Below are 57,995 nucleotides of genomic sequence, written 5' to 3' on the forward strand. Positions count from 1 at the left end.
GGAAACAACAAATGTTGGTGCAGATGTGGAGAAGGGGGAACCCTGTGTTACACTGTTGGTGGGAATGCAAGCCGGTGGAGCCACTCTGGAAAACAGTATGTAGGTTCCTCAAGAAGTTAAAAATAGAATGACCCTACGACCCAGCAATTGCACTTCTAGGTATTTACCCCAAAGATACAGATGTAGTGAAAAGAAGGGGCACATGCACTCCAACTATATGCTATTCACACAAGTTCTTACATCATAAGGACAGGTTGAAAGATGGAGGGAAAAAAGCACATCATCTAAACATTAACCAGAAGAAAGTTGGTATAAATTCTACTTATTTAAGGCAAAGTGTACTTCAGAAAAAGACTACTATAAGCGATAATGAAGAACACTGCACAATGATGGAGATAATTTATCAAAAATGCATAGTAATCCTAAACATCTATGTACTCAGTCACACTTCAAAGTACTGAAACAATAACTGCTATAACTGAAAGAATAGGCAAATCTAATCATTAAAAATTAAGATGTCAATACTTGTGTATACATACTTGATAGAAAAAAGTAGATTTGCAATGACATGGATGGAACTAGAGGGTATTATGCTGAGTGAAATAACTCGATCAGAGAGACAATTGCCATATGATCTCACTCACATGTGGAATTTAAGAAACAAAACAGAGGATCATAAGGCAAGAGAGGAAAAAATAAAACCAGAGAGGGAGAAAAACCATAAGAGACTCTTAACTATAGGAAACAAACTGAGGGTTGCTGGAGGGGAGGTGGGTGGGGGATGAGTTACCTGGGTGATGGACATAAAGAGCACATGATGTAATGAGCACTGAGTATTATGTAAGACTGATGAATCGCTGACCTCTACCTCTGAAACCAATAATATATATTAATTAATATATTAATTAATAGAATTTAAATTTTAAAAAATTTAAGAAAAAGAAAAAAGTGGAAAGAAAATCAGATCTGAACAACACAATACTACCGAACAGCTTGAGCTAATTGACATTAGTTAACATTCAACAATAAAATAGTATGTATTTTTTTCAAATGACTTGGAACATTCATTGGGATGGATACTATCCCGGACCATATAATTCCCCAAAACTTTGAAATGACTGAAATCATACAGGCTATGTTTTCTGACTACCTGAAATTAAGTTAGAAACCAATAGCAATATATCTATAAAACTCCCAAATGTTGGAACATCATGAGTCAAGAAAAATAGGGAAATTATTTCCAAGGGAAATAAGATCTTTTGAACTGAATGATGATAAAAACACAGCATATCAAAAGTTGTGAGACGCAATTAAACCAGAACCTTCAAGGAAACTTTATAGTTTTAAATAATGGTAACAGAAAATAATAAAGGCTTAAAATTGCCAGTTCAAGTGTTCTTTTGAAACTAAAAAATAAAAAGCAAATGAAATCCAAAGTAAGTAGAAAAAATATAGAGAGATAAAAGTGAGGATCAATAAAATAACAAACAAAATGGAGAGAAGTTCATGAAATCAAAAGCTAGTCAGAAAAGAGCAATATAATTGATAAACCTCTAAATAGATCAATCAATTTTAAAAAGGCATAAGTACAAAAGTGAGGAATAAAACAGAGGACAGTAGTACATATACTAGACATTAAAAGAATATTAAGGGAATATTATAAACAATTTTATTCCACTAAATTAGACAATTTAGATGAAATGGACAAAGTCCTTGACAGACACAGACAAAAGTTACCAACTGCTCAAGGAAAAAATAGAAAATCTGAAGAGCCTTATGACTATTTTTAGAAATTAGTTTCTTAATAAAGAATATTCCTACAAAGTAAACCCAATTTCTAGGTGACTCTACTGGTAAATTCTATAAAGCACTTAAGGAGGAAATAATAACAATTTTACTCAAAGAACTTTAGAACATAGAGAAAAAAGGACACTTCCCAACTAAGTTTATCATCAGTATTACCTTCATAACTAAGCCAGACAAATATTTTGCAAGAAAACTACAGATTTCATGAACAAAGGCACAAAAAATCTAAGCCAAATACTAGCAGATCAAACTCAACAATATATAAAAATGATAATACATTATGATCAAGTGGGATTTATTTCAGGAATGCAAAGTTGGTTTAACATTCAAATAGTGATGTGATTCACCACAGAGTGAATGTAATTCATAACAGAATAAAAGAGAAAAGTCATATAATCATCTCAATAGATACAAGAAAAACTTTGACAAAATCCAACATCCATGCATGACTAAAAATCTCTTTGCAAACTATAAAAACCTAAATTTAGCAGCATAGTTACTGTTAAACCTATATGCTTATGTTTGGGACCAAGGCAAGAAATTCCACCTTTACCAATTCAACATTGTACTGGAGGTCCAAACTAGTGATTAAGGCCAGAAAAATAAATAAAAGTCCTAAATATCATAGAAGAAGTATTAAGCTGCCTTTATTAACTAATGGCATGACTACACACATAGAACATCCTAAGAAATGTACCAAAAAGCTTCTAGGGTTAGAAGTGAATTTAGCAAAGTTAGTGAATACTAGGTCAACAGACAAAAATTAATTATATTTTAATATAGCAGCAATGAAAAATCAGAAAATAAAATAATGATCATTTACAGTATCATTCAGTATATGAAATACTTAAGAATAAAATGAACAAGGGACACCTGGGTGGCTCAGTCGGTTAAGCGGCTGCCTTCGGCTCAGGTCATGATCTCAGGGTCCTGGGATCGAGTCCTGCATCGAGCTCCCTGCTCAGTGGGGAGCCTGCTTCTCCCTCTCCCTCTGCTTGTGCTCTCTCTGTCAAATAAATAAAATCTTAAAAAAAAAAAGAATAAATGAACAAAATATGAACAAGCATGAAACACTGAAATCTACTAAACATTATTGTCATATATTATGGATGATGTTAAGTGAACAGATATACCATGTTTATGGATTAGATGACTCAATAGTGTTAAGATATCAATTCTCTGAAATTGATTTATAGATTTAACACAATTCCAATCCTAGCTGGTTAGTTTTGTTTTTTGGGTTTTTTGTTTTGTTTTTGTAGACAAGCTGATTCTAACACTTGTATGATAATTCAAAGGAAGAATCACCAAAACAGTTTTGAAAAGTAAGGATGAAGTTGGATGATTCAAGTGTTACTATAGAGCTCTAGTAATTAAAACAGTGCAGTATTGCCATAGGATAGACAAATAGCAATAGAACCTGATAGAGATTCCAGAGGCCAAAAATAATAGACTGACACATATTTTTTTAAACAAAGGTGCCAAGGTAATATATGGAAGAAAGGAGAGCTTTTCAATAAACAGTACTACAGCAAGCAACTATCCATATGAAAACAAATGAACCTCAACATGTAACTCCTACCATACACCAAAAAATGTAACTTGAATTGGATCACAGACCCAAATGTGAAAGCTAAAACGATGTAATTTCAAGGAGAGTACATAGGAAAAATCTTTGCATATTTGGGTAATGCAAATAATTCTTAGACAGGACATAAAAAGTACTAATCATAAAAGAGCAAATGAATAAATAAGACTGTCTCCAAATTAAAAACCTATGCTTTTCTAATAACATCATTAAGGAAGTGAAAATGCAAGCCACAGAATGGGAGAAAATATTCTTGACACAGGTATCTGACAAAGTACTTGTATCTAGAATGTATAAAGAACTCTTACAATTCAATAGTAAGAAGACAGCCCAATAAAAATAGGTAAAAGATTTAAACAGCTCACACAAAAGATAATATATAAAGGACCGATATGAACATGAAGAAAATGCTCAGATTTAGTCTTGAAGTAGGTGTAAATTTTTTAAAAAGATTTATTCATATATTTATTTGAGAGAGAGAGAAAGAAAGCATGTGTACATGTGTGAGGGGAGGGGAAGAGAGGGAGGGAGAGAGAGAATCTTGAGCAGACTCCCCACTGAGCAGGGAGCCCAACACCAGGCTGGATCCCACAACCCTGAGATCATGACCTGAGCTGAAACCAAGAGTCGGACGCTTAACCAACTGAGCCACCCAGGTGCCCCTGAAGTAAGTGCAAATTTAAACCACACTGAAATAACACTATACCCAATACACCAGTTAAAATTTAAAAGACTGTCAGTATCAAGTGTTGGTGAGGATGCTGAACAACTGGAATTTACATACATTGCCTGTGGGAGTGTAAAATGGTACAACTACTTTGGCAAACAGTGTGGCCATTTTTCATAAAATTCAATATCCACCTACCACATGACCTGCAAATCTGCTCCTCAATATTTATCCAAAAGAAAGAAAACGTTTGTCCACAAAAGAACTTGTCCACAAGTGTTTACAGCGGCTATTTTCATATTGGCCAAAACTGCAACAACTGAAATGTCCATCACCTGGTAATGGATAAACAAATTATGGTAAATCCATGCAATGGACACGGTCTAACAATAAAAAGGAATAAACTACTGATACCCACAAGATACTTACATCTCAAAAACTGAAGAAGCTAAACACAAAAGAGGGTGTGAACTGGCATGATTTTATTTATATGAAATTGTAGGATAGGCAAAGCAATCTATTTAACAGAAAGCACAACAGTGGTTGCCTGGGCTGGCTATATGTAGGTGGATTGACTGTAAAGGGACATAAGAGGAACTTTGGGGGGGTGATGGAAATGTTCCATAGCTTGTTTATGGTGGATTTAGAGGTCTATTAATTGGTCAAGACTCATTGAGTATACACTTAGAATGGATGCATTTTTTTGACATCAATAAAGTTAATTTTAAAATAGATAAGTAAAAACTGCTCAAAAGGGCCCAGAACCCTCAGACCTGAAAATCACCTACTGCTTAAGTGATAATCTTTGGAATGTCCTTGTAGGAGGAGAAGGCACTATGTATCATATAAATAGCTCATGAACTCCTCTAAACCCTTCCTGCTATTTTTATTTAAGCAGGGCAGGATGCGGAGGGGTGGTGCCTTTGAACTCTCTTTTATAGATAAAGGAATATACTGCACTTCAGCTTTTCTTCTAGATTCTACTTTTCCAAGGGCTGAATTTAGACTCAGGAGAAATACTTATTCCTAAAGTTGTTCTTTAGCATTCTTCCCTTCCCCTCCCTGCAACTTAGATTCCAGACAAGGCATACCACGAAGATACTTACTTTTAACATTAAAGTAAACAAACATTAATTCTGTTTTGAAACTACAGTGACCTACCTTAAGACAACGAGAGTTGGCCAAGATTACCACAATTCCTGGATTTCCAGGTAAGTAGTAAACCATCAGGCTTACATAAGAATGATCTTGCTTTTTTTCTGATTTGCCTTCACTGAAAAGAAAATTTCTTGTATTTGTTGACATGGTAAATGCCTTAAAGAGCTTACCTGGACAACCTTTCACACAACTGTGCAAACCAGGATTCTTTTTAATTTCCACTTAGCATGCAGTTTAGACCAATAAACAAGTTCTGTCTTTGTTGTTTATGCTAGCAGCACACAGAATGTCTTCTGGATTGTAAGTCAGGAAAGAAAAAAGAGAGAGAAAAGAAAAAAACACCCAAGTCCACCTTTATGACCGTTAATTTCTACAAATACCAATTTGATTAAAGCTACAGTATAACTATTGCACTTTTCACTTTCTCATTCCAATAATTCTATTTGTTCTTATGCAGTGGCCTATTTCCAGGTTATTGCAAGTTTTATACAAATAAAACTTCAATACAGTTACTACTTTCAGATCTTTCAGTGACTAGTTAATTAAGGTTTTGTAATAATCATTTCCTAACAAAATTAAATATTTAAATATTAGGTAGTTATTGAATATAGACTTCGATTCATTCTAATTCAGCTTCTGAGAGTAATTTTCTTATGAGCCTGTCAAATTTAAAAAATCACATTAGCCTTTGCTCTTTCTAATCCTAGACCAGCTTATATTATTCACAAAGTAGTAAAGGTTAGCTAAGTGATATTCTGTACTACTCTTTACAGTTAATTGTCACAGTATCACTGAAATAGGTCACAACTACCAAAACTACTGGGTAAGCAATTAACAAGTGCTAACTCTTGAAACTCTGAGTTTGCTTTCTTCCAAGGAAGCCTTTTGCAGCTGACTAAATCCGGGTCCCACCCAGGGTGTCCACAAGCCTCTGTTCTGGCTCACATTCAAGGGTAAGTAGGGCGATCCCATAATTAACCATCTGAACTAGCACACGTTTGAAAGCAAGGGGCAAGCTATTAATAATCACGCTGGGACAACAGTCAATGTCTCTGGCAAACTGAGATGTGTTATTATTGAGCTAGCACGTTCAAGCTGTAGCACAGGTCTCAGCTGGACCATGAACTTATCAGTCATCATAGAAATATCATTCACAGTTTCTCAGGAGACCAACAGGCATGGTAAGCAAAAAAAAAAAAATCAGGGCTCCTGTTTCCATGAATATAAGATGCGTAAATTCACAGGTGACAATTTGGGGGCAAACCAGCCAAAGTAGAAGTTCTTAATCTTAGAAATCAAATTTTTCATTGCTGGGAGGCCTCAGGGTGCTCTGAGCCAGTGCCCTGCTGCTCATCACCCCAGGCTTGGATTCCAGCGCACCTCTCGCCCCAGCCCTGGAACTGCAGATGAAGAGCCAGGGCCAGGCTGGCAGGTACCCCCAACCCCTAGGAGGACTGTGCATGCTCTGCAAGCCCTGCCTATGCTGCCTTCATTTTAAGAGGAGGTTTGAAACTGGAGGGAGCACAAACACGAAGAGATGGAAAAAGGGCAAAAGGGGCCGGAGAGAGAAAATGACAGTAGTGTATCAACACATTCAATATTGGAGGAGTTCCAGAATGAATGAAAGAACAGACAAGGCAGGGCGGGAGGGGAGGGAAGGAAGAGAGAGTATTAATGAAACAGTTTAAGTAAATTTTCTAGGACTGAAAAGTTAATCCTCATTTTTTTAAAAGCCACAGCATGCCAGTAAAACGGATAAAAATACACCCACCCAGAAGAGATCATTGCAAAACTGCAGGCTACTGGGGATAAACAGAACATGCTACAAGCTCCCAAAGACAATGTGAAGGAGGAGGAAGGAAGGGGCAGGGAAGGAAAGGGTTGGAGTGTGTGGCCACAAGCCAGGGAATGCGGCAGCCACCAGAAACTGGAAAAAGCATGGAATGGATTCTCTCTTGGAACCTCTGCTGACGCTTGATTTCAGCCCAGTGATACTGACTTCAGATCTTGGGGCTCCAGAACTGGGGGAAAATAAACCTCCATTGTGTTAAGCCCTCAGTTTGTGATCATTTGTTACAGCGGCCCCAGGAATCAAGTACAGCAGGTTGCCCCAGAGACAGAGCACACCCAGGCCATTCTGGAGCAAGTCCAAGACTCCAGGCAGGATTTCTCTACAAGACAAAATTGGTGGGATACTTGATCACCTATTTGTCTTAAGTGGAGAATTAGACCGCTGGAGACGCTATGGGCATTGAATTGGTGTAAGTATAAAGACAAAACCAAGCTAGTTTTTTAAAAACCCAGTATTTGGGGCACCTGGGTGGCTCAGTCGGTTGAGCGGCTGCCTTCAGCTCAGGTCATGATCCTGGAGTTCTGGGATCAAGTCCCCAGTCGGGCTCCCTGCTCAGCGGAAGCCTGCTTCTCCCTCTGCCTGCCACTCCCCCTGCTTGTGTGCACTCTCTCTCTCTGTCAAATAAATAAATAAAATCTTTTTAAAAATTTAAAAAATTAAAAACCCAATATTTAACCCTAGGGGAAAACAGGATTGTTTGGGTAAAGGGAAAAAAAAAAAAAACAACATTGCAAACTACACAGCTCACCTGTAAGCAGCATTTACATAGTCCTAATAATATAAATTATTGTTACTCCTTCGGGAAGCAGAAGAGAAGTAAAGTATTTTTGTGGTAATGACTGCCCCAAATTTTCATCCTCCAAAATGGGAAGTTAATAGAAATGCCCAAAGAAAAACCAAGTTAGGAATGTAGGCATGCAACTTAGAGATGTGGAAATAAAAAACAAAATAATAAGTTTCAAAAGTTGAAAGCAGTGGCTTCTAGGGAAGAGTAAATGTAGGAAGAATTAGGAAAGTCAATACTGCTGCTTCTCTTAAGAGGCTTTGTAAAAAAAAAAGAAAAATGCATACATATAGGCATATATAATTTTGGTAAAAATGAAAATGAAAAAATCAAAAACTAGAAAAATGATGGAGACAAAAGAGTTGGTTATATTCTAGGACTCATAGAATACAAAATAAAGAGAATTCTAAAACAAATTTCACAGCCTTGTGCAAATAGGTGTATATGGCTGAGCATAACATTTTAGTGACTTTATAAGGATTCAAAAGCTACTATATTTTGAACACCTTGCAAGTGCTCCGGAAAACTACTGGAAGGCACACGGAGGTGTGCAAAACATTGCAGATCAGGCCTACATTCAATCTATAATAGAAAAGAGCAACTGGGCCCTGTCAGTCTTCTATTGACTTCTCCTCTGTTGATGATTACGGATATTTTCCTTCTCAACCTCCTTAAACATACTCATTCCAGTGCTTTCTATGTCAGCAAACTGTGACCATTACAAAGACATCAACTCAGTCTGTGTAAATACTTTTGTTTACTTGAGAATATGCTTCCAGGACCACTCTTGGTGACAAGAACTATATCAGTTTCCAGTTAAGGAAATAGAAAACTATATTTCAAACAAAGTGGATTTAATAGAGAACACTGATTGCACAATTGTTGGAAAGCTGAAAGAGCACCAAAGTCATGTTGAAGCCACACAGAACATTAAGAACATTCAGTCCCTAGAGTGTTTGGAGAACAAAAAGAAAGTGGTAAGGTTGTCAGCACTGAAACCTCAGTGAGTAGCTAATATTCATCGAAGGTTGCCCTATTTCAGGCTCCCTGTTAAGCGCTTTAAAAGGATGATCTCAGTTTTCCTCAGACAACTCCTTGAGGATCTTAGTCATCCTCATTTTATAAATAAGAAAACTAAAGCCAAAGACAGTTAAGTGCACACAGCTGGTAAGGATAGGGTCTGCCTGAATCCAACAATGGGGTCTGCCATGCCATAACCACCGCTCCAAACTCCCTGTTGGCACAGGCAGAGGCCACCTCTTATCCATCACTGCCCCCCACTGTGCCCAGCTGAGTGCCTGGACCGGGGAGGTGTGCAGTCAGTGCTGATTTCTGTCGCACAGAGCAGAAATGCCAGAGATGGTGAGCACCTCTGCTGAGACTGACAGCTGTCTGCACTGCAGTGACTTCTCCGCTGTGAAAAGAATGCTAAATCAAACATGTTCCTCTGGCTCGAAGCACTCTCTGTCCTACATCATTGTGCTGCTTCCTTAATTCTCTTCTCTGAATGCAATATGTGGATTAGAAGTTGGAGATGAGTGCACACAATGGGAAAACAGAACTCTGAACACCCTGTGTGGGGCTGAGAGATAAGAAATATAGAATCCAGGAAAAAGAGGGAGATTAAAATGTTATGTGTAGGGAAATATTTAACCTGATGAAATCAAGATATTAACTGAAATTGGCATATTGCAAACAAAGTCAAGGTTTGAACGCTGGCTCAGTGACCTTTTCTTTCTGATTTGACTTCACTGGAGAATAAGCTGAGGGGTGTGGCTTAAAGACCAGATCACGTGTGTGTAAAGGGTTGTTAACTCAAGCAAACAATCTGTGTAATATATCAACTTTCTGTACTAGAGCAGAAAAGAGTCTGTAAGAATTCACTAGTCTCCTGGCCTGAAGACAAAACGGAATCATGAGCACAGCAGGAAAAGTAAGCAAAAAAAGTTTTTTTACTTTTGGGGAAATAGTGTATAATACACAAAGAAATATACTATTAATGAATAATTTAAAATTTACATATAAATTAGAAACAATATACACTGAAATACAATATACACTATATGCTTCAATATGCAATTCTACTAAATTACAATGAAAATAGGCTATTCCTCTGTTAAGAGTGTTTTATAGACTGTGACAACACTGGGACATATTTCTTATAAACTATTTTGAAGTATAAATACATTTATAGTTGAGTTTCACAACACTTTTTCTAAAAAAATTTCATTCTTCATACAGCTGAGTTTCCTGTCTGAATTTAATTTTAAAGGTTATACAATGGCAATTTAATGTTTCCTATAACATTTGCTGTAACTTGTGGAGGTCATGCAAGAGACCAAAAGTGCCTTCATGAAATAATGCAAAACATCTGTTTATGCATTGTCTCTCTGTATGTTCAATTAAAGGAAAAAATAATTTTCAAATTGTCTTAATAATTGGTTTAGGCAAAGCTTCATGTAAAAACCAATGGAGTTTTTTTTCTGTTGAATTGGGTGATCTTTAAATTTAATTTCTACTTCTTAAAAAAAAAAAAGTTATTCCTAAATATCTTTATCAAGAATGAATAGCATCTGGGGGCGCCTGGGTGGCTCAGTTGGTTAAGCGACTGCCTTCGGCTCAGGTCATGATCCTGGAGTCCCGGGATCGAGTCCCGCATCGGGCTCCCTGCTCAGCGGGGAGTCTGCTTCTCCCTCTGACCCTCCCCCCTCTCATGCTCTCTCTATCTCATTCTCTCTCTCGCAAATAAATAAATAAAATCTTTAAAAAAAAAAAAAGAATGAATAGCATCTGTATCTAATAAAGTCTTTACTTCCTTTATTAATGTGCAATATATTAATAATGAGCTATGGCCAATCATGAATAATTTGCAAACCTAAAATTCTATGTTTTTAATCAAAAAGTTATCTTTATATTAAGAAACCATAATTTAAATGTTATTTTTTGTAATCATATTTTTAGGAACACAGGGTAGTTAGATCTGACAAAAGTTCTATGAGAGGAATTTGATTCAGAGGGCTTTATCCTTCAAAGCTTACTATGAAATCTCTTAAAAAAGGCATACTGATTTCAAAGCATTAGAATCATCAAGGTTAAGCAAGCCAACATCAACATGCAAATTCTGAATTAAAAGGGTCCTATTGTGGCATAATCCAGGAAATTTCCATAGAAATCCTATGGAAGAATATCTTCCCTTTTTTTTTTTTACAAAAAAATAATAACAGTGATATGGTTTGAATCACTTAATAGCACTGGGAACACAGATAATTGACTCTAAGTCTTCCATGGATTCATGTTTATTTGTTCAATGTGCTCGCAGGGACAGAGAAACGCATGTGGTCATTCAACATAAGCAATTCATGTTGTTCACTCAATTACAAAAACCTGTGCAACTCCTTCCAGTACATGTGTTATGTTAGGAGTGGATCACACAATATACTATCTTGCTATGATAACTTAAAGATTCTGAGGTTTCTACACACACTGTGACACAACACTCCTGTATCAGTAAGATCGGCAGGAAACCACACAGGTCGCCAACCGTCAGTTTTCTCCTTGCAACTCTCTTTATTTTCATTCATTACTGGTTGGCCTTTACAATGGCATTACATTTCAAATGAAGAAGAGTTAGGAAAAAGGAAAATTAAATATGCCAAAACTCAGCTTAAAAGAAGGGTCAGAGAGCAAAAGTGTAAACTAAATGAACACAATCCTCCCCCTTCGGATGCCACATCAGTCACTTTTAGCTTTGTGACAACACCATTTTTGTTTACCCCTCCTGTATTATATTCTCCTCAAATGCTAAGAGATAATAATGATACCTATTTTATAAGGTGGTTGTGAGAATTTAATAAATTAATACTGTAAAGCACTTAGAATAGTGCCTGGTACATAGAAATACTTCAATAAATGTTAGTCACTGCTATTATTATTGTTGCTGTTATTATTATTTAACCTTTGTTAATCTTTCACTACCCATGGGGTAGTAAAAAAATAAAGTTGGGTGATTTTTTTTTTTTTAAGTTGGATTGATCTTAATTCTCTGGACAGCCAGCTTTGTGACTTTGGGAAAATTACTCAGTTAATTACTGAGTCAATTGAGCCTCAATCTTTTTATCTGTAAAATAAGACCAAAAATTCAATAATATTTCCTTGGTAGCATCATTGTGAGGTTTAAAGATCAAGCATGTAACTCGGCCAGAACAGAACCCTATAATTAGGATCTATCTACCATTAGTGTATTATTTCCAAGAACTTTCACATTTTTGTGGCATTGATCATAGCAAAAACCTTGCAAAGTGGGAGGATTTGACATATAAATAATGAAAATGAATTGTCAAAAGGATAAATTTCTATTGAAGATTTTTTTTATCGTATTTGCAATTATGCCAGTTCTTTCGAGGAAAAACTCCCTTAACTGTATAAGCTTTGCAACAAAGAAGACAGGTATTATATTACATTACCAAGCACTAAGAACATGCTTTCAACTTCTTATTTTTCAGAACCTTCATGGGTAAGCTGTGCTAGCTAGAAATTCCAGCACACCATTCTCTCATTTTTAAATATATACGTGCATGTGTGGGTATGTGTGAGTGGGTGTATACAGCTGTAACTTCTGCAATTTTTGTTGCAAATCTAATCTGGAAGGAATTTCTACACATAAATTTGATGAAAACAGCACTACCAAAGCTAACTGTCAAATGAGTGATGCAAACAAGTAGCACACACAAGCAGTAGGGAAAACAAAGTCAAAGGAAGAGAACAGGCAAATAGAGAAAGAGAAAGCATCCTCGACAGGGAGGCAAATGTGCAAATGAAATCATAAAGTTAGATTGTTTGGGCTTCAGCAGAGAATTGAGCAAGAGGGCAATAGATTTTATGTGAACAGCACTATACCTGTCAGCAAAATTATGTTGATTTAGAACTTCATGTACTAGCCAACAGTTGTGGGTAAACAATCAATTTAAGGACCACATTAAGAAATATCAGGAAGAAGGAGGAGGGAAAGATGGTGGAGGAGTAGGGGACCCTATTTCAACTGGTCCCCGGAATTGGGCTGGATATCTACCAGACCACTCTGAGCACCCACAAAACCAGCCTGAGATGTAAGAAGATCTGGATCTCTACAAACAATATCCTAGGCGGTTGGTTTTGAGGTAGGAAGAGGGGAGCCGTGATTCTGCGGGCAGATATCGGAGGATAAACGGCGGCAGCGGGAGGGTGCCTGGCCATGGGGATCCTACACCGCCGGTGAGCGACAGCCTCGCGCGCTCAGGATGGGGCACAGACTCGCAGACCAGTAGTGGCAGGAAAAGGACTCTAGGGCAGCCCCTGGGGCGGATACCTGGAGCGCTGGGGTCGCACCTGCGAACTGCAGCCCCCAGACAGAAACCCAGATTGGCAGGGTCGCACACGCGAACTGGGAGCAGCTGGCGGTTTTAGAAGCACAAAGGGCAGAGACGTGCCCCGACCTGGAGGCAGGACTGGGGGCGCTGTGGAGGGACACACAACCCAGGATGCTGCAGTTTATAGCAGCACGGACAGAAACGGAGATGGTGTGGCCTGGAGAGATCAGCGAAGGACAGATTGCAGTCTCTCTGCTCTGAGGCAGAGGGTTGGAAATGGTCTCTTAGGCTCTGACTCGCAGAAGAGAAGTGGAAAGCCACCAGAGAAAGCCGCCAGAGAACAAAAGCCCCAAAGACTGATTCCAGCTGAGCCCATTCCCTGCCACAGGGGGGCAGGGCAACACCGCCCAAACAGGGTTACCTGAGTAACAGCGCGGCAGGCCCCTCCTGCAGAAGACAGGCTGGGAAAACAAGAGGCCAGCAACCCTAAGGTCCCAAGAAAACAAGTGCATCTTGCTTGGGTTCTGGTCAATAATTTGGACTCTATACATTCCCTCAAACACCCATCAACAGAATGACTAGGAGGAGGAACCCCCAAAACAGGAAAGACTCAGAGATTATGACTTATGCTGCAGATTTACAAATGGATGCAGATATAACCAAGATGTCGGAGATGGAATTCAGGCTAGCAATTGTGAAGACAATGGCTAGAATGGAGAAATCAATTAATGGCAACATAGAGTCTCTAAGGGCAGAAATAAAAGCTGAATTGGCAGAACTTAAAAATGCTATCAATGAGATCCAATCCAATCTAGATAATCTAACAGCTAGAGTAACTGAGGCAGAAGAGCGAATAAGCGACCTGAAAGACAATATAATAGATAAAAAGGGAAAAGAGAAGGCCGGGGAAAAACAACTCAGAATCCAGAAAATAGAATCAGAGAAATAAGTGACACCATGAAGCGTTCCCATGTGAGAATCATTGGAATCCCGGAGGGAGTGGAGAGAGAGAGAGGACTAGAAGATGTATTTGAGCAAATCATAGCTGAGAACTTCCCTAATCTGGGGAATGAAAGAAACATTCGCATCCTAGAGGCAGAGAGGACCCCTCCCAAGATCAAGGAAAACAGGCCAACACCCCGGCATGTAATAGTAAAACTTGCAAATCTTAGAACCAAGGAAACCATCCTAAGGGCAGTTGGGGGGAAGAAATTCCTTCCATACAGAGGGAGGAACATCAGAATAACGTCAGACCTATCCACAGAGACCTGGCAAGCCAGAAAGGCCTGGAAAGACATATTCAGGGTACTAAATGAGAAGAACATGCAGCCAAGAATACTTTATCCAGCAAGGCTGTCATTTAGAATGGATGGAGAGATGCAGAGCTTCCACGACCAGCAGAAACTGAAAGAATATGTGACCCCTAAGCCGGCCCTGCAAGAAATATTAAGGGGGGGGTTCTATAAAAGGAGAAAGACCCCAAGAGTGATATAGAAAAGAAATTTACAGGGACAATCTATAAAAACAAGGTCTTCACAGGCAACATGATGACAATTCATTCATATCTTTCAATAATCATTCTCAACGTGAATGGCCTAAACGCTCCCATAAAACGGCACAGGGTTGCAGATTGGATAAAAAGACAGGACCCATCCATGTGCTGTCTATAAGAGACTCATTTTGAACCTAAAGATACATCCAGACTGAAAGTGAAGGGATGGAGATCCATCTTCCATGCCAGCAGATCTCAAAAGAAAGCTGGGGTAGCAATTCTTTTATCAGACAAATTAGATTTTAAATTAAAGTTTGTAATAAGAGACACAGAAGGACACTATATCATTCTTAAAAGGTCTATCCAACAAGAAGATCTAACAATTGTGAGTATCTACATCCCCAACATGGGAGCAGCCATCTACATAAGCCAACTGTTAACCAAAATAAAGAGTCATATTGATAACAATATGTTAATTGTAGGAGACCTCAATACTCCACTCTCAGCAATGGACAGATCATCTAAGCAGAAAATCAACAAGGAAACAAGAGCTTTGAATGATACATTGGACCAGATGGACCTCACAGATATTTACAGAACATTCCACCCTGAAACAACAGAATACTCATTCTTCTCAAGCACACATGGAACTTTCTCCAGAATAGACCACATACTGGGTCACAAATCAGGTCTCAAACGATACCAAAAGATTAAGATTATTCCCTGCATATTCTCAGACCACAATGCTTTAAAACTGGAATGCAATCACAAGAAAAACTTTGGCAGAAATTCAAACACTTGGAAGCTAAAGACCACTCTGCTCAAGAATGTTTGGGTCAACTAGGAAATCAAAGAAGAACTTCAACAGTTCATGGAAACCAATGAGAATGAAAACACATCGGTCCAAAACCTATGGGATACTGCAAAGGCGGTCCTAAGTGGGAAATACATAGCCATCCAAGCCTCACTCAAAAAAGAAAAATCCCGAATTCACCAACTAACTCTACACCTTAAAGAAGTAGAGAAAAAGCAACAAACAATGCCTAAGCCACACATTAGAAGAGAAATAATTAAGATTATAGCAGAGATCAACGAATTAGAAACCAGAAACACAGTAGATCAGATCAACGAAACTAGAAGTTGGTTCCTTGAAAGAATTAATAAGATCTATAAACCACTGGCCAGATATCCAAAAGAAAAGAGAAAGGACCCAAATTAATAAAATTATGAATGAAAGGGGAGAGATCACGACTAACACCAAGGAAATAGAAACAATTATTAGAAATTATCAACAACTCTATGCCAATAAACTGAGCAATCTGAATGAAATGGAGGCCTTCCTGGAAACCTCTAAGCTGCCAAGACTGAAACAGGAAGAAATTGACAACCTGAATAGGCCAATAACCAGTAACGAGATTGAAGCAGTGATCAAAAACCTCCCAAAAAACAAGAGTCCAGGATCTGATGGATTCCCTGGGGAATTCTACCAAATATTCAAAGAGGAAATAATACCTATTCTACTGAAGCTGTTTCAAAAAATAGAAACAGAAGGAAAGCTTCCAGACTCATTCTGTGAGGCCAGCATTACCTTAATCCCCAAACCAGGCAAAGACCCCATCAAAAAGGAGAATTTCAGACCGATATCCCTGATGAATATGGATTCCAAAATCCTCAACAAAATCCTAGCTAATAGGATCCAACAATACATTAAAAGGATCATCCACCACGATCAAGTGGGATTTATCCCTGGGATGCAAGGTTGGTTCAACATTTGCAAATCAATCAATGTGATAGAACACATTAACAAGAGGAGGGAGAAGAACCATATGGTCCTCTCAAGTGATGCAGAAAAAGCATTTGACAAAATACAGCATCCTTTCCTGATTAAAACTCTTCAGAGTATAGGAATAGAGGGAACATTCCTCAAGTTCATAAAATCCATCTATGAAAAACCCACAGCGAATATCACCCTCAATGGGGAAAAGCTGAGAGCCTTTCCCTTAAGATCAGGAACACGTCAAGGATGCCCACTCTTGCCACTATTGTTCAACATAGTATTAGAAGTCCTAGCAACAGCAATCAGACAACAAAAAGAAATAAAAGGCATTCAAATTGGCAAAGAAGTCAAACTCTCTTTTCACAGGTGACATGATACTTTATGTGGAAAACCCAAAAGACTCCACCCCCAAATTACTAGAACTCATACAGCAATTAAGGAACGTTGCAGGATACAAAATCAATGCACAGAAATCAATTGCTTTCTTATACACTAACAACGCAACTGTAGAAAGAGAAATTAGAGAATTGATTCCATTTACAATAGCACCAAAAACCATAAGATACCTCAGAATAAACCTAACCAAAGAGGTAAAGGATCTATACTCTAGGAACTACAAAACACTCATGAAAGAAATTGAAGAAGACACAAAAAGATGAAAAATATTCCCTGCTCATGGATCGGAAGAATAAACATTGTTAAAATGTCTCTGCTACCCAGAGCAATCTATACCTTCAATGCCATCCCGATCAAAATTCCAATGACATTTTTCAAAATGCTGGAACAAACAATCCTAAAATTTGTATGGAACCAGAAAAGACCCCAAATCGCCAAGGAAATGTTGAAAAAGAAAAACAAAGCTGGGGGCATCATGTTGCCCGATTTCAATCTATATTACAAAGCTGTGATCACCAAGACAGCATGGTAGTGGCACAAAAACAGACATATAGACCAATGGAACAGAATAGAGAACCCAGATATGGACCTTCAACTCTATGGTCAAATAATCTTTGACAAAGCAGGAAAAAACGTGCAATGGAGAAAAGACAGTTTCTTTAATAAATGGTGCTGGGAAAATTGGACAGCCACATGCAGAAGAATGAAACTCAACCATTCTCTAACACCATTCACAAAGATAAACTCAAAGTGGATGAAAGACCTCAATGTGGACAGGAATCCATCAAAATCCTAGCGGAGAACATAGGCAGTAACCTCTTTGACATCGGCCACAGCAACTTCTTTCAAGATACATCTCCAAAAGCTAGTGAAACAAAAGCAAAAATGAACTTTTGGGACTTCATCAAGATAAAAAGCTTCTGCACAGCGAAGGAAACAGTCAACAAAACAAAGAGGCAACCCACAGAATGGGAGAAGATATTCGCAAATGACATTACAGATAAAGGGCTGGTATCTAAGATCTATAAAGAACTTCTCAAACTCAACACCCAAAAAACAAATAATCAAGTCAAAAAGTGGGCAGAAGATATGAAAAGACACTTCTCTGAAGTAAGACATACAAATGGCTAACAGACACATGAAAAAATGTTCATCATCATTAGCCATCAGGGAAATCCCAATCAAAACCACATTGAGATACCACCTTACACCAGTTAGAATGGCAAAAATGGGCAGGGAAAGAAACAACAAATGTTGGAGAGGTTGTGGAGAAAGGGGAACCCTCTTACACTGTTGGTGGGAATGCAAGTTGGTATAGCCACTTTGGAAAACAGTGTGGAGGTGCCTCAAAAAATTAAATATAGAGCTACCCTATGACCCAAAAATTGCACTCCTGGGTATTTACCCCAAAGACACAGATGTAGTGAAAAGAAGGGCCATATGCACCCCAATGTTCATAGCAGCAATGTCCGCAATAGCCAAACTGTGGAAAGAGCCGAGATGCCCTTCAACAGATGAATGGATAAAGAAGATGTGGTCCATATATACAATGGAATATTACTCAGCCATCAGAAAGGATGAATACCCAACTTTTACATCAACATGGATGGGACTGGAGGAGATTATGCTAAGTGAAATAAGTCAAGCAGAGAAAGTCAATTATCATATGGTTTCACTTATTTGTGGAACATAAGGAATAGCATGGAGGACATTAGGAGAAGGAAGGGAAAAATGGGGGGGCGGAATTGGAGGGAGAGATGAACCATGAGAGACTATGAACTCTGAGAAACAAACAGGGTTTTAGAGGGGAGAGGGGAGGGGGGATTGGTTAGCCCGGTCATGGGTATTAAGGGGGGCATGTACTGCATGGAGCACTGGGTGTTATACGAAAACAATGGATCGTGGATCACCACATCAAAAACCAATGATGTACTGTATGGTGACTAACATAACACAATAAAATTAAAAAAAAAAAAAAGAAATATCAGGAAGAAACAACCCTTGGAGAAGAAAAACCAACATTAAGATGGCCTAAAAGAATATATTCCCTTTTGTCTCAATGTTTCATTATAGTTAATTCTGTTTCTCTTTCCTTATGTTATTGCTTTGCCTGTTGTTTAAAAGGTATTTTTATTCTCTTTATAAATCAGAGGTTCTTCATTTCTATGGAACCCTTGTTAGGTTCCAGACATGGGGCTAGATGTTGCACATAAAAAAATGAAAGTCACTCTCCCTGACTTTAAAAGTGGGGAAAAACTGGTATCATCTTTCTATTCAATTTCCAGGTAATCAAATGCAAAGCAGCTGTGCTATGGGAGATAAAGAAACCCTTTTCCATTGAGGAGGTGGAGGTTGCACCCCCTAAGGCCCATGAAGTTCGTATTAAGGTGAAACATTTTTCCATTTCTATTTGGTTTTAGGTTTAAAAAATTCAGAAAATGGTAAAAATGGAAATAAGCAAAAATCCATTAAGAGACACTTTTTATATGGTGATCCAAACAGTGGAATTACATTTATTGTCAAAGAAAGATATAAATACAAATCGTCAAATTTTTAAAAAGGAATCAAAGAGTATATACAATAATCCTAATAAAATAAAAAAGAACTTGGGTGTTTGTACAGGAAAAAAAGCGCAAAGGTATATACATCAAGATGTCAAAATCAATTAGCATCAGATGGTAGAACTTAAGTGACAATTTTCCTAGTGCTAAGCTGCAATTTCTACTTCTATAAAAATGGATACATTCTTGTATATTAAATAAGACTTAAATATTTCAGAAACAATTATTTCACAGACTATTCCAAATTTTTGATGAGGAAAAGGAAAGGGTCCTAATCTTTTCTAAATCTAATCATCCTCCCTTTACCCTATAGATGGTGGCCTCAGGAATCTGTCGCTCCGATGATCACGTGGTTAGTGGAACGCTCATCACACCTCTCCCTACGATCTTGGGCCATGAGGCAGCCGGCATTGTGGAAAGCATTGGAGAAGGGGTGACTACAGTAAAACCAGGTACAGAATTCACACTTAGGGAATGTACCTCAGTTCAGGACCCCAAGATCATCCAGCCTGGAAAGACCTTGCAGAAGGTCATGGCAGAGCTGGGACTAGAACATAGGTCTCCTCCTTTCTTCCCTCCCTGCCTGACTCAGACATGTGTGTATTCATGCACTCATAAATTCTCTCCTTTAGCAAGTGCCTGTTGATGTCAGGCACCAGGTTAGATCCCAGGGACACATAAGGATCAAAATAAATGCAGTGCCTGCCAAAGTTAGAGTTCATAAACAAATAATTTCCATCTTAGTGTTGCTGAGTACTGTCTTCTGTCAGGTCCAAAGAGAACTATAAATGATACAAAATAAGAAAAATTAAGTCTATGTCCTGAGCCTCCAAATCAGTGTATGGAAACTGTTCCTTGCTGATTTCACAGGATGGAAGCCATGAGGCTATGATTAAATCAACATGATCTCCTCTTAGGTGGGAAGAACTTTACCAGTAAATGTGGCCTCTCCCTTACCATATACTTAATTGGCCTGTGAACAGAAAATAATAAAATAAATCATCTGGTTTGAGTTTCAGCTCTTAATATTTCCTTTAGTTAGAAATAGATTAATAATAAATGACACACGTACTTTTCCTTCTACCAAAGCAGAAAAAATAATTTACCAATTAAGTTGCCAGCTACAAACATCCAAAAGTCAGTTTTTATCCTCAAAGAGAGTGCCTAACTCATTGTTGAGGTTGACAGAGGGATTTCTTGAATTCTTCTTTGTCCCATTTTTGTTAGTTTTCCCTTAAAAAACAAAACAAAATGAAAACCCTAAAAGCACAGTCACTTTGAAAAGCCAATACTCATTTTTACTTTGTCCCAAACTATTACAAACTACCGGATCCCCCAGGCATCTGGTGGAATGATGGCAGCCTGATCACAGCTAACATTTATATTTACAGTTACAGTGAGAATATTTAAGGTTTAATTGTCAAGGATTTATGAGATGATATGTATAAAACCCCCATGAGAAAAGGCACACAACGAAAGAGAACTATTAATACAGGAGCAACAGTCTTTTAAATCCACGTTGTTCCCGATATTTGTATTTCCTCTTTGGGAATCTTCAGGCACATACAAACCCAAACCATTAACGGTGCTGGCAGGCACTGACCAGTGACATGGTGGTGAATGAATTCTATCTCTTGGAGATTTTTCAAAGACACACACCTCTAACACATACACATAAGCTTCCAGTTCTTGCTCTATGAATTCGTGGGTAGAAATTTAAGAAGAATGTGTTTTATACCTTCCAGGTGACAAAGTCATTCCACTCTTTACTCCCCAGTGTGGAAAATGCATTGTTTGTAAACACCCACAAGGCAACTTCTGCTTGAAAAATGAGTAAGTTTCTGATACTCTCTTTACACAGCCAATGGATTTGTGCATCAGTTATGTTCCTGTTTCATGCCCTGTGTGTCTATGTGTTGTATTGGCCAGTCTGAGCACACCTTGGGGGATCATGCAGGATGGTACTACCAGGTTCACCTGCAGAGGAAAGCCCATCTACCATTTCATCGGCACCAGCACCTTCTCCCAGTACACGGTGGTGGATGAGACTGCAGTGGCCAAGATTGATGCAGCCTCACCATTGGAGAAAGTCTGTCTCATTGGCTGTGGATTTTCTACTGGTTATGGGTCTGCAATCAACATTGCCAAGGTAGGAATGACAATGGATGATAAAACCGGTTGTACTCGGGCGCCTGGGTGGCTCAGTTGGTTAAGCGACTGCCTTTGGCTCAGGTCATGATCCTGGAGTCCCGGGATCGAGTCCCGCATCGGGCTCCCTGCTCGGCAGGGAGTCTGCTTCTCCCTCTGACCCTCCCCCCTCTCATGTACTCTCTCTCTCTCTCATTCTCGTTCTCTCAAATAAATAAATAAATCTTTAAAAAAAAAACCGGTTGTACTCAGACTATCAGGAACTAAAAGGACATCAATTTCTCAAAGTAATCAGAGATCATTTTTCATAGATTTACTGGTAGCTTTCCACCCTGTTACCACAATAACACTGATATACTCTACAAAATTTAGGATATCGGTTATGATTGGGGAAAATGGCTTCAGAAGGAATTGAGGAGCATTTCCTAGAAAATTTGTTTGTCACAGATGAAAAAGCTATTGATGCTTAGTTAAAAAAAAGTAAAGATATAATTTTCAACAATTATTCTTCTATATTTGTTCTTTATGTGATTACTAAGTTTTAGACCTGGGAGCTCATTTAGTAATTTATTGTATTGTAAGCACCAACATGCATCAGGTATAGTAGGTTTTGCTAGCTTTTGAGGCAGCAGAAGTAAATGAAGGGGTCACCTCTGAGGAGCATCTAGTCCATGGATCCTCTACTCCCAGAATTAGGATCAACAATAGATTCTGAAGCCTTATCTGGTACACCTCCAAACCAAGAGTCACCAACCCACCCACTCTGTGGATCCCTATAAGGGAAGTAATGAAGCTTCAATAATGCATTTTGCATTTATTCCAGTCATTAGGGGATTTCACTGTTTACATCTCGCCTCCTGCCATGAACACACACACACACACACACACACACACATACACACAGAGGTCAGAGGTGGTAGATTTTAAAGAGAAATTCTTTCAAGGCTCCTCTTCCCCAAAGGTTGGAAATGTAGCAGTATTCCTTCATTTTATGAAATGGAGGCCCAAAGACATAAAGCTATTTGCCCAAAATCTCACAGCTGGTTAGTATGAGAGCTGCAACTAGCTTTTCTCTCCAAACTCCGACTGAATCTTAAACCATGATACATAATTACCTTTACCTTTAAATCACAATCACAAGTCTCAAATTTTTCTAAACAAGGTAAAAAGTGGTATTGTATCCCACAGAATGATTACTTGGGACAGAAGAAATATTTTACCCATGATGAAAGCTGACTATAGCAGTTTAGGTTTACTAACAGTCCCTAGCCAATTTAAATAATTGAGAGCACTTGTTTTCCAAATTTCTGTGGCTCTAGCGCTTAGTCCCTTGTGCAATTACATCATCTGTTTGAGCAGGTGGTCTAACTGAGCCTACACAGAGCAGAAGCTGAGGGCACTTGTAATAATTAATCTCAGCCATTAATAAAATACAGACCAATTTTTCAGTGCATATTGTTTATTAGTATATTCTTAAAAGCAGGGATAATGACCCACAAGATCACAGCAGTCTCAAGCTGTATTATCTTAGTTATCTGTTAAATTTCCCCTGTTCTTAGGCTTTCCTCTAAGCTAAGGATAACTTTTCTATGTTGCACAGCTAATTTCTGCTCTTGTGATACTGTCATGATACTGAAAGTTAATGAACCAAGGAGCTAATTGTTAAGAATTTGATTGGATTATTTTTCAGTATCCCAGAGTAATCTTTTCCACTTATTATTTCATTTCCCAAAACTTGCATTTCTGTGTGTGATATAATAAAGCTGGGTGTCAATGGATTTGAGCTATTAGAGTCTCTTCAAGATGGTAGTCACTGGCATTTAGAGCTTAAAGACCATCCAATCCACTGGCTCCAACCCTGGGCTTCCCATTGGAGTCACCTGGGAACTGGGTCCCACCTACAGAGATTCTGATGGAATTGGTTACGAGCTGTGACCTGGGCATTGAGATATTTTAAACCTCCCCAGGTGAGTCTAATGTCCAGCAGAGTTTGAGAACCACTCATCTAGTTCAACCCCCCTAATTTAAACACGAAGCAACTAAAGCCAAAAGAGATTTGGCAGAAGGTTGGACCTAAGAGTTTGAATAGCATCTCCATAACGGACAAGGCATGGCATTTTATGCAGCTTAGGCACTTTCTAATAATCATTATTTAATCCATTTTTGCATTTTCTGCAAACACAGGTCACCGAGGGCTCCACCTGTGCGGTGTTTGGCCTTGGAGGGGTCGGCCTGTCTGTGATCATAGGCTGTAAAGCAGCGGGAGCAGCCAGGATCATTGGGGTGGACATCAACAAAGACAAATTTGCAAAGGCCAAAGAGGTGGGTGCCACTGAGTGTATCAGCCCTCAGGACTACAAGGAACCCATCCAGGACGTGCTGAAGGAAATGAGTGGTGGCGGTGTGGATTTTTCATTTGAAGTCATTGGGCGGCTTGACACCATGGTATGTAACAGGAAATACCCCGAGATATCTGCTTCTACATTCCAGAGTGTAGTTTTAGGCATCAGAATATAAATAATATGTATAAATAATATTTTAAAAACTATGAATGGTGATTTTCCATCTCCTGTCAGTTACCTGGGATATTCAGTTTATTCCTATGAGAAATCTTTAATTCCATGAGCTAAGCAAATCTGTCTCAAGTAATAGTTCCCCTTAGAGAGAGGAAAGAGGGTCTTTTTTTTTAATTAAGCCATTATAAATTTACTTTGTTAACTTTTAGTAAAAAAATCCAAACTCAAGTAAATATAGATAATATAAATTCTGTTTTCAAATTGGCAAGTTTGATTTTCCCCCATTCTTAACAAAAATGGTTTTAACACTTTAACTTTTTTTATATTTTAATAAATTTTCATTTCTTTTCATATATCATACTATGGCCAGAGGGAATCATGGCCAATTTTAGACCAGTATCATTTATTAACAGAAAATATTGCATTTTACCATTCACCACACTGCCCCATTCTGCCACAGTAGACAACACAGTGCCTGGCACATAGTAAGCACCCAATATCTCTGTGTTGGGCTGAATACTTTAGAAAGTCAACAAATTTTTCCACCAAAAAAATTTAAGAGATACATATCTCATAGCACTGTTTATAAATTACATGAGATAATGCATGTAAAATACTTAGCACAGTGCCACCTGTCAGATGGTAAGCTCAATAAATGTTAGCTAGTGCTATTGATATGCAATACTGTTTCTGACCTTACAGTGTTTACAACACCTTTGAAATATACAAAACATTGCTTTCAAATAATTGTAAATATCATCAATCACAATGAGGAACACATCTCCAGTTACATTCCACCTAACCAGAATTCTCTAGAATCCTACTGAAACAGTCCCCAGAAACAAACGAATCCCCCTTTTGAGGTTCTCCAATAAATCTCAGCAGCGCTGGTTATAGGGAGCACCACCCTAAGAATAAAGCTCTTTGTAGCCTTGACTTGGGACAATATGCCAACTTCAGATGACTGAAGTTCCAAGAGAATCCAACTTTATTCAAGGTGGTAGCATTTCTCCTTATGCCCTTTTTCTGTTGTTTTCCCTCTATTTTCTTCTGCGAAATTGGATTGTTACTTCACTTAAAGATACCAAATATCTCAGAACAACGGCTGCATGTTCTGAGGTTACCTGGTCTTCTATACATCATACTCCAAAATCAAAGGATTAATCCTTATATATTGCTGGGTGGGGGGAGGGCCTCAAAAACTCTCTTACTATGGAACATGTTCAAAAACTTGACTGGAGGGGGAAGGCTTTCTTTTGAAATTCCAGGAGACCAGAAGTTCCAAGTGAATATCAAGAGACCAATTTTAGTAATGTAATTGACCTTATATCTTGTTTGCCATCAAAACACATGGTTCAAAGTACTGAGTTCAAAATATCTACGCGATAAATAAATGAAAAATGACTTAATTCATAGACTGAGAGCAATGTGGTGACAAAACACTACTTTTACTTGAGGAATCAGACTTTATATAGATATGTTTGTAATGATGTTTGCCTCTACTATTTTATAAGGAAGAATTAAGCATACACAAATTTATTTATCCACTGGTTTCATTAAAAAGAGATTTTCTGCGCATTTCCTAAAACCACAGCACTATTCTAGGCACAATGGGGAATAAAGAAACAAAAGATGTTATCTCTTCCCTGCACACACTCACAATCTAGCTAAATCAATATTGCATGATACTATGTATCATGAGTGAGAACTATCAGAAAATTCACTTTAATGATGCTAAATATTAATTTTATTCCAGCTGGCTGCCTTGTCCTGCTGTCAAGAGTCGTATGGTGTAAGCGTCATTGTAGGAGTACCTCCTAATTCACAAGATCTCTCTATGAACCCCATGTTGCTACTGACCGGACGTACCTGGAAAGGAGCAATTTTTGGTGGTACGTAGTTAGGCTTGATGGCTGAATTCTTATTAACCTCAGGAGTTCTTCCCTTTTACAAGTGACAAAGCCAGGTTTTAAAAAGCAACATGGTTAAAAGTAAATTAAAATCCCTTTGTGGCTATAGGCTCTAAATCAACTACATTTATGGATCTGATGCACACAGAAGGTCCCAAGACACACTGTTTGGTGTTCCCATAAACTAACTAGAATCTTTCCGTACCCTTCTTTTATACCCATGATGGCACAAGGCACTGAAACACCTCATAGGACCCAAGAAATCCACAGCAGTCATTCATGTATGCTCTCATCGCCTAAATTTAGGCAATTGCTAAATTTCCTCCTTGACTTTGGAAATAAGCACCAATAGTATAATTTCTCTATGGGAGAGCTAATAATTAAGGACTCTAGTTTATCTAGGTGGATTAAAAAAAAAAGTCTAACCATGGCAAAAGGATATTGAAACACTATCTCTTATTAGCCTCAGTAACAGTAGTCTGTGGGACGTAGCACTTTCTAGAAACTTTCATCTTAATTCTGCTTGGAGGGGCTCCTGGGTGGCTCAGTCCATTAAGCATCTGCCTTCGGCTCAGGTCATGATCCCAGGGTCCTGGGTTCGAGCCCCACATCGGGCTCCTTGCTCAGTGGGGAGCCTGATTCTCCCTCTCCCTCTGTCTGCTGCTCCCCCTGCTTGTACTTGCTCTCTGCCTCTCTCTCTCTCTCTCTGTCAAATAAATAAAATCTTTAAAAAAAAAATTCTGCTTGGAAATTCTCTTCTCCAATTCTCCTCTTAGCCATGGCTGAATCTTACAATGATGTCATTTTCTTTCAGGCTTTAAGAGTAAAGATTCTGTCCCCAAACTTGTGGCTGATTTTATGGCTAAGAAGTTTCCACTGGATCCATTAATAACCCATGTTTTACCTTTTGAAAAAATAAATGAAGGATTTGACCTGCTTCGCTCTGGAAAGAGGTAGATATTAAATTTCTTTTTTATGGTGGGGATTGGTCAATAGAGAAAAAAGGTGAAAGAATGAAAAAAATACTGGAATGCCTTGTTTCTCCATTGGTAGTTCAGTCTTTGGATATAGAACATTTAAGATGGTATTGTGAGAAACTAAAACAGTTGCTTTGTACTTCCTGTTCTACTGAAACCAAATTATTTTGGTCACAGGGACTCTGAATAATCAGAGCCACTCAGCTTTATTTACAAGAGAATAGTCACCCTTGGAAGGAAAAAGAATCAGAGTCACACAGTCTTAATTATAACCTAAGTCACTGCAGCCTCTGCCTGGCCACCTAAAAAGGTTGACCATTAATGGCTGTAAATTTATATTAAGGACCTATTTCATTATGGGAGGAGGTAGAGCTACCTTGAGATTTTTTTTTCGTAGACAGCTATCACTAATTTTTTCATTAAAAAACACCATTATTATTTTTTTCAGTTTACAAAGAACTTTTCACAACTAAAAATTATAGGCATACCTTAGACATATTGTGGATTCGGTTCCAGACCACTGCAATAAAGCGAATATGCAGTAAAGTGAGTCAAAGGAAGTTTTTGCTTTCCCAGTGCTTATGAAAGTTATTTTTACACTATGCTATAGTCTAGTAAGGGACAATAGCAGTATGTCTAAAAAACAATGTACATACCTTAATTAAAAAATATTGTGTTGCTAAATAATGCTAACCATCATCTGACCTTTCAGTGAGTTGTAATCTTTTTGCTGGTGGAGGGTTGTGCTGGCTGCTGACTGATCAGCATGGGGGTTGCTCAAGTTTGGGGTGACTGTGGCAATTTATTAAAATAAGACAGCAATAAAGTTTGTTACATCGATTGGTTCTTCCTTTCACTAGAACACTTAGAGACCACTGTAGTGTTATTAATTGGCCCAATTTCAGTATTGTTGTGTCTCAGGTGATAGGCCCAGGAAAGACAGGGAGACAGGGGAATGGCCAGTGGCAGTCAGAATCCACACAATATTTATGGATTAAGTTCATCATCTTCTATGGGCACATTCGTGATAGCCCCAAAACAATTACATAATAGCATGGAAAGATCACTGATCACAGGTTACCATAACAAATATAACAGGAATGAAAAAGTTTGAAATATTGTAAGAATTACTACAATGTGACCCAGAGACAGGAAGTGAGCAAATGCTGTTGGAAAAAAATAGTACCAGCAGACTTGCTCAACACAGGGTCGCCACAAACCTTCAATTCGTAAAAGAACGCAGTATCTGCAAGGAGCAACAGAGTGAGGTGAGCCTGTGTTGTAAAGGGGAATGCTCTTTTAAATGCTGAACTCATATTTTCTTCGAAGATTAGGAAAATAAGCCAATTCCATTTCCTACCTCTAACATTTAACTATAATGACCACCTAAAAAGAATTTTGTCATCTGCATTTCCACATGAGGTGCAACTTGTAATAGGCAGTTGTAGCTAACTCCCACCTTCTAGGAGCATCACCCACACTTTTTCTGCTATCTCACACTTCTCATGAGTTTTTCAACTTTAAATAGAAGTTCTTAAGCACCCACACACATAACATATTATACTGGGCTGTCTGACAAATCTTATCGAGAGCACCAGATTACATCCTTTCTGGAAAGCAATTTGGTTAATTTGCATCAGAAACCCTTAAAAAAAAAACCTAGGTCCCTTGTCCCAGCAATTCCATTTCTGGGAAGCTATTCTACAGAAATAATCAGAGAATCAAATACACATCTATTTAAGCACGCCCATCTATTGTCTATAGTATCAAAACTTGGAAACATACTAAAGTCCAACATTAAGGGAGTGGTTAAATAAATTCCAACCATGTACTAGAAATCAATGAAGCCATTTAAAAGAAGTTATTTCATTAAATTGGGAAATTCTTATATTGTAATTTTAGGTTACAGAATTGAGAATACAAACTTATATATACAGTGTGACCCCAAGTTTTCAATATGAGCAGTAAAAAATTGACATATGTCTAGAAAAAAAATTGATCAAAATGCAAGAAAATATTAACACTATCTCTAGGTGTGGGATTACAGGTAATTTTTATTTTTTTTTTAAGATTTTGTTTTTATTTATTTGTCAGAGAGAGAGAGAGGGAGAGAACACAAGCAGGGGGAGTGGCAGGCAGGGGGAGAAGCAGGTTCCCTGCCAAGCAGGGAGCCCGATGCGGGACTCGATCCCAGGACTCTGGGATCCCGCCCTGAGCTGAAGGCAGACACTTAACCGACTGAGCCACCCAGGCGTCCTAATTTTTACTTTCTTCTTCACACTATCTCTCAGTTTCTAAAATTACATATATTTTCCTTATTAAATATAAGTATATATATTTTTTTTTTTAAGGTACAAAGACCATTTTTTTCTAAAAGTTTATATCCATCAGAAGATAGTTTTTAGGAAGGCCATTGGTTCCAGTGTAAATGCTAAATTTCTGATCTCCATAAGAATGAAGTTTCTGAATACAAATCAACTTTATTATATATTTCTAAGAATCCTTCAACATTTCTTTATCAAAGCTCTATGAAGCCTTCAAGATGGTCTTTATTACATTATGGTTCCTTCCAGCAAGTTATCTATCATCTTGTAATTTGTGCAACTTTATATTGAGGTTTAAATTCCCATACCCCACACTAGATATGTGACCTAGAACAAGTTATAACCCCCTCTCTCAGTATTTTTAATCTCTAAAATGGAAACATTAGGACCTGCCTGATAGCATGGTTGTTTCAGTTGAGGTTTCAATGATAAAATGCACAAAAAGCATCTACAGATTATGTGACAAATAGCAAGCACTTATTACATGTCATTACCCATTGTCGTTTTGTATTATTATGCCAGATATGCATGCTCTCAAAAGTGATTTTTTGAGGATGTTCATATATAATGAAGCCTAAATGGCAGTCATATTCAGGATGTTATGACTGAGCTCAAGGCAGTAGAACACACAAGAAAGAACCAGCAAAAGGGGACCCACTGTACTACTTTACTTGACATGAATGCACAGGGATGCAAATGAAGTAGTGGAACCACAGATAGCTTTTCACTGAGACAGCAGTGAATGTTCCTTGGACTCTCACGTGGAAGAGTGTGGGTTATCTGAACATTAAAACAATTAATATATCTTTTATTTCCTGTTGTAGCATCCGCACCATCCTAACATTCTGAGACCATACAAATGCCTTCACTTGCAGCAGTCTTTTGGTTCCTGCACCTTCTGGAACGAGCAACCAAACAACATCACTCATTCTGTTCTTCAGAGATGCAATCAATAAATCATGCATGAGAGCTATCCAAAAGAAACAAAAATTCATATGAAATCCTTTTTCAAGACAAACGAGCAACCAAACAACATCACTCATTCTGTTCTTCAGAGATGCAATCAATAAATCATGCATGAGAGCTATCCAAAAGAAACAAAAATTCATATGAAATCCTTTTTCAAGCCAATGTTTAAAATACAAGTGAGAGCTAGGTGAATCCTTAGCTGCATAGTTGAGTCCAATAAACTTTCCTTCTTAATCATTCTACTCATGTTGAATTATGGCATCTTTCCCACTGAGGAAAGGTAGGTATTTCTTTGACTTCTTGAATTTCTTGTACCTGCGCCACCCTTAGTCACTGAAACCTCGGGGAGGAGGTCTTCATTATACTTTATATTATTCCTCCCAACATACACATGATGAGCTACTGTACTTGAACTCTTCCTATTTCTATTTCCACTGTCTATATTTTCCTTTTGATGAAATGTACAAAAGCCCTAAGGGAAACACTATTGTCTGGGAAAGGATACACTTAGATTTACAAGTAGAGAAGGTCTAGAACTTCTATATGCAGGGAATTTCTTTTTTTTTTTAATTGAAGTGTAGCTGACATACAATCTTATATTAGTTTCAGATGTACGACACAGTGATTCAACATTTATGTACATTATGAAGTAATCACCACGATAAATCTAGCCACCATCTGGCACCATACAAAGTTGTTACCATATTATTAATTATATTCTAAATAAAGGAATTTTCTAGGGAAATGTCACATATTTTTATATGACAGGGAAGTATGCTTATTGCTTTTTATACTGTTCACAGTGAATATACAATTATTCTTTAAAACAGAAGCAATTTCATGCTACATGTGATAAATATGAGGTTCAGATATTAAATGTGAAAACTGAACTATTCCTGGAACCATATTGAAAAATCTGTAGTTTTTTGGTGCTTTATTGGCTAAACAGTTAATTATTATAATTAACTGAAAATTACTCATAAGGTAATTAAAAAGTAATATGGTGGCTTGAAGTGTAGGGATTGGAATGAAGCAGCTGTGGACACAACATGTAAAATGGGTAACCAAGAAATGCACAAACATCCATTGCGATATATTTTCTAACTAAACATATATGCATATACAGATGTGCATTTTCAATCTAGAACTTTTCTATTAACTACCATGTCTTAAATCTATAATCCTGGAAATAATGTAATTTTTTGAATATGCAAGAGCCTGTGTACTCATTTGTTCATGCTTTCCCACTCTCAAGGGAAGATTTGCATTTTAAGCTTTATCTCCAAATGTACATAAAAAGCTTATTCTTTTAAGGGGTTTTGTCTCTCTCCAAAAGGGTTATTTGTTTCTGTGTCTACAATTTGTTTGATATTGTGGAAAGGACTTTGGATTGAGAGCAAGTGATCTATCACCTACTTAATGGTGACCTTCAGTAAGTTACTCAACCTCTCTGAACCCGTTTCATTCTTTGTTTTAAAGAATTACTCTAAACACAAGGCCCACAAAGCCTTTTTTTTTTTTTTTTGGCTGTTGTTTTAAAGTATAAAAGATTAATTTAGTGCTTTTGACAGACTTTTGATTGTAGAGGATGTATGGTATCAGCACTGCCAGATCACACAGATACAAAGAACTCTAGCTTATGACAATATTAAAGGTTTATCCCAATTCTGCAGAACAGCATTTTAAAACATACCATGGGGGCCTTAGAGCAGCATGCTTCAGATAGAGATTCTCCAGACGTTGAAATGCCAAAAACCTAACACCTCTGTATTGACTCACATACTTTAGTCCATTGTCACAGAGCATTTCCTATTAAAACCAATGATGGAGTATTACACATGCACCTCACCCGGCAGCGCCACACTCACAGGTGATTCTGGGCTGCCTGTAGGCCAGGGCAGAGCAGATAACACCTGTCGACACCCCTATCTGACAGATGGTTCAGTCTCAGACCAACCCTTCAGTCACAGTGATAGTGGAAGGAGAAAAGGGGGATCACTTTTTCACCAGTGTAGAAATGGGGAGGGGAAAGTAGCTTGCAAACAAAATGTGAATCAGTGTGATAAAATGATGCCGGGGTCAGCTGGGCTTTCAGTGAACAACAAACCAGCAGCTCTTAACAATCAGCACCGTTCACCTGGACAGCCCTGATGTTCCGGTCCCGTCCAGCAGACAGCCTGACCATTGTACTTCTTTCTGACTGTCCCCTAATGTCTGTGCATTGGCAACACATTGGAAGATGATGTATATCCGATATATTCCCATGAAATAAACTGCCAGCAAACTTTCTAGCTTTTTAACTATTGAAAAAGAGATTAAAAACTTTTGTTTAAGTCATGCACAAATTATGGACTGTGCTTCTTATTTTTAGAAATCATTCCTTAGCTTTAAAATTTTCAAAGAAAAAACCTGAGGTACTGGTTAAGTCCCCATGTAAATGTGTTCTCTTCTCTCCATGCTGCCAGTAAGCCAAATCAAAAGCCATAAAAAAAAAAAGGGCTTAATAATGTGTGTAGATGAGAAAGTGATTTACTTACAGATCAAAGTCTTTGCTTCATGAAGCTACCAAACCTTTTCATTCTATACCTGGAACTTATATTACACTGTATGTTAATTAACTAAAATTTAAATTAAAACTTGGAAAAAAAAGTCACCCTTTTTCTCTTTGTTATGGAATTCAGGGATTGTAAAAATAAAAATAAAGGTTTTGTTGTATTTTTGATGCTGGCATGAGGGTTTTTTGTCCACTTTTTTTCATATATCTGTGTATAAAAAAATTCTGTCCATTGTTTATTATGAGACTAGTGTTAACGTTTTGCCATAAACAAAATAATTTATATTACTTGATAAACTATTGTAAATTTTAAGAGGTTTCTTTACCTCAATTAACTTAAAGTAATGGACCAATAAATCTTTAAAAAAAAATTACCAGGCCAATACAGCTTCATAAAGATTAGACGATATGATGCTAGTGATAGGGCTCTGTCAACTGTGGAGTACCATGTACACGTAGGGCATAGTTTAACTGTTTTGTCAAAGAGGCTGAAGGAGATATTTAGGGTCAAGGCAGCTTTCAGAATGGTCCTAAAAAAACGCCATGGAATACTATGGGTCCCATGTTACTCAGTGCACCAGTGTTTTATGCTGGTGCTGCTGATGAGAGATCCAGAGAATGAAGGTATGGTTCCAAATGCACACATCACAAGAGTGGGCATAAAATCCTACTGGTTGCCCAGAGGCCTGTATTCACCTCCAACCCTCCTTCCTCCCAGGCTATGGGTAGCAAGTGGAGAGTAGGACATAGGTGGGCATGTCACTCTACTCACAGAGTGGCACAGTCCTCCATGGGGTACCTGTGGGGAAGTTGGGGGTAGGTACCTTCTGCACCCAGCCCTGGATTGGCACTGGTGGGAAAGGAGGCAGCTTAAAATCAAAGTATGAAAATGTATCCTGATAAGCCTATAAGGGTGCACATGGTCACGGTGTCCTGCTGGTCTCCAGCAATGAAAATTTTGACTCTAGAAGCCAAAATTTCCATATTGCTGGTCTCCTTTAAAAAAATATAGCTGTGAATGTACATACCTTGCACTGACTTTTGGCCAGCCCCAAAAAGCTGAGCAAACTGAAGAAAATTTTCAGTTTGCAGAGAAATAATTACATGTTGATGGTGTAACTAATAGCTCTGATACAATGACACAGCTCCTCCTGAAATAGTAAATAAGCAAAAAGGAGAAATAGGATTGATCTCTTAATTAACCCTTTGCCATTTTACAAATCACATAAGCTGGTTTAGGATTAGAAAGAAAGGTCATTTTGACAGGACCATTAGAAAATCACTCAGAAGTTGAAGCAGAGTGAGAGTAAGTCTGTATTTGAAAATTACATTTCTTAGACGCTTGACTATTATTGTTAGTAAATGATTATTGCACAAGTGACCTCTACTAAGTGTTCCCTGAAAATGTTAAAGTAACAATTTAATTGAAGTACATTAAGTTCTATTTGTCAAATACCTAATGATATTCAGGAAATGGGTCACCGAATAAAAAGAGAAACCAAAATTAGTGAGGCAAGAATAAAAGCAGAATGGGAACATGAGACTTGGGGCCAAACACAGTTTTGATGAGGTTAAATGGTTGTATATGTGGCCTTGGTTTGCTCATTTTATTCACTTGGGACCCAGTGTCCAGAAGACCATCTGCACAATCCTGTCAGAATCAAGAGAACCCAGAAGTTGCTTAATAATTCACAAAGTTGGGACGCCTGGGTGGCTCAGTCAGTTAAGCGTCTGCCTTCGGCTCAGGTCATGATCCCAGGGTCCTGGGATCAAGTCCCACGTCGGGCTCCCTGCTCAGAGGGGAGCCTGCTTCTCCCTCTGCCTGCCACTCCCCCTGCTTGTGCTCTCTCTGACAAATAAATAAAATCTTTAAAAAAAGATTTTAAAGATAAATAAAAATAAATAAATAAAAAGTAAAGAGGAGTTTGACAAAGAAAATGGAGGGAGAGTCCCAGACAGAGGGCTCAGCCTGAAAGAGCAGAATGTGTTCAGGGAATTATAATCATTTAGTATTGCTGACCTGCAAACTTTAAGATGGGCAATGTGTGGGGCCAGGTAACAGTGATTCCTGAATTCTTCAAAGGAGCTTTAGATTTTATCCTCTGGGCCATGGGAGCTTTACTGAAATTTTCTGAGCAGAGGGGTGATGGATCACAACACATTAGTAACTCCTTCTTGCAGCCTTGGGGAGGGGACATTAGAAGTGGGGGGTGAGGAGAGTAAGGAGGCTTTCACTAGGTAGGGGCAAGAGAGAATGGAACCTGTTCTAGGGCAGTGTCAAAGAGGAAAGAATGCATCAGATAAATGAGATATTCTTAGGGAGTACAAGTGACTTGGCAGCAAGACTGCGAGAGTGCAGGACGCACAGTAGATGGAGGTGACAGAAGGTATTCATAAGATGTCCAGTAAGTAGACGTGAGATGTGAGGTCCAAGATGGCACAGGAGATGAGGTGGTCATTGCCTCATTCCCCAGTCAGACCAGGCAGAGGTAATAGTCAAAAGCATGAAAATAAAAACAATTTTTGAGAGCAGAGGACTGGTGTTGGGATGTGTCCCCATCTTTAGGGTGAAAAAAAGGAAGTTCTGCGAAGAGGAGAGAAAAGCAGCAGCCAGTAAAGATAGGAAGACAATGAGGAGACACTGGGTTATGAAGGCCAGAGATTTGAGGAGAGAGCTCCCTTTTACCTCTGAAAGTGGCAGTTCTAGAAAAAGGAGAGTAGGAGAAGTAAATGGCATAAACAAAGAAACTCAAGAGTTGAGCTATAAGGGAAAAGAGGCCCGTATGATCAACTTTAAAAGGTTGGACAAGTAGACTATAATAGCAGTAGCAACAGAGGGGAGAGGAAGTTCTTTTTAAGGAACAATGAAGAATAATGAGGAAGATCTCTAATATGGAATTAATCTTCCCCATAATTTATGCGTATGGGGAAATGCTTTCCAAATTCCAAACAATCTAAGAGGGAACTTCTAAAATATGATGTGTGAACTGGACATTACTTGTAGCAGCCATCTTAGTAATTTCACCTTGCAAGTTCATGGGCTGATTGTTAATAACTGTAAGTTGAAACTTTGGACTGTGAGATATTAACACCCAAATTAAAAATTAATAAATAAGATGGCTGGTTATCATAGTAGTCACCAACCCAGTCCACCTTCTGTGTGTGTAACAGTGTGTGGCAGTTTATACATATGGAAAGTAATACTTACATCCTAGGATAAAAGCACAAGATTTAGATTATTTTGGTGTTGCTGGGAATGCTTTCTGCTATCCCAGGCAACAGCACCCTCACTGTAAGCGTTGTTAAGGGTGGTATACATTTGAAACATGAGTCCAGGATGGTGGGTGAATAACTAGGTAAACAGGAAGATGTTGGGAGTCTGAATATAGATTTTGGATGTGAGGGAAAAAAAGGTTACCCATTCCCTTGGGCATTCCAGTTACGACACTACAATGCAACTCAGTAACTACCTGTCCCACAGGTAGCCTCATGAAGACCCTAAGTGAAGATGCACAATTTTCATTTGTCAACTAAGCATCAATCCTTATGAGTTCTTGAATCTTACAAATTTTTATTAGAGTGAGATGTTTCACATAAAATAGACCAAGGAACTTCCAAGGAAGGGCTCTTTTTAACTCTGATTTTTACATACATAAAAACAACGAGAGTCTGGGGTTTAAAGGCACACGGCTTAAACAAACAACATGCTCTGAAAAACACTGTGTCAACATTGGCCCTATCACCTTCATGATGCTTTTTCTGTGAGGTCCATCAGTAAATATGAAAATTCAGAAAAACCTTACGTAGCCTCCTTTCTCCCACACTATTAGCATTTAAACTAAATTTATCATGAAATGACCATGTTTCAAAGATAAATAATGAAAACAATAACAAGTCAAACTCCTGGAAGACAATGGAGCCAGATTATGTATGTTTATCTCACCCTAAAAATCAAAAACCTAACTTGTTCCCAACATCATAGATGACTCACCCTATACAATTTGTTGTCCAATGAATATTACAAGCCTTTCAAGACTATTGGCCATCCATCTGTCAAGTTTCCATACAGAGAGATTGAGGCAGGGTTTTTTGCCAGGATTATGGAGCCCAGAGTCCAGCAGTGAGTTCTCACTATCATGCCAGATCTTCCATAGGCTGTTGCCCGGAGCATGCTGCCAAAGGTCTGCACTGACTCTCTCCCAAGGATGAAAACTGACTGTATGACAAATAAGATGAATTTTTTAAAAAAGAAATTTTTAAAAAAGAAATAAAATTTGCAGATTCAATGGACTATTATTACTTTCATTTTATTACCTTTAAAAGGTGATATGTTTATGCCAGTCATGTTGCCACAGCTCAAAATACGTTTTTAAGCATTTACATAAAAGTCTGTAACATCTGATTTTAAGTCTGCAGTAACAGCAAGTAAGAGCATGAACACTGCATTAAAAAAAAAAAAAGTTTGAATGTCAACAAGCAGTGTGGATCCCTGCAACTATCTAGTTTGAATCTCAGCAACTAACTAGTACAAATTAGCTAACCTCAGTTTTCTCATCTGTAAAATAGGGATAATAAAAGCACCTATCTACAGCATCATTGTGATAACTAAATGAGACCCATCATGTAAAACACATATTCCTACCTCCAGTAGTCCTTTGTTCCCTGACCAATAATATCCATTGCCTAAACCAGTACATCTCAAACCACTTCTACCTTGCCACCTCTACCACAGGGCTTAGGAAAGCTATATACTTGCTTTCCCAGCCTTTCTTGCATCTAGGAGCTGCCATATGACATTCTTCTTACCAACAGAGATGTAACAAAATTTTGATGAAGCCTTCTAGAATGAAGCTGCCCGTTTTTTGATGAAGGACGCAAATGTGATTAGCACTATCCCTTTTCTCCTCCTTCTCCCCTTTGCCTGTTTAAACATAGTTGTAAAACCTGTAGCTGAGACATCCATCTTGGACCCAATGGTAACAATCATGGGAAAGGCTAAGGTACTTTCAGAAACACTGACCTTGATGTCACATGCTGCTGAACACATGCAGGAAAATGTCTACCCCCAAATTCTGATTATCTGGGAAGAAAATAACCCCTAGGTGTTAAGTTCAATTACTTGCCCTTTAATCCATTTCAAACTAATACACTTCTTAGACTTCTTAATTCCCACACTGAAAGTTGAACTTGAGCCCCACTACCTGGTGTGTTCCTCCTCCCTCATGGAAGCCTGCCAAACATCAAATGCCATTATGTTGATGAAAGAAACGAGAAAGTGAAAAAACAAAATGAGCTACTAAAGTATTTCTGTGAGAGACACCAAAGTTCCTTTATTGTGACAAAGGCTACCCAACAATGAAAACATGGACATCACAAGACATGGCAGCAAGAGAAATTTTCTCCTCTGACTCCTGAACAGATATTTCTACAGCTTAGAGGTCAAGTGTTCATGTATTGCCTTACATGTACCCTTTAATATTCTGTTTAACCTCAAGGTTACATTGACCTTTAATATGTTTATTATGTTTAACATTATGTTAAATTATGTTGAACTTTCACTTAAATCTCTCACTATAAGGTCTGGGTCTTATGGTGCCAAGACCTTGTTTTGTATGTATCTAATCTCCCCAGTGCCTAACATACTGCAATATACATGGTAGGGGAGCAGTAAATGTTGTTCTGAAACTTAATTGTTTGCAATTTAGATATTTGCAATCAGCAATAGACCACACTGGTGTGGAGTGATCAAATTTTATCATGTGCATTACCTTGAGGGTAAAGTTTAAGCTCATGAATGAGTCTTCTTGCCTCTCTGGGTCTACATTTCCATTCAATTCTGTGGTCCTCCACTGATCATTAAAGATACAATAATTCTTGTGAAATAACCAAAAATTATTATTTCCCCTAAAACAGTTCCCAAAAGGAACTACATTTCTTTCCAGTTTGATAAATGAAGAAAAAGTGAAGAATTCTAATTGAATGATAGTTCATATATGGAAAATGAGTATTACATTAAGAAGAAATGATAACTTTGGAAGTGATTTTCTTTTCTTTTCTTTTGCTTTTGGCATAAACTAGTCCACCGTCTGGGCAATTGGGAAACTGGGAAACTAGAAAAAGTGACTCATAAATTAAATATTAAATGAGAAGTAAATCATCAGGAGTCTGAAAGAAGTCACAGTATGTTCAATTATCTCCTTTCATTTGGGGAAGGGGGAGATTTATACAATACACTACCAAAACTTGAAGATTGATAACACCTTGGGACCTAGCTGTCATGATTACATAACGTACATTGCTTCAGAAGTAGAAATCTCTGCAACTCTCTGAGAGAGCAAATGTCTTACAGCTCTTCCCACAGCTAGGAAAGAAATAGGAAGGGAGGGAAGGGCTACAGTGCTTCCCATTGGGACAAAATCTCATGACTAACAACTCTCCCTTCCCCTGACCAATCTCCTAGATATACTGGGGTAATTGGGAGGGACAGTCATTGTAAGGCCAACCGTTAATAATCTTTGGAAAGAAGGAACCACTGGCCCAAATTGCTACTGGAGTCCTTAAGGTCTCTTTGTTATATTTTCAGAACTATAAAAATTGTTGGTTGAATACTTTAAACTCCTTTATATAGGGTTGCTTGGCTGGCTCAGTCAAAAGAACATGTAACTCTTGCTCATGGATTGGAAAAATAAATATTGTTAAAACGTCTATGTTGCCCAGAGCATTCTACACATTCAGTGCAATCCCTATCAAAATACCATCGACATTTTTCACAGAGCTGGAACAAACAATCCTAAAATTTGTATGGAACCAGAAAAGACCCCAAATCACCAGAGGAATGTTGAAAAAGAAAACCAAACCTGGGGCATCACAATGCCTGATGTCAAGCTATATTACAAAGCTGTGATCACCAAGACAGCATGGTACTGACACAAAAACAGACACATAGATCAATGGAACAGAATAGAAAGCCTAGAAATGGACCCTCAACTCTATGGTCAACTAATCTTCAACAAAGTAGGAAAGAATATTCAATGGAAAAAAGACAGTCTCTTCAATAAATGGTGCTGGGAAAATTGGACAGCCATATGCAGAAGAATGAAACTGAACCATTCTCTTACACCATCCACAAAGATAAACTCAAAATGGATGAAAGACCTCAATGTGAGACTAGAATCCGTCAAAATCCTAGAGGAGAACACAGACAACAACCACTTTGACCTGAGCCTCAGCAACTTCTTGTTAGACATGTTTCCAGAGGCAAGGGAAACAAAAGCAAAAATCGGGACTTCATCAAGATAAAAAGCTTCTGCACAACAAAGGAAACAGTCAACAAAACTAAAAGGCAACCTGTGGAACAGGAGAAGATATTTGCAAATGATATATCAGATAAAAGGCTGGTATCCAAGATCTATAAAGAACTTATCAAACTCAACATCCAAAAAACAAACAATCCAGTCAAGAAATGGGCAGAAGACATGAACAGACACTTCTGTTCATACATACAAATGGACAAACAGAAACATGAAAAAATGCTCAATGTCACTCAGCATCAGGGAAATACAAACCAAAACCACAATGAGATACCACCTTACACCAGTTAGAATGGCTAAAATTAACAAGACAGGGAGCAACAAATGTTGGTGAGGATGTGGAGAAAGGAGAACCCTGTTACACTGTTGGGAATTCAAGCTGGTGTAGCCACTCTGGGAAACAGTATGGAGGTTCCTCAATAAGTTAAAAATAGAGCTACCCTATGACCCAGCAATTGCACTAGTAGGTACTTAACCCAAAGATACAGATGTAGTGAAAAAAAGGGGCACATGCACCCCAATTTCATAACAGCAATGTCCCCAGTAGCCAAAGTGTGGAAAGAGCCAAGATGTCCTTTAACAGATGAATGGGTAAAGAAGATGTGGTTCATATATACAATGGAATATTACTCAGCCATCAGAAAGGATGAATACCTACCATTTACATCAACATGAAAAGAACTGGAGGGGATTATGCTAAGTGAAATAAGTCAATCAGAGAAAGACAATTATCATGTGGTTTCACTCATATGTGGAACATAAGGAATAGCACAGAGGACCATGGGGGAAGGGAGGGAAAACTGAATGGGAAGAAAGCAGAGAGGGAGACAAACCATGAGAGACTCTTGACTTCGGGAAACAAATTGAGGGTTGCGGAAGGGAGGGGTTGGAGGGATAGGGTAACAGGGTGATGGGCATTAAGGAGGGCACATGATCTGATGAGCACTGGGTATTATATGCAACTAATGAATCATTGAACACTACATCAAAAACTAATGATGTACCATATGTTGGCTAATTACATTTAAATTAAAAAAAAGAAAAGAAGAGCATGTGACTCTTGATCTCGGGGTTGTGAGTTTGAGCCCTGCGCTTGGTGTAGAGATTACTTAAATAAATAAAACTTTAAATAAACTCCTTTATATAAATATCAGAAATAGAAATAAATAATTTTAACATATAGCCAGTATATAAGACTTTTTAAATTATGTTAGACCTTATTTCTATTCTTGTATCATACTTTTTTATTTTAAACTAAATTTTCCACTTTCAAAAATTTCCTAGCAAGTAGTATTCTATTGTCAGTTTCCTCTATGTTTACCCCCCTCTGCAAGTCAAAATCTTACCCCAAGTGACTTCCCTGTCTCTACTCACCTGTCTCCTTCACCCTTCACATCACTAAAAAAGTTTCATAATTCCCTGTCCTCCCTGAAGCCTGTCCTTATTACCTGAAAGTGATCCCTTCTAAATATCTCCTTTGATTACACATAAAAGTTTACTCTAAATTTGAGAAAGTGTACTTGAAAAATAAACATAATTGTGGGTGATTCATAATGACATGAAACATTTCTCTATATGTGTATCAGTTTTCTACTACTATGTAACAAATTACCATAAAATTAGTGGCTTGAAAGAATATCCATGTATTATCTCATGGTTTCTTTAGAGCAAAAGTTTAGGCACAGCTAAACTGGTCTCTGTGCTCAGGGTCCCTCAAAGTTGAGATCAAGGTGTCAGCTAGGCTGAATTGCTTTCTGGAGCTTGGAGTCCTCCTCTAAGTTCACAGGGTTGTTGGCCAAATTCAATTCCCCATGGTTAGAGGACTAAAGCTTCCACTCTTTTGCTGGTGGTAGGCCAGAAACAATCTCAGCCTGGCTCCTTCCATTTGTCCTTTCATGCTTACAATCTCCTGACTTCCAATCCTCCTCCAGTCTTATGTAATGGAACATAATCATGGCAGTAACAATACTATCGCCATTTACCATATAAAATAATCTAATCAAGCGACTAGCCCATCATATTCAAAGGTGCCATCTATACTTAGGTGTAGGGGATTATGCAAAGGGTGTATACCAGGGTAAGGGATTCTTGGGAGTCATCTTAGAATTCTGTCTACTACAACATGACAAAAGAATTCAGAACCAGAAACCCTCAATATCGAGTTCTTCTAAATTACTAAAGAATGTGCTTAACAGCAATTTGATTACCCGTTCTCTTTTTAAGACTTTTAAGAATATTGGATCAGGGCACCTGGGTGACTCAGTCAGTTAAGCATCCAACTCTTAGTTTCAGCTCAGGTCATGATCTCAGGGTCATGAGATCAAGCCCCCCATTGGCTCCATGCTGGGAGTGGAACCTGCTTGGGATTCTTTCTCTCTCCCTTTGCCCCTACCTCCCCCTAAAAAAAAAAAAAAAAAAAAGAATATTGAATAAATCAACTTTTACTATGGAGAAATTGATTAAATAGTTCAAGTGATTATATTTTTATATAAATACATATTCCAGCACAGAAGTTATTGGCTAGGACTATAATCAAAAATTTCCACAGAAAGGGAAAAGGCACAGGCAGATGTCATGGATACTGAAAACAGGATTGTAAGAGTAACTAAAGCATAGGGCATAGAGAATAAAGGAGAAAATGTATGTGGTATATAATAATCACTTTAAATCTCTGACTTCTCATGAGATATATTAATTCAAATAAATTCGGAAGTTGACTTCAATAATTTCATGAAAGTATTTAAAATCAAATTTTGAGCATGTAGAAAATTTTTAATTTTGGTATAAAGAAAGTCGAAAAGAAAATAATACACAAGGAAAAATATTTACAACACATGATTAACAAAGAATTGGGATCTCTAATATCTAAGAGCTTTTTTACAATGAAGACAAACAGCTCAATAGGAAAATGAGCAACAATAGAAATTCATAACAGAGAAAATACAAATGGCCAACAAGCATATGAAATGATGCAAAACCTTGATAGTAGTCCTCAAAACACAAGATAAAATAAAATTAGAGGGGCACCTGTGTGGCTTGGTGGGTTAAGTGTCTGCCTTTGGCTCGGGTCATGATCTCAGGGTCCTGGGATTGAGCCCCACGTCGGGCTCCCTGCTCAGCAGGGAGTCTGCTTTTCCCTCTCCCCCCTGCTTCTCCCTCTCCCTGCTATCTCTGTTGCTATCTCTGCCTCTCTCTCTCAAATAAATAAATAAATGAATAAAATATTTTTTAAAAATGAGATATCACTACTCACTTACCAGTTTAGACAACTGATAAAAATGTGAATTGTTACAGGTTTCTGAAAAGCAATTGATAATATTTATGAAAAATTTAAAACATATGTGTCCTTTCCCCTAGGAATACTACACCTGGGAATCAACTCCATAGAAATAAAGGAATCTGGGTGTAAGGATATAAAGATGAGGCCATTTATTGCAGTCTTGATTGTAGAAGGAAAAAAAAATCTTTAAACAGTCCAATTGACAGGATAAGGAATAATAAACCCCTATTTTGAATGTTAAGTGGATATTTATAAAATTATATATTTTTAAGAGGGATATATATGATGCATCACTACATGTAAATAACAAAGTACAGAGTACTGTATTGTGTGATCCAGTTTTTGTGAAAGACAAAGTAAAAATATTCTCATTTGTTAGTACATAGGCTTATATGAGCAAGGAGAAAGGTGTGGAAATGTTCAAAACTGGCTGTTTACCTCAGATACCTGTGACTGAAGGAAAGTGGAAAAATAAAATTACCTTTTTTAACTGTAACTGTTTGGTTTTACTTGTTACAGTGAGATTTATGGCTTTATTATCTATAAAGAAACAGTGAGAAAATAAAGCTTTCAGCTGCCGACATTCATATGTAATTGTGAAATAACTTGAAGTTACTGTGATTTTTGTTTTCATTTAAGAAAAAACCCTCTGGACAAATAATTATCTAAATAATATAAACTATGGCGCCTGGGTGGCTCAGTCGTTGAGCGTCTGCCTTCGGCTCGGGTCATGATCCCGGGACCCTGGGATCGAGTCCCGTGTCGGGCTCCCTGCTCCGCGGGAGGCCTGCTTCTCCGTCTCCCACTCCTCCTGCTTGTGTTCCTGTTCTCGCTGTCTCTCTCTGTCATATGAATGGATAGAATCTTTGAAAAAAAAAAAGGAAAAGAAATAAATAATATAAGCTATTCTGAGATGTCTAAATCCTTGAGATTTCAGAACTTCGTACATTTTGCATGTACCCATAGTCATAGACATGTTTTCTCACTGGATCATTTAGGAGCCTGAAGATTATCTAAGGCAGATATATAAGGCTTGATATAAAAAAGTGTTCACAGGCCTTAAAAGAAACCATTTAAGAGCTTCTAAATGTGAGATTATAAGGTCTAATAGAGTTTTGATTTATGGTCATATGAGATTAATATAAACAAACTTTGTGGAGTTGCCTGCATAGTCCTGGATTCTGCCTTTTTTTCCCAAGAGGCTTATACTGGGATCTTCAACTGCCCTCTTGGACCCCTAAATAGTGGCAGCAGGGCATGTATCTTCCACACAAAAAATTGGAAAATCCTTCTGTGAAAAATCTGACCAGCCCAAAGAGAAAAGACTTAAACATATTGACATTGCAGATTCCCTAACCATAAAAACTACCAGATAATTCTATAGCAAATTCCATGGTCAACAAATGCCACCCATGTATCCAGAGCTTCCCAGCAGCTTGTTAGTGTCCCATTCTTCAACAAAAGCAAACAACCAAAACCCACCAGACGTCGGAGGTGATTCTAGCTTTCTAACGTGAGAGAAAACAAAGCAAACAAAGAAAAAGAAGTTAGAAGAAATAATCCATGAAAAGAAAGATTTAAAAAATCTCCCCAAAAGCTGTTATTAATAACCTGAGGGAGACAAAAAGATACTGTATGCATGAAATAAGAACAGGTTGCAAGGGACGAAAAAAAGGACTTGAGAATTAAGTTTTCACAGCAGGAATGAAAATCCAATAGAAACATTAAAGATCTCAAGAAATTTATGCCCTGGTGTACCTTTTCTCATGAAGCTACCTGATGAAGTTCTCCCAAAGTGACAAACTAAATCAAGAGAAAGACACTACATTCTACCTCTGAAACAGAAGAAGAAGGAGGAGGAAAAGGAGGAGGAGAAGAAAGGAACTGGACCAAACTGTGGACTCCTCAAGGCTAATAAGCAAGCTGATCAGAGCGCACACCCAGAGCATACTGCACAGTCTGGTTCTGTGCCTAGAAGGCATACAGACCAGGGAGACCCAACTTTTAGTGTGCACAAGAATTTCCTGGACTTCTGAAGATCAGACAGTCTGGAGTAGAGCATGAGATTCTGGGTTTATAACAAGGTTGGTGTTGATGCTGCTAGTCTTCAGATCACACATTGAAGTAGCAAGCACATAGAGCAGGATTCCCGCATGGCTGTGCTTCAGCCTCTCCTGTAGGGCTTATTAAGTGATTCCTGGACCCACATCCAGCATTCTAAAAGGGTAGGTCTGGGGAGAGGCCTGGGTATTTTGTAACAAAACCCAAGGAATCCTGCGGCTCCACCAGATAAGGAAACATTGAAGCCATTGATGAGAGCACTTATTGTGGGAAGAGGTCTTACATCCACATTTGAATGGTTGTTGTAGGAAGAAAAATGCAAGACATGCTAGGAGATATATATTTTCCTTTCCCATGGGGCACAACCAGGTGGCAGACAGAGGAAGTTGTTATCAGCTCAACATAAAATCTCTGTGTTAATCAGAGTGTAGATCTTAAATGTTTGCACCACATTAAAGGAAATGATAACTATGTGACATGATGCAGGTGTTAGCTAATGCTATGATGAAATTATCTGCAGTATAGAAATGTATCAAATCAACAGGTTGTACCCTTAGACTTACACAATGGATATGCCAATTATATGTCAATAAAGCTGGAAAAAAATCTCTGAAAAAAAAAAAGAGAGAGAAAGACATGGGATCTAGGAAGCTGATGCTCTCACCCCAGAGAAAGTAAAGTGATTCCCCAGGACAAGGGTGGGGAAGCTCCAGGGTGGCAGGTATGCCCAGATGCAAGGCACTGCCAGCCCATGCTAGAATATGCCAAAGTCTCCAGTAGGAAAGATGTCTGACAATAAAATTTCCAGTACTGTATCAGCTCTTGCTTGAAAATGTACTCTGTCTCAAGCAACTTACATGGAAGTGTAATTGACATGCTCTAGAAAAGTGCTACAAAACTCAAAAAGTGGTTTTAATGATGACAAAGACATTGATGAAAAACATGCATCTCTAAATTGGGAATAATAGTGAACCTACCACACAATTATTGTGAGGATTAAATGAGTTGATAATTGTAAAGCATTTAAAATGGAACCTGGAACATAGTGAGAATGACAAAGATACTAGCTATCACTGTTGTGTTGCTGTTGTTGTTGTTGTTGTTGTTGTTGTTGTTGTTAGGCAGGTTATTTAACCTGGAGTTGGGCTTCCTGGAATACTGGCTCTACCACCACTTATTTTCCTTGAAAAATTTATGTAAACTCCTTAAGCCTCAGTGCTCTCATCTGTAAAATGGGCATCACAAATATATCTACCTCATACATTAATTTTAAGGATTAAATTAGATGCAACAATGTATGCAAAGTACCTAGCAAACTAAGCACCCCATGAATATTAGATATTGATAGTAATAATTTGTTTTTCATGAAAAATAATATTCTTAAATTGAGGAGAAAACCCCCCACCATTAAAGGACTATTTTTAGCTTTAGGATATTTTCATATTGTCACAACCACGGCATTTGTATTACTTTGTATTATTTCAAGGTATTATGAACATTTGGTGTTTCTACATCATCTCAGTAATTTTATTTTGCATCTGCCAAACATACCATAAAAATGATTTAAAATAAGTCCCCAAAACATTTGTGGGACATTCAGATTGTTTGTCAGTTGGCTCTCACAGAGAAATGAAGTGTACATCTTTGTGGCTTGGGATTTTGGCTTCTCCTAGATTATTTCCCAACGCCCTCAGGAGAGAGGCAGACAGGATGTTGCAAGTCACTCACAATATTACTCATGGCAAGGTTTCTGGCAAGTATTGCAATTCCCTCAACATTTTTGGCTTCAGTATTAAAATCAAAATGAAATGCTAATTGTATAGTAACTAATGGTTTTGAAGGTGGGTATTTTTCAAAGTTGCTCTAGGAATTTAAAATCTTGGTCCAGAGTTCTATTTACTGTTACTAAATTCCCTCCCCCACCCTTCATTCTGTAACTCATCCCTCGCGCTTTAAAGTTTTCAGACTATTTATGTACATATGTGAAGGGTTACATTTTTTCTTTCTAAATATTTTTAAAATAACATTAATCTCATCATTTTACCAAGTAATTTAACCTCCTAAAACTAAGGGTTTGGACTGAGAATGATTTCTACCAGTTACAATATTCTTTCTTAGGTTCTTGTAAATTATGAGCCCTCTAGGTGAAAAAGACATAGCCCTGTCTCTTGCAAAGATGCTGGTTTTCCCCTCTTCGGCTTTGGAGTCAAATCCTAGCAATGCTCATTATTAGCTGTATAACTGTATTAGAGATGCCAGTCCTTGCCTTCCTGGTAACCTTCCAAGTTTGTGGTAATTTGTTATAATAGCAACAGAAAATTAATATACCCCCTGTTGTAACATGGTCATCTGAGGACCTTGGGTAGTCCTGACCCACGGTACAGTCCTTGACCACAACCTGAAAACGTTCTTCTATTTTAAGGACCCATGTACTTAGATTGGGTCCACGTGGGTAATCCAGGATAATCACCTCATTTCAAGATCTTTAAAGAAAACAAAAATACTAATTTTAAAAAGATATATCCTCCTCTATATTTGTTGAAGCATTATTTATAATAGCAAAGATACAGAAGCACCTAAGTGTCCATTGATAGATGAATGAATAAAAAAGATGTGGTATATGTATGCACTATGTATATACGTATATGTGTATATATACGTATATATGGGTATATATTCTCAGCCATTACTCAGCCATGAAAAAGAATGAAATATTGCCATTCATGACAACATGGATGGACCTATAGGGTATCATACTAATAACAAGTGAGACAGAGAAAGACAAATACCACATGATTTCACTTATATGTGGAATGTAAAAAACAAAACAAATGAACAAACAAGCAAAAAACCGGAAATAGATTCATAAATACAGAGAGCAAATTGATGGATGCCAGAGCAAGTGTGGGGATGCGGGTGGGAGGATGAGCAAAATAGGTGAAGGGGATTAAGAGGTACAAACTTCCAGTTATAAAATAAAAAAGTCACGGGATGAAAAGTACAGTGTAGGGAATATAGTCAGTAATATGGAAATAATGCTGTATGGTAACTATATGTCATGGAGAGCATCATGTACTGTATGGCATCATCAAATGGACTATGTTGTACACTGAAACTAATATAGCATGGTATATCGACTATACTTCAATAATAAAAAATAAAATAATAGTAATTTTTTAAAGATCTTTAATCACATCTGCAAAATCCTTTTTGCATGTAAGGCAACATGCAGTTAATCTTTGAACAACACAGGTTTGAACTGTACAGGCAGATTTTTTTCAATAAATACAGTTCGGTAGTATAAACTTATTTGTGGGGGTTTTTGTTAGTTTTTTTCCCTTATGATTTTCTTAATAATATTTTCTTTTTTCTATGTTGCTTTATTGTACGAATACAGTATATAACACACATAACCTACAAAATATGTGTTAACTGTTTATGTTATTGGTAAGACTTCTAGTCAACAGTAGGCTATTGTTAGTTAAGTTTTGGGAGAGTCAAAAGTCATATGCAATTTTTAACTGTGCAGTAGAAAGGGGGTGTCAGTGCCCCTAACCCCTGAGTTGTACAAGGGTCAATTATATTCATAGGTTCTGGGGATTAGGAATGGACATTCCTGAAGGCTATTTATCCTGCCTACCCGAGGGGGGAATCTGTGACCTGGCCTGAAACAATCATATCCTCTTTCTGGAGGATCTGAACTTCAAAGATTGTGCTTGGATTGCAATGTTACATAGAGTTGGGCTCAGTTACAGAGAGAAGGAGGGACAGGGACAGAGAGAGAAACAGTGAGAAAGAGAGAGAGAAGCAGAGGGGAGGGATACCTGTGACCCTTTAGAAATTGATAGGATTACCTTTGAATATTCCAAACATTGTTCCAGGTCTGTTATGGCCATTTTGATTTTGGAACACTGATATCCAATAACGTGTTCCCTACTCTTCTGACCTGCCCATCTAAACTTCTAGAAGGCAGGGCAACAGGTAAAGCAGAAAACTTCCCAGAGAGTATTAAAGAAGATAGTCTGACTCTATGGAGTTTGTCCTCGTGTGTTTTTGGTTGTTCCCAGAACCATATGTTCATGGAGTGCTGGAATGTCATGATTGGGTATCAGAGCTCCAAAATCACTTTGGACTTGAAAACAAGGTGGTAATGGATATAATTCCCTCAAACCCCAGGCCTCCAGGGCAGGGAGATGAGTAAACAGGAAAAAGTATAGAGAAGGATATTAAGAGAAAAGATTTTGTTTAAGATTCTCTGTCTATGTTGATTCCATCTATACCTCTCAATTCCAAGTCATCTTTCTAGATAAGACTTAATAAAATACTTTCCTTCAAGGCTTTCTTGACTCTGTAAGTAGACGTCACTCCTTCAGTTTAGTGAACAAATATCTGAGCACTCACTATGTGTCAGGCAGTGAGTTAGGTGTTGAGAATGCACAAATGAAAAAACAGGGTAGAGTCTTCCTCCTCTGGATACCACTTTGGAACTCTACCGGCACTGACAACTTCCTACCTCATATGAGGGTTTCTCTGTCTGTTGACCTAATGAATGCTGACCCCAGAGCCATCTGCATGTCCTTAAAGAAGAAGCACTGGATTATATTCATTACAGATTCCTCATGGTAAGCATATGCCTGCCCTAAGGTAAATGAGCAAAAAAATTCAACTATTTATTAAACACCTATTGCATATATGCTACTAAATACAGCTGAGAACATAAATGAAATTTAAGAAGGTCCCTAACCAGAAATTTCCAGTAGGATTTGAAAGATTGATCTCTATACTAAATAAAAAGAGCAACAGAAGAGAATGGGTTCCAAATGCCACAGGAGGAATGCTGGTAGTGAAGGGATACAATGAGATGGAGCTAATATATTTCCATAGTGGGGCACTTTGACCTAGGTCTCAGCATTTGGGTAGGACCTAAATGAACCAAGGGGACAGAAAAAGAAAGGAACATGATGAACAAGGGCTGAATGAGGAATGGATTTCTGTTCTGGGGACAACATAGAAGATTTTAAAGAACATACATCCTATACTGGAGAAAATGGAGAGGGAAGGTGGATGGGAAGGTTAGAGTCAGATTATAATGGGCCTTGAATGCCAGACACAAGATTTGGCACTTTCTTCTTTCCTTCAAACCTTTCCAAACAGGAAGGAACTTGAAATCATAGGACCTCCCTTGCCTCTGCTAGGTGAATGTTTCTTAGCCCCCAGTCATTTCTCCATGACTACATAATTAAAACTTGCTGATACAGCCATGGACCAGTCATGAAATTGTTCCCTTGGCAATTCTAGGGAAAGACGTTCTTTATGTTAACTTATCCAACTGGAAAAACTACATTTAATTAGGTAGCCAGCTATACGATGGATTTTATAAGGTTGCCAAATGTGAATTAAAAAAAAAAAAAAGCAAACTTCTATTCTCTGGAAACCATACACACACTAGTTATCATGAATAAAGGACAATAGAAATGGCCCAGTGAGGATTTTTCTCTAGTCTCCAAGATTATTTAAAGTCTACCTCAAATGCCTACTTCTCCACAAAGCGTCCTCTGAGTCTTTCATTCAGAATAGCGCCTCCCTCTCTGCTCCCGGAACACTATCTCATACCCATGATATGGCACTTCCCAGATAGGCCGACACAAGACTTGGTTGTCAGTGTATCTTTTCTCCCATAGATTGTAATCTTGTTTTTATGGATAATAATTGTAGCTAATATTTATTGAGGGTTGTCTTACCTGCCAGAATGCCTCCTAAATCCTTTAAAAGAATTACCTCATTTGTTCATCAAACTGTGCTTTGAGGAGGTACTATTTATTATTCATCCTCATTTTAGAAATAAGGAAACTAGGGTCAAGTACAGTTAATAAGTGTAAGTTAAACACTAGTTGGGATAGGGTCTGCCTGAACCCAAGGCCATACTATAACCACTGCTCCAAATTCCCTGTTGGCACAGGCAGAGGCCATCTCTTTTCCATCGTTGCCACTCCACTGTGCCCAGCTGAGTGCCTGGAAGGGGGAGGTGTGCAGTCAGTGCTGATTTCTATTGCATGGAGCAGAAATGCCAGAGATGGTGAGCACCTCTGCTGTGACTGACTGGTGTATATGACTTCCCTGCTATGAAGAGGAGGAGGGTGCTGGAACATATGTCAGTCTCTCTACAGAAATGTTTGACTGAGGTGCCTGGGTAGTTCAGTCGGCTGAGTGTCTGCCTTCGGCTCAGGTCATTATCCCAGAGTCCTGGGATCAAGTCCCACCTCAGGCTCCCTGCTCAGTGGAGAGCCTGCTTCTCCCTCTCCCTCTGCTGCTCCCCCTGCTTGTGCTCTCTCTCTCTCTCTCAAAATTCAATAAAATCTTTAAAAAAATGTTTTGACTGGTAGTAGTTTTATAATAATGAAAAGAGATTGATATGAATGAATATCACTTTAACTCAAGCCAATATCTAATTGAGTCAATATTTAACTCAATATCAATTTAACTGAAGTTTAAGACTAAAAATATCTAAGCAAATTTAATCTCTAAAAATAACTATCATTAAACTGTCCCAGGTAGAGACTCAAACCCAGTCTCCTATGTAACAGAGGAAGAGAAGGAAGAAAAAGGGGAAGGAGAAGAAAAAAGTTTTACTTTGTAGTTTTGACTTCTGTATTTCTTGACTCAACTCCAGTCTAGAAAGCAGTCCTTACACAGAAAACAGAAAACAAAAGACAGTGTGCGTGCTAAGTTCCAAATAAACTAGACAAACAAAAATTCCCTCCATAGTTATGTGGCGAGAGAGTTAAATAAAGGTGAAACAGACATGTAGAGTGAAGGAGAACACTTGGGCTGCTTCCATAGTTTGGTTATTTGTCAATAATGCTGCTATCAACATAGGAATGCATGTATCCTTTTGAATTAGTGTTTTTGTATTTGGCAGGTAAATACCCAGTAGCACAATTATTGGATCACAGAGTAGTTCTGTTTTTAACTTTTTGAGGCTGTTAACTACAGTGCAATTAAAATTAAAAAAAAAAAAAGTGGAGAAACCCTCCCAGTCAGACAGGAGAGAGGAAGAGAAGCAGAGATACAGGAAGACACATGGAATAATGAACACAAATTGGTGTGGCTGAAGCAAACAATTGAATAAGGAGGCAAGAGGAATAATAAAAACAAACATCTTTCTAGCACCAAATAATGGTGATACAGAACTTCATGCACTGACCCAAAGTTGTAGTTAGACAACCACTGATAAAACTGCACTAGGAAATTAATAGGAACTAATTAGGAAACAATAGGAATTAATTTTCCTATTAATTAGAAGTTAATAGGAATTAACTTGAAGTTAATACCCTAGGAAGAAAAAAAATTCAACTTCACCTGAGTATCTTACTTGGTCCGACTCTGTTTCTCTCTTTTTAAAAATATATTTTTGATTTTCACATTAAAAAATCTATTTCTATAAACCAGTAATTATTCAGTTCACATCTATGAAGCACTTACTATTTTCCCAGGCATTGTGCAAAATGCTGCTTTTACAAATGTGCCTCATCATATGGCCTTCTTCACTTGTGTGTGTTGGATTTAGGACCCATGCTAATCCATTATGACCTCATTTTACCTTAACATAACTAATTACATCATCAAAGACCCTATTTCCAAATAAGGCCACAATCTGAAACTCCGGGTGGACATGAATGTTGGAGGAACACTATTCAACCCGGTATAGTCCTTCCTCTGGCCTCCCAAAATTCATATCAATTCTCCATCCGATGTGCAAAATGCAGTTACTTCATCCCAATATCCCCCAAAAGGCTTGACCTATTCCAGCATTAACTCTAAATTCTAAATCTTGTCTAAATATCTTCAATTCAAAAAGTTCCAAGTCTTATCATTTAAATTGGGTATGGGTCAGACTCTAGGTATGATCCATCCTGGGGCAAAGTTCCTCCCTATTTGTGGACCTAAGAACCTGGAAAATGAGTTACCTGCTTCCCAAGTACAATGGTGGGACAGGCATAGGATAGGCAATCCCATTCCAAAAGGGAGAAAATGGAAGAAATAAAGGAGTCTCTGGTCTAAAGAAAGTTATCAACCCACCAAGGCCAGTTCCATTAGGGTTTCAAGGCCTGAGAACAATTGTCTGTGGTGAAGACACCCTGTAGGTTCACAGAGGCTCGACTCTCTGGGCCTGTCACTCTGGACTCTGCATCCACAGCCCTACCTCAGGGTCATTTTCCTTTGTCTTAAAGGGTAGCACATGTATGTAGCTGGATAGTTCTGTCAGCCGTTTTCCTGTCTGTAGACTTCCAGAAGTCCGGCAGCCTTCCTTCATCCTGTTTCTGGCCCCTTCAGTTCAAGCTGGTGTATTTCTCCTGTTATAATGTTTTCAAGAACCTTGTTTGTCTTTTGTATATGTCAGGGGATCCACGCCATTACATAAGAGGGTTTTCCACAGATCCTTCTTCGGTAACCTCATTTTTATTCCTGGCTTCTAATAAGATAGTTGACCAGATCCATGGATAACACACCTGATCTCTTCAGCAAAGGTGTGTCCAGCCACATCCTGGCTCTGTTTCAGAGCTGCATTATCTAGATCCTCAACTGTTTTTTTTGTTGTTGTTGTTTACCAGTTCTCTCTTCAATTTGTCTTTTCTTCTCCTATTTACTCTAGGCATCAAGGAGAAACCAGAACACACCTTCCACACTTGGCTTAGAAATCTTAGCTAAATAACCAAGTTCATCACATACAAGTTCTGCTTTCCACACAACACCAGAATACAATTCAGATAAGTTTTCTACCACTTGGTGTTGTGATGAGCACTGGGTGTTATACGTAACTAATGAATCATTGAACACTACATCAAAAACTAATGATGTACTATACAGTGGCTAACTGAACATAATAAAAAAAATAATTAAAATAAAAAGTTTTCTGCCACCTCATAATAAGGATTGCCTTTCCTCCAGTGTCCAATAATAGATTTCTCATTTCCTTCCAAGCCCTCACCAGAATCACCTTTCAAAAACTATATTTCTGCCAAAAGCCTCTTCAAAGCAAACTAGACTTTTTCTATCTTGTGTCACAAAATTCTTCCAGCCTCTACTCATTACCAAATCCAACGCCACTTACTCATTTTTAGGTATCTGTTAAAGGAGCACCCCACTTCTCCATACAAAAATCTGTATTCGTTTCCTTGGGCTACTGTAACAAATTACCATAGACTGGATAACAAAAGCAACAAAAATTCATTCTTTCACAATTCTAGAGCTAGAAGTCCAAAATCAAGGGGTCAGCAGAGTTGGTGACCTCTGCAGGCTCTGAGGGAGAATATGTTCCATGCCCCTCTCCTAGATTTTGATGGTTCCCAGGAATCCCTCACATTCCTTGAATTGTTGTGAGATCACTCCAGTCATGGTCTGTTTCCATTTTCTCATGGCCTTCTCACCTGCGTGGCACATCACTGTTTATCTTCTCTTCTTATAAGGACAGATGTTCATACTGAATTTAGTCTTTATCTTAATCCAGTATGACCTCATCTTAACTATACATCTATAAAGACCCTTGTCTTAGTGTGTCCAGGGTGCTATAACAAATATACCATCAACTAGGTCATTTTTTTTTTTATATTTTTACTTAGATAAAGTTATTTTATTTTATTTTTTAAAAGATTTTATCCATTTATTTGAAAGAGAGTGAACACAGGGAGAAGCGACTCCCCACGTAGCAGCAAGCCCAATGTGGTGCTCAATCCCAGGACCCTGAGGTCATGACCCCGACGAAGGCAGATGCTTAACCAACTGAGCCACCCAGGCATCCCTAGATAAATTTATTTTAAGACATCTTTCTTTAAACATTTTTTTAAATTCAATTAATTAACATAAAATGTATTATTGGTTTCAGAGGTAGAGGTCAGTGATACATCAGTCTTATATAACACCCAGTGTTCATTACATCACATGCCCTCCTTAATGTCCATCACCCAGTTACCCATCTCCCCCATCTCCCCTCTGGCAACCCTTTGTTCGTTTTCTATGATTAAGAGTCTCTTATGGTTTCTCTCCCTCTCTGATTTCGTCTTGTTTTATTTTTTCTTTCCCTATGATCCTCTGTTTTGTTTCTTTTTTTTTTTTTTAAGATTTTATTTATTTATTCATGAGAGACAGAGAGAGAGAGGCAGAGGGAGAAGCAGGCTCCCAAGGAGCAGAGAGCCCGATGCGGGACTCGATCCCAGGACCCTGGGATCATGACCTGAGCTGAAGGCAGACGCTTAACCATCTGAGCCACCCAGGCGCCCCCTCTGTTTGTTTCTTAAATTCCACATATCAGTGAGATCGTGTGGTAATCTTTTTCTCTGATTAACTTACTTTGCTTAGCATAATACCCTCTAGTTCCATCCACGTTGTTGCAAATGGCAAGATTTCATTATTTTGATGGCTGAGTAGTATTTCATTGTGTATGTATATATATATCACATCTTCTTTATCCATTCATCTGTCAATGGACATCTGGGTTCTTTCCATAGTTTGGCTATTGTGGACATTGCTGCTATAAGTATTGGGGTGCATGTGCTCCTTTGGATCATTACATCTGTATCTTTGGGGTAAATACTTAGTAGTGCAATTGCTGGGTCGTAGGGTAGCTCTATTTTTAATTTCTTGAGGAACTTCCATACTGTTTTCCGGAGTGGCTGCACCAGCTTGCATTCATTCCCACCAATAATATAACAGGGTTCCCTTTTCTCCACATCCTCGCCAACATCTGTCATTTCCTACCTTGTCACTTTGAGTCATTCTGACTGGTGTGAGGTGGTATCTCATCGTGGTTTTGATTTGTATTTCCCTGATGCTGAGTGATGTTGAGCACTTTTTCATGTGTCTTTTGGCCATTTGGATGTCTTCTTTGGAGAAATGTCTGTTCATGTCTTCTGCCCATTTCTTGACTGGATTATTTGTTCTTTGGGTGTTGAGTTTGATAAGTTTTTAATAGATCTTCGATACTAGCCCTTTATCTAATATGTCATTTGCAAATATCTTCTCCCATTCTGTTGGTTGTCTTTTGGTTTTGTCAACCATTTCCTTTGCTGTGCAGAAGCTTTTTATCTTGATGAAGTCCCAGTAGTTCATTTTTGCCTTTGTTTCCCTTGCCTTTGGAAACATGTCTAGTAAGAAGTTGCTGTAGTCGAGGTTAAAGAGTTTGCTGCTAAAGTGTTTTCCTCTAGGATTCTGATGGATTTCTGTCTCACACTGAGGTCTTTCATCCATTTTGAGTTTATCTTTGTGTATGGTGTAAGGAAATAGTCCAGTTTCATTCTTCTGCATGTGGCTGTCCAATTTTCCCAACGCCATTGTTGAAGAGACTGTCTTTTTTTTCCGTTAGATATTCTTCCCTGCTTTGTCAAAGATTAGTTGACCATAGAGTTGAGAGTCCATTTCTGGGTTCCCTCTTCTGTGCCATTGATCTATGTGTCTGTTTTTGTGCCAGAACCATACTGTCTTAATGAAGACAGCTTTGTAATAGAGCTTGAAGTCCAGAACTCTGAGGCCACCAGTTTTGCTTTTCTTTTTCCACATTCCTCTGGCTATTCAGGGTCTTTTCTGGTTCCATACAAATTTTGGGATTATTTGTTCCAGCTCTGTGAAAAAAGTTGATGCTATTTTGATAGGATTGCATTGAATGTATAGATTGCTCTAGGTAGCATAGACATTTTAACAATGTTTATTCTTCCAGTCCATGAACATGGAATGTTTTTCCATTTCTTTGTGTCTTCCACAATTTCTTTCATGAGTTCTCTATAGTTTTCTGAATACAGAAACTTTGCCTTTTGATTATGTTTATTCCTAGGTATCTTATGGTTTGGGGTGCAATTGTAAATGGGATCGAATCCTTAATTTATTTTTCTTCTGTCTCAGTTAGTGTATAGGAATGCAACTGATTTGTGTGCATTGATTTTATACCCTGCCACTTTGTTGAATTGCTGTATGAGTTCTAGCAATTTGGGGGTGGGGTCTTTTGGGTTTTCCACATAGACTATCATGTCCTCTGCAAAGAGTGAGAGTTTAACTTCTTTGCTTATTTGATGCCTTTTATTTCTTTTTGTGTCTGATTGCTGTTGCTAGTACTTCTAGTACTATGTTGAACAATAGTGGTGACAGTGGGCATCTTTGTCATGTTCCTGACCTTAGGGGAAAAGCCCTCAGTTTTTCCCCATTGAGAATGATATTTGCTGTGAGTTTTTCATAGATGGTTTTTATGATATTGAGGTATGTTCCCTCTATCCCTACACCATGAAGAGTTTTGATCAAGAAAGGATGCTGTATTTTGTCAGATGCTTTTTCTGCATCTAATCAGAAGTTCATATGATTCTTGGCCTTTCTTTTATTAACATGGTGTATCACATTGAGTGATTTACAGATGTTGAACCACACCTGCAGCGCAGGAATAAATCCCACTTGGTCATGGTGAATAATCCTTTTAATGTAATGTTGGATCCTATTAGCTACTATCTTGGTGAGAACTTCTGCATCCATTTCATCAGGG

At 38.1% G+C, this 57,995-nt stretch overlaps 1 protein-coding gene across 1 annotated transcript; it reads left to right on the plus strand.

The window, feature by feature from the left end:
- Window positions 1–9,659: 9,659 nt before the first annotated feature.
- On the plus strand, window positions 9,660–30,150 carry LOC110572111 (alcohol dehydrogenase E chain). Its single transcript, XM_021680383.1, has 9 exons — window positions 9,660–9,788; window positions 19,151–19,252; window positions 19,740–19,878; window positions 21,172–21,259; window positions 21,356–21,575; window positions 23,759–24,019; window positions 25,847–25,982; window positions 26,815–26,953; window positions 30,126–30,150. The coding sequence occupies exons 1-9, from the start codon at window positions 9,771–9,773 to the stop codon at window positions 30,148–30,150; spliced, it is 1,128 nt and encodes a 375-aa protein (XP_021536058.1). The 5' UTR covers window positions 9,660–9,770.
- The last annotated feature ends 27,845 nt before the right edge of the window (window positions 30,151–57,995 follow it).

This window comes from Neomonachus schauinslandi, chromosome 2 (assembly GCF_002201575.2).
Source record: "Neomonachus schauinslandi chromosome 2, ASM220157v2, whole genome shotgun sequence".
Classification (NCBI taxonomy): Eukaryota; Metazoa; Chordata; class Mammalia; order Carnivora; family Phocidae; genus Neomonachus; species Neomonachus schauinslandi.

Coding starts and splice junctions, on each gene's coding strand:
- LOC110572111 (XM_021680383.1), top strand. Junction 24,020..25,846: donor TTGGGCGGCTTGACACCATG/GTATGTAACAGG, acceptor ATTTTATTCCAG/CTGGCTGCCTTGTCCTGCTG. Junction 26,954..30,125: donor CTGCTTCGCTCTGGAAAGAG/GTAGATATTAAA, acceptor TTCCTGTTGTAG/CATCCGCACCATCCTAACAT.